Source organism: Solanum lycopersicum, chromosome 2, assembly GCF_036512215.1.
Source record: "Solanum lycopersicum chromosome 2, SLM_r2.1".
NCBI classification, from domain to species: Eukaryota; Viridiplantae; Streptophyta; class Magnoliopsida; order Solanales; family Solanaceae; genus Solanum; species Solanum lycopersicum.
In genome coordinates, this window is record NC_090801.1 from 47,974,195 (window position 1) to 48,035,142 (window position 60,948).

The following is a 60,948-nucleotide window of genomic DNA, read 5'->3' on the forward strand; positions in this document are numbered from 1 at the left end:
TTGGGAAGAAATAAGCTAGGATTCATTGATGGATCTTGCAAGAAGGAAGCATATGGAGAAAACTTGAAGAATTTGTGGGAACGATGTAATGCCATTGTTCTGTCTTGGATAATGAACTGTGCATCAAAAGAATTACTTAGTGGGATTGTTTACTCAACAAATGCAGCAGAAGTGTGGAAGGAGTTGAGTGAAAGGTATGATAAAGTAGATGAAAGTCGAATTTATCAATTACACAAAGAAATTGCAACTATCACTCAAGGTATGAGTACAATTTCAGTGTATTTTTCTAGATTGAGAGAACTATGGGTAGAGTATGATAGTTTGGTTCCTATAGCTAGTTGTGGTTGTCCTGGTTCAAGAGATCTCAGTGTGTTTATGCATAATCAAAAATTGCTGCAGTTTCTAATGGGTCTTAATGAGTCATATGATCAAGCAAGAGGCCAGATTCTTATGATGATGCCTCTTCCTTCTCTTAACAAGGCTTATTCCATGTTGATTGAGAGAGAGAGTCAACGTAGGATTACACAATCTGTTAGTAGTGAACAAGTAGAATCGCATGCAATGTTTACTGCTCGAAGTCAATCTGTACCTAAACATAAAAATCCTAATGTTCCTAGCTATGATTCAAGTGTGTATTGTGACTATTGTAATAGAACAGGACATACTAGAGCTGTATGTTTTCAGCTTCATGGATATCCTCCTGGTCTTGAAAGAAGGAAGAAAGGATCATCATAAGGAAGAGGGAGAAATCAGAATGATAAAAGACAACTTCATACAACACATAATGCTATCAGTAATGATCAAGAAGAGTTTAACTCTAATAGAGAAGAAAGTTCAAGCAACAATTCTTATAGTCAAAGCTGCAATGGAAGAGTAAATCATAATGAATATAGTAGAGGATTGAGTGTCATTCAGGATCAATACAATCAGATTCTACAAATGCTTGGGCATACAAATGCTAAGGGAGGAACAGAAGGGTCAGGCTCACAATCTAACAGTGCTGCTGCAAATGCAAATATAGTCCAAGATTATGCATCTTTAACAGGTAATGATGTTGCACTTATAGTTGGGGATAAACAACAAGGGTGGATCATAGATTCAGGTGCTACTAATCATATGACATCTTTGCCTACTGTACTTGATTACCAGCAGCAAGTTTTATCAGATAAGCCTAGAAGAGTGTATTTGCTAAATGGAGATAATGTCAAGGTCACTAATACAGGATCTTGTCATCTGACTTCACAAGACAAAATAGAAAATGTTCTGTTAATTCCTGATTTCAAGTTTAACCTGTTGTCAGTCTCAAAGCTTACAAGAGATCTAAACTGTGTTGTCTCCTTCTTTCCTGACTTTGTTATATTTCAGGACCTCTACAATGGGCAGGTGAGGGGGACTGGTAGAGAAAGTGCAGGTCTCTATCATTTACCTATTCACAAAGTCAGTAGAGGCAAACATGAACAGTGCTTCACAGCTGAAGAGAATAAAGAAACACAAACACAAAGTCTTCCATCTATACCTCCATCTATATCTGATTCAAGAATTCTACTGTGGCATCAAAGGCTAGGACACACCTCCTCTAGTGTCTTAGCACAAATACTTCACTTTCCTGTCACTCAGTGTTCCAAGGAAGTACACACTTGTACAATTTGTCCACTAGCTAAACAACATAGACTACCATTTGTTCATAGTAATTCAATGTCTACTCAGGCTTTTCAGCTATTACATATTGATGTATAGGGGCCATTTAATACTGCTACATATGATGGGAATAGATTCTTTGTAACAATTGTTGATGATTGTACAAGAATGTTATGGTTTTTTCTAATCAAGTTGAAAAGTGATGTTTGTGTTTTGCTACAAAACTTCTTTGTGCTAGTTCAAACACAGTTTCAGTCCAAAGTTCAGATCATTAGAACTGATAATTGTTCAGAATTTGTAAATGCTGAGTGTAACAAACTTTTTGTCAGTAGAGGGATTGTTCACCAAAGAACTTGTATGCATACTCCTCAGCAGAATGGCATAGCTGAAAGAAAACATAAACATATCCTGGAGATAGCTAGAGTAATAAAGTTTCAAAGTCACATTCCAATCAAATTTTAGGGGCATTGAGTACTAAGTGCTGCATATATTATAAATAGGCTTCCTACACCAGTGTTACAAGGTAAGTCACCTTATGAAATGTTCCACAAGAGACAACCTTCACTTCAACATTTAAGAGTATTAGGTTGCTTGTGTTTTGCCAAGAATATGTATATTCAGGATAAGTTTCAACCAAGAAGTGTAGCTGCTATTCATATGGGTTATAGTGAAAATACAAAAGGATATATACTTTATGATCTAAAGAACAAGTATTTCTTTCTTAGCAGAGATGTCTTGTTCGGAGAATCAACATTTCCTTTTGCAATACCAACCTCTACAGCTTGGCAATTATTTCCTACTACCTTCTCATCAGATGTTGCTTCTAATCCTACACAGTTACCTCTAATTGAAGTTGACACTGGTACATCCACAGTAGATGGTTCCATTCCTGCACAAAGGAGGTCCACAAGAAGTAGTAGAGCTCCTTTTTGGATGAAAGATTATGTAGTTGTTGCAAGTCTCAAGTCTGGTAATAAGCCAACATACTCTATTGACAAATATGTTGTCTATGATCATCTACATACTTCATATCAGGCATTCTTATCTAATTTTGGTAATGATATTGAACCATCCACATTTGAGGAAGCATGTTCTGATCAGAGATGGGTAGATGCTATGAAATCTGAGATTTCAGCCTTGGATGCTAACAACACTTGGACTGTTGTTCCATTACCACCAGGCAAGAAGGCTATTGGGTGCAAATGGGTGTTTAAAATCAAGTACTTAGCCTCAGGAGAAGTGGATAGATTTAAAGCTCGATTAGTTGCAAAAGGATTCAATCAAAGAGAAGGAATTGATTATCAAGAAACCTTCTCTCCAGTAGTTAAGATGGTTACTATCAGAAGTGTATTAGCACTTGCTGCTACTGAGAAATGGCATGTTCATCAAATGGATGTTTCAAATGCATTTCTGCAAGGTGATCTGTTAGAAGAAGTTTACATGGCTCTTCCTCAAGGCTTTCAACCTCCCAAGGATTTTAATGTGCAGGGGGAGAAACCAGTATGTAAGCTCATTAAATTCTTGTATGGTTTGAAATAGGCACCTAGACAGTGAAATGTAAAGCTTACTGAGGCACTACTCAATCTTGGCTTCGTACAAAGTCATCTAGATTACTCACTTTTTATAAAAAGGATTGGAAAATCCTTGGTGGTAATCTTATTATATGTAGATGACATGATGATTACTGGAAATGATTTGAGTTTGATAAAGGCTACAAAAGGAACATTGCTGAATACTTTCAAGATGAAAGATTTAGGAGATCTAAGATACTTTCTTGGGATTGAATTTGCCAGATCACAAGAAGGCATTGTGATGCATCAAAGAAAATATGCCTTAGAAATAATTTCTGAAGTGGGACTTGGGGCTGCCAAACCAGTTTCTACACCACTGGATCCATATGTTAGATTAACAACTAAGGAATATGATGATATGAATGGAAAAGGAGAAGAAGATAAGCTACTGGAAGATGCAACTATATACAGAAGACTAGTAGGCAAGTTATTGTATCTTAATGTTACAAGACCAGATATTGCATTTGCTACTCAAACACTGAGCCAATTCCTTCATCAACCAAAGCAATCTCATCTTAATGTTGCACTTAGAATTGTGAGATACATAAAGAGTCAAGCAGGACAAGGAGTATTGTTATCTAGCAAAAGCTCCAAACAGCTCAAGGTTTATTGTGATGCAGACTGGGGAGCTTGTTTACACACAAGAAGGTCAGTTTCAGGCTTTATGGTAAAGATGGGAGAATCAATGATCTCTTGGAAATCAAAGAAACAGGCCACAGTATCTAGAAGCTCAGCTGAAGCTGAGTATAGAAGTATGGCCAGTTCAATAGCTGAGATTACATGGATAGTTAAGCTGTTTAAAGAACTTGGAGCTAAGATTCAAACTCCAGTCAGTGTGTACAGTGACAGTAAGTCAGCAATACAAATTGCTGCCAATCCAGTTTTACATGAAAGAACAAAACATATTGAGTTGGATTGTCATTTCATACGTGAGAAAATTCAACGAGGATTAGTTGAAACAAAGTATCTACATACAAAAGAACAGGAAGCTGATATGTTAACTAAAGGTTTAGGAAAATCTCAACATGAATATTTGTTATCCAAGTTTGGTGTAATGAACTTGTTCATACCTCCAAACTTGAGGGGGAGTATTGAAGAAGGTGTCACTTGAACAATGTGGCATATATGTAATTAAGATAACTAGTTAGTTAAGAATTAGTTATAGTTGTTATATGTATTAGTTACTGTATAAATACACTGATGTAAATAGGCATGTACATTACATTCATACTAATACAATTCTGTTCTAAAAGTCTCCTTCTTCATCTGCATCTTCATCTCTTCTTCTTCCTCTCTATTCTTCTTCTGCTCCTTCTTCATGCTAATATTCTGATCTACTGCACATTACCCTTGGGCATTAAAGTTGATATCCATTTCTGTTAATTTGAGTTTATTAGAAAATGTCATCTAATTTGATTGTTTGAGCTGAAAATTGAAGCACAAACTCAACTAGGGGACGTGGAGATGTTTTTCCTAGGTTTTCTTCCAGGTTGTAACTGGATTTTGAGTTACAGTATATCAAAAGAATAAGAAATTGAAAGGAGCTCATATCTCTAATTTAAATTGATTTGGAAAAAATTTCACGTGATTTGCATCAAATTAGAATAGCAATTGTGCTTTTAATGTGGGTTAGAAGTAGACAAGAAACATGACAAATCGATTGATCTTTTGTTTTTTAAAATACAAAAAGAGGCAAGACTAAGTGGTAGAGCTGATTTATGTTTGGTTGTTTTATCAACTTTTCATTTGCCAAATATTCATGTCTCTAAATGTTATGTTTAGCCTTATTTCTTTGGATTCTTGTTTTTTTAAAAATATATATGAAGTATTGGTTAATCCTTTTTAATTATAAATAATAAAAAGGATAATGCCCAAGTGCCCCCTCAACCTATGCCCGAAATTTCAGAGACACACTTATACTATACTAAGGTCCTATTACCTCTCTGAACTTATTTTATTAATAATATTTTACCCCTTTTCGACCTACGTAGCACTATCTTGTGGGCCCAACAATGGTTGACTTTTTTTTTCAAACTAGTGCCACGTAAGCTAAAAAGGGTAGAAAATTACTTATAAAATAAGTTCAGGGGATAATAGGACTTTAGTATAGTATAAGTGTGTCTCTGAAATTTCAGACATAGATCGAGAGAATACTTATGCATTTTCCCATAATAAAAATACTAATCATGCAAAATCTTGTCCCATATCACTATCCTCGCATTTTCTTTACATTTGTGTGACATAAATTATTATTTATTCTTTACGTGTTTTAGGGAAAGTACTCATATAGTTCTACCAGCTTCCACTATATGATAAATTCTAAATGTACGGCCACTTCTCAAAGTAATATAAGATATTGTTTAGGGAGAGTGTTGAAAATACTTCTCAATTTGATGTAAAGTATTAATTATATTTATGAATTATTGATAGTTTTGAAATTACTCATTTACTTGATTAATTAAATTTAATTATATCCTTGACGACCTTTGATTTGTCACGTAACATAACAAGTAGTCTCAAATTCTTGTAAAATCGCAGAAGCGAATCCACATAAATTTCAGGAAGTTTATCCGAATCCCCTCGGCAAATATATATATATATATATATAGCCCAGTGGTATGTCTCCTTGAACCTAAGCTACACATTGAGGGTTTGATTCCCTTTGTTAGCGTTTTATTTTTAGTTTCTATTTTTAAAGTTTCCGTCCCCTTTTGTACTTTTTATTTAGTTTTAAATTTTACAGAACATACTAAAAGTGTGGTTTAAAATCTAATTTTTTTACATATTTTATCTTACGTGGCACATTCTGTGACTCCATATAATTGTTACGCGGAGTCAATTTCCTAAATGGTCACCCAAGTTAAGAAAATTGTTTTGAAATATCGTTTATGTTTCATTTAGGACTAAAATATCACTTAACTATCACTATTTCCCTCCAAATATACTTGATACTTTAAAATCATCACTCTCTCTTAGTTGACATAACATGTCATTAAAGTCTTTTTTTTTAATAATAGACTAATTTAATTCATTGAACCTATTTAACTAAAATAATGATCATATTATTTTAATTTGTTTTTAATATATTAAGAATAAATTTTCATACTTAAAATCTTTTATCATAATTAAACTTTTTTTTTATGTTATGAAGAATACATTTTTAAAATGTACTATTATTTTTATCAATTTTGAATATTTATAAATACATACATTCAAAAAAATATTGATATACAAATCATACATTAATGCTAATTTACACCAATTAATCATAAGTTGTATAATAAATCAATAATATTAAAGGTCAATACAATAATATTAATTTTATATTTTGCAATTCATGCTCCCGATATTATTTTTTTTGAAAAAGAAGAAGAAGAAGAAGAAGAAAGTGAATAATATTATATTTTTTTATCCATTAAAAATATCAAATGCCTCAAAAGTCTCCTTAAATTCTAGTTAATATGTTATGTCATTAATAATCGTATTTAGAAAATACTAGACCTATTTAATTCATCAAACTTATGTCTCTATTAAATTATAAATTACATGAAAATTTATAAAGATTATAAGAAAAGTAATTTAAAAAGTCTAGTAACTTTATATATTGTCACCAAACAAAATTCAATGAAAAAATCTCTATATACACTTATTACCTAATAATTTTTTTAAAAAAAACTAACTAAATTATTTGAAAATTTGAAACAACTTTTTTTATAAAAGTATTTAGATAAATTTGTAAGGTTGACAGAAAAATTAGTAAGAATGAGAAAATTATTATTTAACTTTTTTATTTTTATTTTTATTTTATTCTTTTATTCTATATTATATTATATTATAACTTTTCATAGAATTAAACATCAATAAATAAACAAATAATTAATTGAATTTACATATTTAATTCATAGTATACATATTATATGAGATAATATACTGATAAATAAAGATCAAAATTTTAATTTCTATAAATATTATTCACTTACTATTTTCTTTTAAAAAAAGGTATTGTAAGTATATATGGATTTCAAAGCACCCAAATAATTATTTTTTTAATAATTAATTGACCTTTAATATTATTGATTTATTATACAGTTTATGATTAATTGAAGTAAAATTTGCGTTATTGAGTGATTTGTATATCAATATTTTTTAGTGTATGTTTTTATAAGTATTTAAAATTGATGAGATTATAGTACATTTTAAAAACGCATTCTGCATAATATAAAAAAATTAAAAAGTTTAATTATGATAAAAGATTTTAAGTATGAAAATTTATTCTTAAAAAATTAATTTAAAAAATTAACAATAATATGATCAACTAGGAGAGAGTGATGCTTTTGAATTGTCAAGTATATTTGGAGGAAAATAATGATAGTTGAGTGATATTTTGATCCTAAATGAAACATAAATGATATTTTAAGGCAATTCGCTTAATTTGGGTTACCATTTGAGGAATTGACTCTTGTTACGCGTGGGAGATACTTGTATGCCACGTAAACCAAAAAAATGCACAAAATTACAAAAAAAAAAAATTTAAGAAGGTAATAGGATCTTAAAATAGTTAAAATATGTCTCCGAAATTTTATTCATAGTCTAGGAGAATACTTGTACATTTTCCATTAAAAAATAAAAGTAGGTCGCTCATTGAAAAATTAGGATTAATAAGAAAAAATTGTGAGACTAATATTAGACTTGAGGGATCAAGCTTACCTATTTGATAAATTGACCTTGTATGGATGAAAGGATTTATCATCACCTGTATGTCTAATCTTACAACCACTCCAGTCACTTGATCTATGATTTGTGATATAAACCCATAAATAGGGGTATCAAACATGGTTGGATCGAGTTAATTTGTTAAAAGTTAAAATGAGTTGAACAATAAATAAGTAGGTCGTTGATTGATATCTTAATTATATTTTAAGATGGTATAAGGATTTGAAAAATATCTTAGCTTTGGTAAAACTTGTTGTAATACTATACTTTCATTAGGATTATTATTTTCCTGAATTATTTAATAATATATTTTTATTCTGAACTATTTAATAATTTATTTTAAAGTATATATATATGTACGTGGATAAATTACTATTATTAATTTTGTGTTATTTTTTATGTCCACTTAGATAAATATATATATTTAAAATATTATATTAAATAGTCTAATAAGATAATAGATTTTAACCAAAGTTGAAGCATTTTTCAAACTTTATGATTAATAAAAGGAGAGATGACTTCAAACGTACCTTCTACGGAAAAATCCCCTCAAGAAAAGCTTGAGATGAAAATAGTAATTAATGTTTAGAGTAAAATATAGGGAAAGAATTATGATATTTTATATTTTTTGATATGTTAAAACAAATAAAAGCAAAAATATATTTTTACTTATATATAACACAATAAGAGTAACTGGACCAAAAATCAACTTAAACAATCTACATTTTCATAAACTACTTTTAGTTCAAATTAAGTCTAAAAACCTATTCCCTTCTATGTTCGTAGCTATTTATTTATTTTTGAATTGACACATGATATATTTATTAAAAAATAATGAATAACATAATGATTTTATCATTTTACCTTATTAATTATAAAATTGATGAATTAAGAAATTTAAAAGTTTTAAAAAATTAATAGAGCGTATGATAGATTAATAAAAATTGACATTTCTTGATTTGTCTAAATAGACAAGTAACTAGGAATAAATAAATAAAAAAAAACAAAGTGAGCTTGTAATAAAAACGGAAGGAGCATGTAGTTAACACCAACCTTTCTTTCCAGGTAATTAATAAATACTATATTCCATTAAGTTGTCCCTTAAATATTTTAATAATCAGTATTCAGTAATGTTGTCTTTTTATTGATTAAAAAAATCCCCTCATTTTGTCATAATGTCATACCACATTTTTATGCTGTTTTTAATGTATCTTTTTTCAAGTCCTGTCTCCGCGTTAAATCTATCATTTTCCAAGTTGTTTCCTTCCACTACACCAAATTGAAATCATTTCCCACTCATATATAAACAGGATTAATTTCTCCATCAAAACCCTAATTCATTTTTCTTGAGTGAAAATAATTATACTTTAATCATGAGTAGTGACATATGTAATAGTTATCATAGAGTTCGAAAAAATAGTCATGGTTTAATAATGAGAGGTTTTAAGCTAAATTCAAGAAAATTCTCAGTCCAGCGGCTACGGGTAAAGTTCTTGGGAGTATTGTCAGTTTTGAACAGATCATGGCGATCGTCTTATGGGAAAATTATTCGTTTATTGAAGAAGAAGAATGATGATACAAATAAGGTGAAAAAACAAGTAGATTATGGTATGTATGGAGGGAGAAATGATTATAAGTTGAAGTGTTACTCACGTACAAATTCATTTTATGCTGAAGCTATTAAGGATTGTTTAGATTTTATTAAGAGAAATTCTCTTTCACTCGAAGAAAAACCAGTACTCGCAATTAATTGAGATACATGTAAATTAAACTCAAAAAAAATATATATACGACAGAAAGGTCTAAAGGTTTTGTAGATATAATTAGCTGGAGGGGTATATTTCCACGTTCTCTACTTGTTTTCTTTATTTTCTCCCTCTCTTTTGTTTTTCTTCTTCTTGGATTTTGATTGATTCATCGTGTAGTACTCTGTTTGTCTTATTTTATGTGACATCATTTCAATTTTGATTAATTTCAAAAAGAATGTCACATTTTTTTATATGACAAGTATTTAAAGGTATAATTCTTTTTTTACCTTTGTTGGTCCCACTTAATTTTAAATATAGTACTCTAATACATTTATGAAAGAGAAAAAAGTGAATTTTCTTTTTTGAATGGCAATTTGGTAAACATTTTAAAGTTATCATTATTTCGTAAACTCTGTGCCCGGTCAAATATTGTCAAATAAAATGAAACAGAGAAAGTATTCCTTTAGTGTTAGCTATTTTTGAAAGAGAGGGAGAGAACATTTTTTTTTTCCACCTGGATATCCAAAGTTTATATTGGAGTTTCAACTAAATTCGAATTAAAGTTATGGCCTCTAACAAGAATTTTTCCAAATTTTGAGCTTGAACGTGAGACCTGGATGCACTCAGCACAATCCGTATTAGTAACATTTTTGGTGTTTTTGCCAATATGTTTGTTTATGTCCTCTTTTCTTACATTAGTCAGAGTTGTGTATGTCCTTGTGTTTGCTCCTTTTGAAAGATTAGGGTTCCCTAGGACAAATGACATTATAATAATACTAAAACAATTTGATTATCATTCCATTATTCTTATTTACTTGTTCATTTTTTATTTGACACATTTATTAAAAAATGATAATAGATATAATAAATTTCTCATTTTATTCTTATTAATTGATAGAGTTTTAAAATCAATTACTCATTAAAGAGGTACTACCGTTTTTAAAAAATATTAACTCTTTAAATAAATTGGAAATATAATTGAATATATAGCTATTTCGTAATTTGTCAAAAATAACAAATACAAAAAAACAAGTAAATAATTGAAATTGTACAAGTATAAAAAAGTTGGACTAACTAAAAAAGGAGTCTCTTTTTCATTTTATGTGCTATACTCTTCTTTCTTCTTCTAGTGCTAATCATATTTAAAAAGATATTTTGACTTAAAAAACTCAAAAACCACTTATTTGACGACTAAAATTAAAATAAACAAAAGTGGAGGAAAATATGGGACGCACTAATTAAGGAACTTTTTGGGGTTACAAAGTATAAAAATAACACCCCACCCATGATATGTATCAAGTTATAAACATACTTTTTAAAAATAAATTACTTATAGCAGATTATTATCGAGTTATAGCATATCAATTAAAATTATATTAATTAAAAATAAATTATAAGTAATTATTTAAATAATAATAATTAATATGCTTAAATTTTTACTTTTATTTTTTCAGTTACCTTTTTTAAACCAAACTCTTTAAATTTTTACTGATTAATTATATAGTTATCTTTTACAGTTTTAAAAATAAATAATAAATTATTATTAATTAATAAAATAATAGGGAGTTGATTTTAATAAAATCCCTACTTTATCATTGCCCAATAACTACCCACCCCTATCTCACCCAATACACGACATCTTCCCCAATACACGCCATCTTTCCTAACACGCCCAAATCTTTATTTTCCCTAAATCCCCTGATCGATCACCATTGTTGTTACCCTTCATACATCAATCCTCAAACACGCCTCACTCATCATCTCTTCCATCACGCCTGATCTCACTCAATAAAACTCCAAGTTATTAAAAAAAAATATCAATTCAAATAAAAAAATTAAATAAACTAAAAAAAATTGGTTTATTTTTTGAAAGAAAAACTATTTTTTCTTAGTTAGTTTCGTCAATTGTCATTGTTTTTTTTAAAAATATTACACTATTTTAATTTGTTAAAAAATTATTCTATTTTAATTAGTTACCTATATTTTAAGCGTTACTATAACTATTTCCGTAAATCAAAATTTAAAAATTAAAAACATTAACATGTCTTTGTTGTTTTTTTTTGCAAATCTATTTCTTTGTAAATTTTACTTTTAAAAAAAACACCATTTTTTAAAAACATATGGAGTTTGTTATTTTGCTTTTCAAAATAAATGTTTTGTTTTTTAAAATATTATTTATATAATATAACTAAAAAAATTATTTTAGTTATATGGAAAATTGAAAATCTGATGTTGATTTGGATTTTAAATAAGTACAATATCAATAAAATAGAGAGAGAAAAGAAAAAAATACATATTTATGTTTTAGTTGCAATAAATAAGGAGTATTTTTCTGTGTATAGTCTAAAAACGTGTTGTTAAAACTGTTTTAATTTAACAATGGATAATTTTTAATTATTTAATTATTGATTATTGATTATTGATTATTAATTGTTTAAAATTTTGAAAATTTGTTGTGTTGACATAAGTAATTTTTTGTTCTCCTTTTATATAGAGATAGAAGATTATTATTATTATTATTATTATTATTATTATATTATTGTTATTATTATTGTTATAATTATTATTATTATTGTTATTGTTATTATTTTTATTATTATTATCATACTATAAATAAGGAGGTTTGAGAAGACACAAACTCAACCGCAAAAATCAACTGAAAAAGAGACGGCTAGTTCTTTTAAATTGAAGATGGAAAAAAATAAAAACAAAGAGGCAAAGGAAAGAGCGAAGAAGAGGAAAGGAAAAGAAAAATATCATATATATTTTGATACACATATATTATCACCTTTGTATAAATATGTATCAACTATGTATGCATATTGTTTGAAATATATTGCAACTTTGTATGAAATAATTTAACAATTCATTCATGTACCAAATCTTGTTGAAAATATTTTATCATTTTGTATGAAACTTTGTATGAAATATGAATAATAATTGTATACATTAGTTCACACTTTTACTATCTTATATTTCGAGTATGATAAATATCATATATTTTTTATATACATATATTATCACCTTTGTATAAATATGTATCAACTATATATGCATATTGTTTGAAATATATTGCAACTTTGTATGAAATAATTTAACAATACATTCATGTACTCAAATTTGTTGAAAATATTTTATCAATGTATGAAATTTGTATGAATTACGTATGCCATAATTAATAGATGTTAATTGATGTATGAATTATTTTTTTATATGAATTTTGTATGAAATTTATCTTTTAGTAGTATTCATGTATGCACTATGTACTATGTATGAAATTTGAATAATAATTGTATACGTTAATTCACATTTATAAATAGTGTGTTTCACTGTTAATGATATCAAAATGCAATACATACATAAAAATTGTGTCTACAAACAACATAAACACAAGAAATCATCTTTTAAGCAATGGATAATTTGAACATGTCTTTCTGTTGTATCCAACTTGACGGTATCTACTGCAAATGATTTTTGACCTTTTGAATTTCACGTCAGCAAACCACTTCCATCAGTCAAGTTTTGGTCTTCCTGCTTTTCTCTTTGGACCGGGTGGCATCATTTTAAGCTCTGAAATATGATTTAGTATATCTCATGTACTCTCGCATGGGATAGGTTCAACAGGGATGACATATGCATCTTCGAAATTCTTCAGGCTATAAAAAGCAGAACAGAAATCTGCTTCATGCAACTTTCTGTATCTAAGAACTGCGATTACATGACCACATGGTATTTCATAATATTGAAATCTCCCTCCATCTGAAATCGACATATTTACCTGTTTCAAAATATTAAAATAAAAATTAGTACAGCATAATACATATTAATTGCAAAATAATTTATACACCATTCATACACACTCATTATACCTTTTAGAAAACTATATCATACCGAAATTACTTTGAAAAGCTAGCTCATACCCATAAAAACATAAATTCATACCCATTCATACACGACCAAAGTCATATGCGGCCACTCAAACTTGTCCCGATTATTCATTTAGACACCTGAACTAGGACTTATACCTATTGAACACCTAAATTATCAAGAAATGTGCCTATTAAACACAAAACGCTGATGTGGCAAAGTAAGTGTATCTCACTGCTACTGAGCGCGTGAATGCATTTTTTTATTTTTTTTTAGAAATATTTATACCTACTTTGTTGACACTTGGCATGCATTGACTAAATATATATAAAAAAAAATTAATTTAATTAAGCATAAATCTTTTAAATCATAAAAACAAAAAAAACCCACACTCATCTTCCTTCAACCCACCATTTTAAAAACTTCAAATTTCTCTGCTTTTGTTATGATTTTTTTTTCATTTTTTATAAACAAAACGTCTGCTGCATTTTCAAGAAGAAGAAAAACTGAAACATTTGGAGTTAAAAATTGACCAATATCTGTACTTTTTTATTTTCAATAACTCCAATTGAGCAACTATCACCATTCATAAACTTATTAGAAATGCTATAAAATATTTGATATAATTTTAATTTCTCTTTGTTGTCGATTTTAAAATAATTTATCAAGGTCGATTATATTTATAAAATCGGAATAGTCGTCAAAGGAATAACATATAATGAAGAAAATGAAAGAGAACAACATTTGGTGGATGAATTCGAAATGAGATGGGGTTAGGCATTTTTTTTTTGTTATGAAGAGGAATGGTGATTATGGAACAAGAGAGAAGAAGAAGAGAAGAAGAGAATAAGATGAAGAAAAAAGGGCAGTAAGTTAGATGGGATGGGGTTAGGTGGGGGTGAGGGAGAGGGCGAGGGGAAATATTTTTTTTTAATTAATTTAATTTTTTATATATTATTAAAGGAAGGAAAATATTCTTTATTTTTTAAAATTAAATTAATGGGCTCATGTGCCACGTGTCGTAGTTCTATTCGTACTTTTTGTCAAGATAAAGAGTGTGCGTTACACGCACAATATTTGTAAAGATAGTTGTTATTTTATGTTCAATAGATAAATATTTATTAATATTAAAGTGTCTAATAGGTAAAAGTCTCAGTTGAGGTGTCTAAATGAATTATGCGGACAACTTTAAGGGGCTATCGATGACTTAGGCCTTCATACACAATTAATATACATCCCATCATCACATGCCATATCTACATTTTTTCACAAACAGAATATCTACAAAAAATAAATACAAATTTCATACACATATTGGAAACATTTCATACAAAATTTACCTTCATTTACCAAACAGTAACATATATTCAAAATATATTAAATACTAACATAATACATAATTCATTCACAAACAGAATTTATACAAAAAATAAATACAAATTTCTTACACATATTGGACACATTTGATACAGAATTTGCCTTCGTTTACCAAACAATAACATATATTCAAAACATACTAAATAATAACATGATACATACAATTCATACGTAATTATTTTTTTAAAAAATACATTATGGCACACGCAGAAATTGCTATTCACAACAAACTTTGTACTTTAAAAAAATAACAAATCAGAATCTTCAATTTTATTATAACTTAAATATATTTATATAGTTACATGTTTTTTTTTGAAACATGGTTTATACTAGAACACTGTTTCATACAAAACACACAATATTATATATATTGATTAAAAACAATCAAACACAAACCAACAAAATGTAACAAATACCAATCAGATGGATTCCATCTTCCACCATGTTTAATTAATACAAATAAAATATTGTCCATCACAGCAAAATTACGTTTTTTCAACAACAAATATATTCAATCAATACAAAAAAAAAATGAAATTTGCTGAAAAAATTGAAAAAAACACGAGAAAAAACAGATTTTACAATGATATCAATTTGTTAAAACATTTTAAGCAAATAAATCACAATTTAATTTGATTTTCAACTAAATTGAGTGTTTTAAGGTAACTAGATATAATCAGATTTTTAAAAAAATTTCCTTAAAATGTGCTAATCAGTTATCTTTCTATTAAATGTATTTAATTTGAATAAAAAAAGATGTTATATTCCATTTCAAAATTGGTCTTTTTTTTTATTAATTATTTTAAATTATTTGAAAGTTAAGTTTTATTTTTAATAATATGCTATAACTTGCTATATTAAATGTTATAAATTGAAAGACAAACTCTAATGCTATAAATTGAGAATATTATTATAAAATATGCTATATACCTAATTTTTACTTAAAAAGTTGAATGTTGAATAGTGGATATCAATTAGGGCCGTCAATATGGGCTAGGCCCATTGAGCCGGTCTAGCATAACTCGAAATTCAGTAGGGTTAGGCTAAGATTTTTGGAGTCCATTTAAGAAAAAAACTTTTTAGCCCGGCCTGAATAAGCCTGTTGATTTGAGGGGCTTGAGAAATATCGGTAGGGCCGGCCCGTGGGCTAATAAAATTAAAGAGAGTCTAAATTCAAAACAATTAGGTTAATATTTCTATTTAGATATTCATAATTAAAAAAACTTAATAAATTTTTTTAATGAGAAACTTTCACATATAGCCACTTAAAAATAATTAATTTATTCTCCATAGCTATAATTTGATAATTACAATTTGTAGCTATATGTTATTTAGAGGAGAGAGGCGAGCGAAACTAGGAGAGAGAGGAGAGAGACGAAAGAGAGGGGGGAAAGAGTTGGAGAAAGGATAATTGTATATGTATATTGGTTAGATGATTGTATATTATACATATGTAATTGTATATATGGCAAGAGAGACTGCGAGAGGGAGGAGAGAGGCGTGCGAGACTAAGAGAGAGGCGAGCGAGATGGCAAGCGAGAGAGGGCAGAGAGTGAGAGAGAGGTGAATTATATTATTTATATAGACTAAAAAATTGTATATTATACATATTTATTTGTATATCATGGCGAATTATACATATACAAACATTACTAATCATACAAATTCGAAGTCAATCCACGTAATTAATGTATAATATTAGTCGCGAGTGGTAATTATAGAAAATTATAGCTGTGATGAGTAATTACATAGTATAAGTTTGCTTATCCGCGTAATTTTCTCTTTTTTTAAAATGGTAATTTAACTTAACAAATATTTTATAAAGACAATTTTATTTGTGAATTTGATAAAAAAAGTAGTAACATTAACAACACGTGATATTGTTTTGTCGATATTTATGATAATATTTTTAAATTATAATTTATAATTTAAATTAATAATAAAAAAATATATAATTTTTTAAAAAGTGGGCTAACCCGACCAGCCTGTAGCCCACGTACTTGTGGGTTGGACCGACCATTTTTAAGCCCACACAAAAAATGGACTAGCTTGGCCTGACCCGTAAAATGTCAAAGCCTGTATGAGTTAGCCTAGATGGGATGGGCTAACCTATATTGACAGCTCTAATATTAATCAAATTGTTTTAACACTCTCAATGTAATTTTTGGACATCATCACTAAATAATTAAGCCTCTTTATTCTTAATTAAAGATTAATCTTAAATTTGAATTTTAAATATAGAATTTCTCACATTAAATTATAAGCCCATATAACATAAATATAAATTAGTTAAAACTAGTAACTCACAATACCAAAAGCAAAACCTAGAGTCCTTATGTACATAGATTTGTTTTCTTCCTAATCTCCCTACCTAACCTTAGGATTTGGTAACTATGCCCTTTAATTAAACAAGCACTTGGACTTATGAAAATAAACTTTTGAAAGTTAAGCACAGAAATTAAAGCTTAACTTTAAACAAGATTTTACATCTATCACATTTCACAAACGTACCCCTCCGTTTCATATTAATTATTTATTTTTTCTTTACACGAAATCATAAATAAAAAAATAATTTTGTTAATTTTTTTTCTTAAGATTTTTTTTTGAACTTTAAAATTTTGTTTATATTTTAAAAAAGAATTAAACATAAGGGTAAAATACGAAAAACAATCAATTAATTTTGTAAATTGACGAACAATTAATTTGAATAATTATCTTAAAATGTAGACAACTAATATGAGGCAAAAAGATCAAAGAGTGTAATTAAACATGAATGGTTCAACACATATTTATAACTATTCGTTCACAAGTCAAGGATTCAACGCGCTGTAATAGTTTACCGTAGTTGTTAAATCAATTACAATATATGTTGTTACCTTGTAATAACAGATAGTATTAAATAAATAGTATTAAATAATATTAGTATTTACTGTGTAATAATCCTAGTCCTATTAGGATTAATACTCCTTAATCCTAGTCCTATTAGGATTAGTATTCCTTCTTATATCCCCTATATATATCTCCCATGTATTCCCTTATTAGGTTAACACTTCAATACAATCAATATTCTTTCATGGTATCAAGAGCCAGAAAACCTAGATCTTCTTTTCTCTAGGTTTTTTTCTCTCTTTAGGGCACCGATCGTTCCCTCTCTTCTCTTGGGCGGCGGCAGCCATGACAACCGAGGTGGATCCTCTCGATTCACTTCCTTCTGGCGTTAAACTCCTTCTCAGGCATCTTCATGCCCTGATTCCCAAAAAATTATCAGACATAAATTACCCTACATGGAAAATCACCGTTCTTACAGCCTTTGAGGTCAATTACCTTCTCAAATACGTCGATGGAAGCACATAAACGCCGCCGACAGTCATCACCGCCATGGACAAATCAGAAAAAATTAATCCGACCCATGCCGCCTGGAAAGCAGTGGATGGCCAGATCCGATCATGTTTGATTGCGGTCATCTCTCCCACGGTTCAGAAACACGTCCGATCCTACACAACTTCTTCAGCCCTGTGGACGGCCCTCGCAACACGCTATGCATCAATTTCCCACTCTCATATTTTTCAATTGCGTGATCGTCTCCACACAGTTACCAAAGGCACGAAAACTATGGCGGAGTATTTAGACGAGGTCTCCACCATCATCACAGCCCTCGACACCGTGAACGAAATCATTCCCGAAAAAGATCTCGTCATGTGCGTCGTTCGGGGGCTCCCATCAGCTTACTCCTCCATTAAACAGGCGGTTCGCATCAGTCCAACGCCCGTTGACCTGGCTACTCTATCCCCGTGGCTAAAAAGTGAAGAAATCAACGTGGATCTGGAGAGCAAACTTCTTCTCCGAGAAGCCGCTGTTATGGAGCCGGCCACCGCCCTCACCGCAAGCCAGAACTATCGCGGGGGGCGTGGTGGCGGCCGGCAGGGAAACCACGGCGGCTACGGCAGAAACAGCGGAGGCCGCGGGCGTGGCGGTCGGCAGGGCAGTCGTCCGCCGTACGACGGTCAGCACCACGGCAGCAACAACAGCCTGCACTCCTTCGGCAGCGGCGGGCAGTCATCTTTTAACAGAGGGCAGGGCACTTACGAACGGGATCGTCCAACTTGTCAAATCTGTCAGAAAACAGGACACACCGTTGTTCGTTGCTGGTTTCGGTATGAGGAGAGCCGAAATAGTGATAACCGTGCCAATTATGCATCTCAAGTCGGCCCTTCCTCTAAATGGCTGTTGGATACTGGGGCCAACATGCACGTTACTTCTGATCTATCCAATCTTAACGCTCCAAATCCATATCATGGCTCCAATGGTATTACTGTTGACAACGGTAAGTCCCTTAATATTTCTCACACTGGCACGGGTACCATTAAAACCCCCACCGCTATCTTTCACCTAGGTAACCTTACCCACGTCCCTTCTATTAAAAACAATCTCTTTTCAGTTCACCAATTCACAAAAGACAATAATTGCTCACTCTTGTTCACCTCTAATGATTTTCAGATCCTAGACAATACTACTAAGAGGGTGATTTTTCAGGGCACTTGTGAGCATGGTCTGTACGTTCTTCCTGGCACAAGTTCGTTTGCCACCCAGTTTCAGAAAGCGTTCCTGTGGTTCCGGTGGCTCTTTCGGATGATGGCCACAGTCTGTTGTGGCACAGTCGTTTGGGTCACCCGTCTACTCAAATAATAAATTCTTTAATGTCTCAATTAGGTTTTTCTTCCATTTATGTAAACAATTGTGACTCCTTTTCAATTGCTAAATCTCATAAATTACCTTTTACTTTATCTGAGACGCGTACAACTGCACCTTTTCAACTTATTCATTCTGACCTATGGGGTCCTACTGTTGTTCCTTCATTTGTTGGTTTTCGCTATTATATTTGTTTTGTGGATGATTTTACAAAATACACTTGGTTGTACCCACTAAAAACACAAATCACAGGCATACACCACCTTTGTCAATTTTGAAAAAATGGTCAAAACACAATTCAATTCTCATGTTAAACTTTTTTGAAGTGACAATGGAAAGGAATATGTAAATAACATCTTTGGCCAGTTTCTGCAATCCCTGGGAATTATACATCAAACCTCCTGTCCATACACTCCCGAACAGAATGGGGTGGCTGAGCGTAAGCATCGCCATCTCATTGAAACGGTGGTTACTCTTCTACATCAATCTCATCTCCCTGTCTCTTTTTGGGTAGAAGCTCTAGCCACCGCAAACTACCTCATTAACAGAATGCCCAGTCACACCCTCTCCAACAAATCACCCTATCAACTCCTTTACCAAGAACTTCCCAATTATACCAACCTCCGCGTCTTTGGGTGCCTTGCCTACCCTTGGCTACGCCCTCATATTACTCACAAATTACAACCCCGATCCCGTCCTTGTATTTTTTTGGGCTATCATCCTACCTCCAAGGGTTATCGCTGTCTTGACCCACAAACTCATAAAGTCTACATATCTCATCATGTCAAATTTGTCGAAAATGAGTTTCCCTACGAGTCTATTTCCTCCTCCACAAATACATCATTCATTGGCGTCCTTCCCCTTTTTCCAACATACTCACAGGGTCCCTCACCACCTTCCCCCACACCTCCACCCACTACCCAACCACCCCTCCTCACCCCTTCGACCGTCACCCACAATACACCCGCAACCACCACTCACACTCACAACCAACCCGAACCACCCCATACCCACAACATCTCCAGCCCGATCCGTTTTGGGTCCTTTCCGGCCACCCCCGAATCACCACCGCCCGTGCCACACCCCAATACTCATCCCATGTTAACCCGTGGCAAAGCCGGTATCTTTAAACCCAAAACCTTTCAGGCTACCATACTACCAAATACACCCCTTCCCGATAGTGAACCAACAACCTACTCTGTTGCCTCAAAAAATGCTTATTGGCGTCATGCTATGGATGACGAGTTTAAGGCTTTGACTGATCAGAAAACTTGGGTTCTTGTACCTAAGCCTCATGGGCGGCACCCAGTGGGCTGTAAATGGGTGTACAAAATCAAACACAATGCAGATGGCAGTATTTTCAGGTACAAGGCTCGTTTGGTTGCTAAAGGCTACAATCAGGAGTATGAGCTTTATTACTCCGAGACATTCAGTCCTGTTATTCGGCAGGAAACCATTCGCTTGGTACTATCACTCGCCGTGCGCAACAATTGGCATATCAATCAGTTGGATGTTTCCAATGCTTTTCTTCATGACATGCTTGATGAAACTATCTACATGACGCAACCACCGGGCTATGTTGATCCCCGCTTCCCTCAACATGTTTGCAAACTACAGAATTCTCTGTATGGGCTCAAGCAAGCCCCTCGTGCTTGGTAAACACGTCTGAAAACGTTCCTCCAGGGACTCGGTTTTACGTGTTGCGTACACGACACGAGTCTGTTTACTCGACATTCAGCACACGGTACAGTCATTCTTCTTGTCTATGTAGATGATATCATTATTACAGGCTCTACTGCAGCTCTCATTCAGGATGTCACTCGAGCTATGCATACGACCTTCAAAATGAAGGACCTTGGCCCGTTACATTATTTTCTGGGAATGGAGGTTTCTAGGACAGGCAGCGGCTTGTTTCTTCATCAGTCAAAATATGTTCGAGATCTGTTGCAGAAAGCTGGACTGGAAAAATGCACCAGTCAACCAACACCGATGGCAGTCTCTTCGTCTACGAATGAAGCCGACACCCCTTTTGCCGATATCACCCACTTCCGCAACCTCATTGGGGATCTACAGTATCTGGCCATTACCCGTCCTGACGTCCAGTTTGCTGTCAACCGAGTTGCTCAGCGCATGCATCAACCAAGTGAACATGATTACCATTGTCTAAAACGCGTTCTCAGGTACATTTTTGGCACTCTTGGTCGTGGTTTACTCATTCGACCCGGGAACTTGGAGCTTCGGGGTTTCTCAGATTCAGATTGGGCGAATGATAAAAATGACAGAAAATCTACATCGGGGTTTCTCGTTTTTTGGGGCAAAACCTGATCTCCTGGTGTACAAAAAAACAACCCAAGGTCTCTCGGTCCTCGACTGAAGCTGAATACCGCGCCCTTGCTCTTCTTGCTGCTGAGACCATGTGGGTCACATATATTCTTCACGAACTCCGTGCCACTCACACTGTTCCTGCTCTCTATTGTGACAACAAATCAACCATCTGTGTGGACAAGAATTCCGTCCTACACACCAGAATGAAGCATGTTGATACCTATTGTCTCTTTGTTCGCGATGAAGTTCAGGCCGGCACCATGACTGTGCAGTATGTACCCACTGAAGAACAACCGGCTGATATTCTCACCAAGCCTCTCCCGAGCCGACAACACGATTACCTCAGTTCCAAGCTTCCGTTCGCTTCCGCTCAGCTCAGCTTGAGGGGGGATAATAACAGATAGTATTAAATAAATAGTATTAAATAATATTAGTATTTACTATGTAATAATCCTAGTCCTATTAGGATTAGTACTCCTTAATCCTAGTCCTATTAGGATTAGTACTCCTTAATCCTAGTCCTATTAGGATTAGTACTCCTTCCTATATCCCCTATATATATCTCCCATGTATTCCCTTATTAGGTTAACACTTCAATACAATCAATATTCTTTCACCTTGTACCCTCTTTAGTCCATATTAAATAAATTGTTGAAATTATCTTAAAACTTTGAATAATTGATTCATTCTGAATATCAACAATTCACTGGAGAGAATATTATATATGTTATAGTCATTCACTGGAGAGAATATTATATATGTTATAGTCATCTAGTTATCCATCAGATTAAATAAACATTTTTTGATGCTTTCATACGTATAATTTTCATGTCTGACATTTGTATTGAAGTCTCAATTAATTCTGGAGCGAGTCAATTCAAGAATGTCATTTCAAATAAAATTTTCTCCTTAATTATTCATACATGTAAATCTTCATTTAATACATCAAATACGAGTCCGGAGCCTAAAGGGTATAAAATATTAACAAAAATTTCAAAACGGTATATAAAATTTTATATTAACCAAAACGGTAAAATCGCTAAACAACAGTGATTTATTTCATAGGAAAAAGCAAAATCGCTGCTAGTGCAGTGATTTTGCAAAATGTAATTTTTTTTTAAAAAAAAAATTCAAATCGCTACCTAGGTAGCGATTTTCAATTTTGTTTTAATTTTTTTTTTGAAAATCGCTGCCTAGGAAGCGATTTTCATTTTTTTTAAAAAAAAAATAAATTTAAAGAAAATCGCTGCCTAGGCGGCGATTTTCAATTTATTTATTTTTTTAAAAAGCAGCGATGTTAAATTTTTGTAAAAAAAAAATTGTTTGAATATCGCTGCCTTTGGGAGCGACTTAGATTTTTTTTTTAAAAAAAAAAGAAATTGAAAATCACTGCCTAGGTAGCGATTTTCTTTAAATTTTTTAACAAAATTTTTTTTAAAAAAAAATAAAGAAAATCGCTGCCTAGGTAGCGATTCGAATTTTTTTAAAAAAAAATCACATTTTGGAAAATCGCTGCAGTAGCAGCGATTTTGCTCTTTTCGGTGGAGTAAATCACTGTTGTACCAACGATTTTACCGTTTTGATTGATATAAAATTTTATATACCGTTTTGAAATTTTTGCTAATATTTTATACCCTTTAGACTCCGAACTCTAACCTAACGTGAGTGTGTCACATCGATTCAATTATAAATACTTTTACCAATAGTTTAGGATGAATCCCTATTCTCAACCATTTCCACTTCATTGGATTCTTTTTATGAGGGGGACACCAAAGTCAGCAATTTTGATCATTTGTCTATAAGCACGTTAGTTATTAAGACTTACGAGTAGTTTAGTTAAGTAATTAAGTAAAAAAAAATTCAGGAACCTCCTATTTAATTTAATCTCCCATTTAACTTATACTTAAAACTTTTTAAAAATAATTTATTGATATCGAATATTAGGTAACTTTAGACAAAAGGTTGTTGTTTTGACATGAATTTAGACGACTTAAATATCAATATGTAGGTTGTTCATGGCTATGGTTAAACAACCAAATTGAACTGCAATTCGAACCAAACCAATTAAAAAAAAATTGATTTTGGTTGGATTAGGTTAGGTTTGGTTTTTGAATTTAAAAAATCGATACTATTTGGTTTGATTTTGGTTTTACAAAAAAATATCTGTAAATATAACCAAATCAACTGTTATATTATACGGAGAAGAATCAAAAATACCCTTGAACTATTCGAAATAACTAAAATATACCCTTCCCCTCAAACTATAGGGTTAAAAATACCCTTCTCATTAACATGATATGTTAAACGCCACTTGGATGCCATGTGGATAACACATGGCGTGCCACATAAGCCAATAGAGTTCCACTCATGCTACATAGAAAATAAACTTGCCACTAATTTTCCCCGTTTTTCTCTATTTCCCTTAGAATTTTAAAACAATTCTACTGAAGAACATAGAACACCTATCCCTTAGAACTTGTGTATTTTGTGAAATCGTTCTAAGGAAATGGAGAAATGAGAAAAAGGGGTTTTATGTTCTTCAGTTAAATCGTTTCTAAATTATACGGAAAATAAAAAAAATTGGGAAAATTTAGGGGTAAGTTCGTTAGTCTACATAGCATGAGTGGAACTCTATTGGCTTATGTGGCATGCCATGTGACATCTAAATGGCATCTAAGTGGCGTTTAACCGATTCTGTTAATGAGAAAGGTATTTTTGACCCTATAGTTTGACGGTAAGGGTATATTTGAGCCGAAATATACTTCAAGGGTATATATGAGTTATTTCTAATAGTTCAAGGGTATTTTTGACCATTTTTCGTATATAATATATATAAATTTTATAATTATTTATATGTTATTCATAAATAAAATATAAATATTTTAATAAATTTTAATTAACTTAAGTCTTTAACTTTTTTTTTTAAACCCAACACTTAAATTTCAGTTCGACTATTAAATTCTAATCTTAACTCCACCAAAACTTTATTATTTAAGTGACTTGTAGATAACCTAGTAGCCCACCTAACAAATAAACGTCCTGTTATTAAAAAAAATGTATATGCACGCAGGCTGCAGCTTTATGGCTTTGCAACTTTCTTCGTTGTTTTTTCTTTCGTAAAAGCAGCCTTCTTCAGTCTTTTCATTTCCATTTTCTTGAGTTTTCAACTTCAAATACAGGAAAAAATTTCAACTTCAAATACAAGAAAAAGCGAAGATTAAAGGTAATTTTTATATTATATTTTTTTTCTTAATTTTCTCTAATTTTAATTTTGAGAGCATGACTTTAAAATTGAGATTTTTTATATTTCTTTTTCTTATGAATTTCAGATGAAACGATAAATAGAAATTGAAGATTTTGGAAGATTTGGAAGTTTAACCTCAAATAAAAAATTCTACAACAGAGAAAACTCAAGTAAAAGATAATCTTTCAAAAACTTCTTCTTTGAACAATTCTCTGAATTCTACGAAGAAACAGAAAAAAAAACTCTGGACAATGGAGAGAGTAGTAGAAAAACCTCTGAAGTTTGAGATCATTTTTCAGAAATTACTAGTAAAGTGGGTGAAGTGAATGCAAAATGTAAGTATTGTTTCAAAGACTTTGCTTGGACTAGTAAAAATGATACTTCTAATCTTTGGGGACATTTACTTACTAATATAAGTGTGCGAAATACCCTTTCAAGTCTTCTGATAAAAAGCAAAGAACTCTTAAACCTATTAAAAGAGGGGAATCAATAGATATGGAGAAGGTCGTTTATAATGTCACTGAAGTTAGGAGGGCCGTAGGCGAATTTGTTATAATCGATGAACAATCATTTAGAGTCGTTGAGGGTGAAGGCTTTAAGATAGTAATATCACTTATTTTGCCAAATTTTGAGTTGTCATCTCGTGTTATTGTTACTATGCTTAAAAATTTATCAAGAAGAAAAATAAAAGCTTAAAAGACTTGTTAAGGTTAACGTGTTTGTATTACTAGTGACACGACTTCACTCCAAAATTTTACTTATATGGTCATTACTGCACATTGGATTGATAATGATTGAAAGTTGCAAAAAAAGATTCTGAATTTTTTTCAAACTTCATATCACAAAGGTGAGACTATTGCAAAAGTTACTGAATCTTATTTGTTAGATTGGGGAATAGAAAATCTACTCACAGTAACACTTGATAATGCAACAACTAATGATGCAACAATCACACACTTAAAAGGGAAAATTAGTGACTGGAAAGGTGTTATCATGGAAAATAATTTCTTACATGTTAGGTGCAATGCCCATATTCTAAACTTGATTGTGAAAGAAGGATTGAGTGAACAAAATAAGTCTATTTCTCGGGTAAGAAATGTTGTAAAATATTTTAAGTCTTCTTGTGCACGAACTACTTCTTTCAAGTCATATGTTGAAAAGGTTAAACTAGATACTCGTGGACTTTTGAGTTTGGATGTTGAGACGAGGTGGAACTCTACATATTTGATGTTAAATACTGCCGTCAAATTTGAAAAGGCATTTTCAAGAATGTATATTGATGATCATAAGTACTTTAAATATTATCTTGGCACAGGTGGAAAGATAGAGCATCCATCTTCAGAAGACTGGAGAGATGTGAATGTATTTCTCAAGTTTCTGGGGATTTTCTATCAAACCACTTTGAAATTTTCGAGTACTTTACATGTTGCTCCAAATACTTTCTTTCATGAGCTTTTTAATCTTCAAAACATAATTGTCAATTATTCAAAGTGTGAAAATTCTCTTTTGTCTAGTATGTCTAAGAAGATGAAATGTAAGTTTGATGAATATTGGGGTGATTTTGATGATATGAATATGTTGTTGTTCGTCGCAGTTGTGTTGGATTCTCGTTTCAAAATGAAGTATGTTAAGTTTATTTTTAAGAATTATTATAATTATATGGAAGGAGATAGTAAGTATGTCAAAGTAACAAAAACTTTAACTAGTTTATATAATCATTAAAAAAAATTATTTTTGGGACTTTTTGTGAAACTGTTGGAGATAAAACTGATGTGTTGAGTGAAGTTAGCGCAAAACATACTTCTGATGTATGGCAATCTCAATGGGAGAAATTTCTTGAAAAAGAAAATGATAATGTTGATGATAATCTGATCTTGACAAGTATTTGCAGGACGATGTAGAGAAGATTAAAGATTTTAATATTTTAACTTGATGGAAAGCTTCCTCTGAAAGATATTCAATAGTATCTAGAATCACAAGAGATATGCTTGTTATTCCTACATCTACTGTGGCTTCAGAATCTGTTTTTACACTGGTGGTCGCATTCTTGATTGTTATCGAAGTTCTTTGTCACCAAAGACTGCTGAAGCTCTTGTTTGTACTCAACAATGATTACGTTCAGCATCTACAGAATGCAAAATTGAAGCTTGAAGATCTTTTACAAGAAATACAAAATCTCGAGATAGTTTAGAAAAGTATTATTTTATAACTTACTAGTTATCTCTTTTTCGTTTCTTTTGTTAATTCTGAAAAGTTGCAAAAGACACTACTTTACAATTTTATTTTATTTTAATAAAATATCATTGTTTAATGTTCACTTCAACATGGAAAATGAACGTTTAATGTGCCTACAAGAAATAATATTGTCAGCATAAATCATATGTTAATAATTATTATTAGAGAGACGATGGTAGTATTTTCAAGGTATGAACTTAGGCACTTTAGCAGTTGAGATCTATGCAATGAAATGCTCAGGAATAAGTCGTCGTTCATTTTTAATACTTTAAAGTTTATTAATCCTTTTCTTCAAGTTTATTTATCTTAAAATTTGATCCATAATAGAACTTTTTACTTATCTCTTATTGTCTTTTCTAAAGACAAAAAGTTTGATCATATTTATGTTTGTAATATTACCTAATATAGTGTGTTTTTTCTTCAGAATATCCGGACAGTACTTTGAGCATTGAGTAATTTAGACCTTTGGTTTATTAGAAAAATTCTCAGTTGTCACAACATGCAAGATTCTATATGTTATATATCTTTCCAAGATAACTCTGCTTGTATTGATTTTCCACTAAATGTATAAATTGTTTTCTCTTTTTGAAATAACTCTTATAACAACGTAATTAGTAGTTTTAGTCCTGTTTTAATTTTCCTATGACTAGACACTAGTATTGCTTGATAAAATTTACAATAGTTTTTCTATGAATTGTTTATGTACTAGAATTTGTGATTATCGAGATGCATATGCCTTAAAAAAACTATATACTTTCAAACCGGAATAACCAAAAGATTGAACCAAACCGAATCAAATCAACAATAACCAAATCAACGGTTATCTTTGTTTATTTGGTTTGATTTGTTTTTAGAAATTTAAAAATCGATTAATTTTGGTTGATTTTTTATTTTCACCAATAACTGATCCAAACTGAACCATGAACACCCCTACCTATATAGGTTGATTTGAAGCTGATATTTAGTTTGAGTAAATAATTTGAATTTTAAAAATTATATTTTTTTCTCATAAACATGAAAAACTCACCGTTTGTGAAAATTATATATCAAAATTTTTCTAATTTTTATATAATCTTATCAAATAAACAAATCAGATGAGTAAATAAGATGTCGAAATATCTCAAGATGTCACATTAGTATTTTCCATATTTTCATGTTGCTTATACGAATAAGTGCTTGTAATTACATGGTATTACAAACTCCAAATACACATAATTTTATATGCATGATACATTCATTGGACCAATGAATCAACAATAGTAATAAAAAAAATTATCGTGATTTTCGGATATCACTTTGCGAATCCGATTAGCTATGTCCATCAGGTCCCGCTGTTCCAAGGCGAGTTCACTACGGTTAATTTCACGAAGCTCTAGAGATGCGGTCGATTTATAATGCCTCCAGTGACCCTGCTGAGACTCGAACTGGCGATTTGAAGGATTTTTATCCTCAGACCTTTACCAGCCGAGCTATCCCTCAGGGTTAACAATAGTAATAACTAGTTTTTCTTTTATGAAACCTCACCATAGAATACAAACAATATCTTCACTTTAAACATATATTGGTCGTTCATGCAAATATAATTTTATTGGTAATTTTTTTTTTTAACTTTATGCATATATAAATTTATTGGTCAATTTTTAAAAAAGAAGTTCGAATTAAAATTTTACCTTTTAGGCAAATTTGGAATTCAATATCAAAATTTCACATTGATTTTTCTTTTTCAAATCTAATTTTTATCTTTTTCATTGCCACTTATTTGAATAAAAATAACGAACGAGGGAAGACCTATATTTGTTGTCTTCCTAATGAGATTTGTACAAGACCTTGGGTTGTGTGTGGGGTGGGGGGTGGGGGGGGGAGTAGTGAGACCTCAAATTCAAGACATTTCGACTTTGCCATGATGTCATATCTAATTATTTACTTATTTCATTCAAAAGTTGAAAATGTAAAACTTTAACAAATTTACTTTATTGGTATATTTTTCTACGTAATTTATATAAATTTCACTAGTTTAATAGTTAATTATTTATATATATTTTAGTTTGTAATGTTACGCATTTTATTAAATTTTGGTGTTTCAAGATACATGTATCTCAAATATATGAAGTCAAAATTAGGTGCAATTCATTCTACGTACATTGTATCTAAGTGGATTCACATGTATTTGACATATATAGCAAATCTTACTCGCCTCCCTCGCATCTCCTCCATCTTTCTCGCCTTCCTATATACATCTGAATTACTCTAGATACATATAGATGCATATATCTAGCGTATATCTAGTGTAATTCATATGCATTTGGGATGCATATGAATCTTGCTCACTTTCCTTCCCCGATCTTGCTGCCATCTCTTCTTGTATATGTGTATCTAATAACAAAAATATATGTATCTTGATGTATTTTTTTAAATGTATGGTAAAAACTCTCAATGAATGATAAGATACATAATATTTTTGATGTATATTAATTTTTCCTATTCTTTATTAACAAGTCTTGTCATATGCTTTCGGGTGAATTTCATTTTTTTACTCGTCAAACTTTTTTTTTCATCATTACTAAGAAGAAAAAACTACAAATTTTTTTTTTGTCAAACTACATATTATATTAAAATAATATAGCTACACTATACTTTATTTTTATTTTATGGGCATATTTAACTAATAAATAACAAAATACAATTCACATTCATAAAATTTTCCTATTCCCACTTTTCATGCTCTCTTTCCTATTTCCACTTTTTGAGCCAACCTTCATTATCCTAAATTCAAAATTTTTTATCTCCAAATCAATTCTGTTACTCCTAAATCAATTTCATCTCCTAGTAGGGTTCAAAAAATCATAGACTTTTTGCCCATCAAATCCTCACAATCAATGAGTTTGCTCGATTTTCGGTGGTTAATTATTGTTGAGTTTCAACAAGTATCTTTTAGTCCCCATTTTTTCCTCTTTTTTTCTTTAAAGGTTTTATATAGTTCTACATATATGGCAATATTATTAAGGTTGAAGTTAGAGGTTGTATTCAATATTGCTATGCCAGAATCAATACTTTCTATTGTATTTGAATACCTTTACACTTTCCAAATTAGTATGTGAAGGATATACCTTTCAAATTAGTATATTGTGGCACACATATAACCATTGAATATTTATAGTGTGGCATACCATTACACTTTGAATATCTTCTATTGTATTTGAATACCTTTACATTTTTGAATTCCTTTAGTGTATTTAGAGTTGTGTTGTCATTTTATTTTCTGAAGATGATTTTGTAGTAAGATGTAGTAATATGAATGTAGTGTAAATTGAACAAGTAAATTTATGTGGAGGATATACCTTCCAAATTAGTATAATGTGGCATATGTATAACCACTGACTAATTACAACATGACATACCATTACACTTTGAATACCTTCTACTGTATTTGAATACCTTTACATTTTTGAATACTTTCTAGTGTATTTAGAATTATGTTGTCATTCTATTGTTGCAAATGTTGTCATTCTCTTAAGGGATAATGGACAAGTACCCCCTCAATCTATGCCCGAAATCTCAGAGACACACTTATACTATACTAAGGTCCTATAACCCTCCTGAACTTATTTTATTAATAATTTTCCATCCCTTTTTGGCCTACGTGGCACTATCTTGTGGGCCCAACGCTGGTTGACTTCTTTTTTAAACTAGTGCCACGTAGATCGAAAAGGGGTAGAAATTACTTTTAAAATAAATTCAGGGGGTAATAGGACCTTATTATAGTACAAGTGTGTTTATGTGATTTCGGACATAGGTTGAGGGGGTACTTGTGCATTTTCCTTTCTCTTAATATACTTTCTTATAAAACAATCTCATATTTATTAAGTAATGTATTTTCCTCATTTATCAGGGATTGTGGGATATATTTGCTAGCATTTGCAGAGTACCTAAAGTGAGCTAGGGTGAATGTATTCCAGCTCAATACCTTGATTCTAAGTTACACCACATCAGATACGACACACTATTATGAAAATATGCAGTGAAGAAGATGAAAGAAGGGGTTGTTAGTGAGAATGAGGTAACACAATGATCAGGCCACCCGCAAGAATGGATAATAGTCAACTTGTTAGGATTGATTAGTTTCTTGACCTAGTTAATTTTGAACTTCTATCTTATGGTTAAAACTAATTTTCTTTTTGTCAAACATTATCAACTCTTTTATTTATATATGATCATGTTGCTTTACTATTTTGATATTTACTTTGTTAAATTTTTTGTTGGGGTTATTGCATTCAATATAATGATAGGAAGATATAAATGTATGTTTGTATGTATAAATGTTTAAATGTATGTATGTATAAATGTATAATTCATCTGAAAATGTATACACATGGATATCTGCTTTTGGTAATTATCTGTTCAGCTGTGTATGTTTTTTATCAACATATTCAATAGTATAAACGTATGCTAGTCTTTTTCATATCAAAATATACGCAAGTATTACTATATTCATTTATCTTTTTAATATCAAAATATACGCAAGTATTACTATATTCATTTGTCTTTTTCATATCAAAATATACGTAAGTATTACTATATTCATTTATTGTCAATTATTATTTAAAGAAATTTGAATACTTACATTCTTAAAAGTGATAAATATATGGTAAATGTTGGTAGTACTTACATTATTATATGTTTCTAAAGTGATTTTATCATACACCTAAGAAATATGTAGGCGTATATGTATTTTTATAAGTTGTAGGTTATATAATATTAATCAATTTTTTCACTAGTATACCTATTTTATATATATATTCATCGACATATATCATCAAGTATAACTATATTCACGTATTATTAGTACTTTGAGTGTGTCGATACATATTAATAATATCAAATAGAGTATTGAGATAACATTCAAGTTAATTATAATTTAAGCAAGCAAACAGAGAAACAAATATTTTTAAAAGCAAATAAGAATTTTTTAATTCATTTATTCAACATAACAATAATTAAGTAAAAATACACTTCAATAATGACATGTATCAGGTCCTATGTATTCCGTGTTGCAGTTCGACATGAACTGCCTATTATGACCACATTGCCCACATCTACTACAAGAATTCGTACTCTTCCTTTAAGTTAACTCGCTAAATGACTTCTCCTGTTGCTTCTTTGGTCTTCCCGGAGGTCGTTTGTATTTTGGTGGCAACACAAATTTAGTAGAAATGTGTTCAGGTATATTCCATTCATTTTGGATGAGGATACACAGACACTTAATATGTTAACAGTATTATTTCTGGCTTGTAAAAGTCTGAACAATGTTCATCTGGAAGAATGTTTTTTTGTTAACACCCTCCAAACGCATGTGTGCACAATATTCCGTCAACTTGAAACCTGTTGCAATTGCAAGTCTTCTTTTCCAAGCAGACGATATAGGTCTTCCCTTCATCACTTACTGAATAAATGTAATCACTTGACTGGAAAATCTAAAATCAACACGTAATTTCATTTATACATTCTATACGAAAGTACACATACATCAAATACTTAAATAAATAATTACATAATCAACTGAATACAAGAAATATTATTTTTCTCACAAAAAATAACCTTTCATTAATATACCTACCGTCATAAATCAGAATACAAGGCGTATTCATTCAACACTATTCCGTCAATACTATATTCTACATACCAATTCTTTTTACTCCATTTTTTGAAATAAAAGATCAAAATTGTGATGATAACCATTGAATTGTATTTTCTTAGGCTTAGAAAGAGCAAACATGATTTTTATTTTTAAACAGATAAGAATTCTAAAAGTAGTGGTCAATTACATATTTAAAGTGTCAAATTAGTGGATTTAAAGGCTAAAAAAAGCATTGTCAGTTACATTAACTAATTAACCTTATATAGTGGGAAATCAATTAAAATGTATTTTTATATTAAAAAAACAACATATGTATGAATATAGCCATTTTGTAACACAAAGTGTAGATATTATTTTTAAATATGATATTTATAGCTATTTCAATCTAATAACCCTAAAACTATAGCTATTTATATAAATCACACTACCAAGAAATACTCTTTTTTGGGCAGGCCTCAATGGAATGAAGAACTTCTAGCCCGCTAATGCAATGAAAATTGACAAAATATTCAAAAATTGACAAATTATGCAAAGTGGTCATCCAGTCCTTTGCTTTATTAATAATTGACAAATGTGTTCTTCTTCCTTTGAAATTTGTCATTTTTGGTTTCCCTTTTTTTTCGTCCTTTCTCCTCCTCCTTCTTCATCTGCTTCACTCGTCTTTTTCATTCTTTAATTCGACATAGCAAAAATGTAAATTGTTTCAAATGAATTATGCATCAAAAGCTTTAAAATATCGAGAGGATTTTATATATCTACATTTTTGAAATCATCTAGAAGTAATTTTGAATTGATTGAGATTGAGTAGTTCGTGTATATATTATGTATGGTCAATTTATATTTCATGTATAGTTTAAATTGTATAGTATGTATGCTTCTTATAACTTTTAGCGAGTTGTATTGTATAGTCAACTTATACTTTTTATGATTGTTGGCTTTGTATAAAAAAAAAATAGGTATATTTATTGTAAACTAATTACACTATTGTATATATTTAAAATTATCCCTTTTAGAAGAAAGTTTATTCGGTTCAAATAATCATGTCAAGCATTTTAATTTAAGTCATAGAAGATTAACTTTTTCTTGAAAAGAGAATTTTTGAACTCGAAGGTCAACTCGAATTGGCTAAAAGTTTTTGGCTAAAAGTACTCCTCCACTATGACTCAAATCTAATGTACGTCTTTATCTTATCTATGTGAGCAAAAAAACATCCTTCTACTATCTCAAGAATAACAAAAATAATCTCCAGTTTATTTTTATTAAAAAACTGATTGACGCAAAAAAAAATTTAGTTATGTCTTAGCCACGATAAGAAGATCAAAGTTATCTAAAAAGAGTAAGAATATGAATAAGAAATGAATATGTCATTCTCAGAATTTAAATTTCGTGTATTATTAGGTTATATAATTTTTGCATCATCAAGTAAATTACTTGCAAGAATACACAAGTCTTGAAATATTTATACACGAAGTTCAGATGGTTAGAAAAATTATGTAAAAAATACATTTTAAAAATATTGCGCCCAACTATTTAGAGATTTTCTTTAATAACTATTTAGCATGTATGTACGTTATGTACAATGCAATTCACATTTTATACAATGTACAAAAATGCTGAACATTTAGTAAAATTACATAGGCGTTTAATTATGAATATAAAAAATAATTACTCTATTTGAAATTTTTGAAGTTGGAGTTGTATTTGGCCATACGTTTTACAAGGAATATTTTATAATTTGAATATATTATGTCTACCCTCAATTTTTAAAAAATTGAAAAATCTCCCAACATGACTGGCTTAATCACGTATACATATATTCATTCGACTTGATAAAAAAAATTTGTTGGTAGCATGAGTTTCTTAGAAAATAGACAAAGAATGAATTTTGTGACTTTTTGATAGTGCATGAACTTTTTTTGTTCACTTACATAACATAAGGATGTACTTTAGGTTTAAGCCATTTAAAAATGATTTTAACAAAAAAAGAATCAATTGGCTAGTAAAACTTTTGTTACATGTTAATAAATAATGAAAGAACTACTTAATTAGGCATACTTCAGTAATCACTATCATATATACTTATTTTATCTTCACTTTAAAAAATTTACACATAATATCACTTTTAATATTTATACCATATATTATCAAAAATTTAATTAGATACACGAATTCCATCAAATATGATATTGGATAATTAATTTAAAATTGAAACTCCTTAATTAATGATATTTAGAAATTCAAATTAATGTAACTCCTTATTTCTCATTAAAAGTCAACTTCCAATTAGACAAAGACATAAGGCTCTTGAACTCTCTCCATTGAATATCAGAATATAGAGGTAAGCTCTAATCTACTAATTCCTCAATGCAATAGATTATACCTCGGCACCATCATCTATACATACCTTGTTGGATTTAGCAAAGTGTGAATGAGAAAAGAAAAAAGAGAATATGAAAAGTGAGAGAACTAATTTGGAGGGAAAATGAAAAGTCATTTGCAAAGTGCAAATGAAAAGCCATTTCTCTCATATCGACAAAAGAAAAGGAAATTATTGTCCTGATATAAGGAAACACTTCCTTTACTTCTTAAAGAGCGAAGAAGAAGGTGCCCCCTCGCGCCGTCGTCGTCGCTTGCTTGGCTTCGGCTTTAAATTTGACAATTGACTGATAAATTTTTTGGACAAAATTTATTTAATATCATCTCTTATAAATTAATTCAAAACGTTAATTAATTAGTTAATTAACAGAATTAATTCGCGTGTAACGGTAACATTTTGAAAAGTTGTTACTCTTTTCGAAAAGTCATTAATTTTCGAAAAGTCGTTATTTTTCTAACAGACACATTTTTCGAAAAGTCGTTATTTTTTCCAAAAGACAAAACTTTCTGGATAAAATGGGTCTGAACAAATTTCTTGAACAGACACGTTTCTTGTTGAAAATGGCTATAAAAGGAAGTAATTTTTCATTTTTTCAAACACTGAAAATATTTCTTCTCTGCATACATTCTTTCTCTCAAAATCAAAGTGTCGATCGACTAAGTCTGTGTGACTTGTTGGTGTTCTTAAGTTCGCTGAAGTTAAAGAAGTTTGAGGTACCGCTATTTCTTTAACAGGATCAATCCATTTTATCTTGGGAGATATTAATTCATAATCTCGGGTACAGTGAGAGGGTTAAATTTCTTAAGGATACACAGTAGTTTCTATGAACTCGGATTATTTTGTATTCTGTCTATTTCATCTTATTTCTCTTTCTGTTTTTTGTTAACCTTATAAATACAGGTTAATAACAATCTTAAGAAATTTAACAAGTTTCTATATTTGAGATTTCTGGAGATTAAAACCTTTATGGTTTTCTACTCTACTTGAATTTTTAAAAATTCATTCGATTAACGATTAAAAGAACATAAAAACTTTATCGTTAAATCAGGAACAGTCTGTGTAAATATTTGTTCTTTACTGTTAGTATTTTAAATACTAAAATTATCTGCCATTTGTGACAGAAATAAAATGAATAATTCAAGTCAAGTGAATGCTGGAACAGTGAGTGCTGCAACAACATCGGTTGCACACAATCGTTCGAATGTTGTTTTAGCGCCGGATGAGAAACATGCAAAGTTTTCTGGAGTCAACTTCAAGAGATGCAGCAAAAGATGTTCTTCTATCTCACTACGTTGAGTCTGCAGAGGTTCATTAATGAGAATGTTCCTGTTATATTGGATGATACTCCACCTGAAGTGGTTTTTGGTAAAAGAAGCATGGACACACTCAGTTTTTTGTGTAAAAATTATATTTTGAGTGACCTGCAAGATGATCTGTACAATGTGTACAGCAATGTCAAAATCTCAAAAGCGCTCTAGGATGCTTTAGAAAAGAAGTACAAAACAGAGGATGCCGGAATGAAGAAGTTCATTGTAACAAAGTTTCTGGACTATAAGATGATAGATAGTAAGACTGTCATCACCCAAGTTCAAGAATTGCATGTCATAATCCATGATCACCTTGCTGAAGGTATAAATTTATGTAATGCCTATGTTATAAATATTAAATTTTTTCTTAATACTCACACAATCTTTAATGTAGGATTGATTGTGAATGATATCTTTCAAGTGACTGCAATTATTGAAAAGTTACCTCCGATGTTGAAGAACTTCAAAAACTACTTAAAACATAAACGCAAGGAGATGACTGTTGAAGATCTCATAATAAGATTGAGAATTGTAGAGGATAATAAGGCTGCAGAAAAGAGGTCACATGATAACTCAGTAATATCTGGAGTAAATATTGTTGAAGAAGATCCCACAAAAGTAAAGAAAAGAAAGAAAGCATCTGGTCCAAAAAATAATCCTCCTAAGAAGAAATTCAATGGAAACTACTTTAATTGTGGTAAACATGGTCATAGGGTTACTAAATGTCGGGGTCCTAAGAAGGACAAAAAAAAAGAAGGATCAAGCTAACTTGACTGAATCCAAAGAAAAAAATGGATGATCTATGTGCAATGCTTTCAGAATGTAACTTGATCGGAAATCTAAGAGAATGGTGGATAGATTTTGGTGCCTCATGTCATGTTTGTGCCAACAAAGAATTATTTTCATCGTATACTCCAGCACCTACAGATGAGAAGTTGTTTATGGCAAACTCCATTTTTGCAAAGGTGGAAGGAACTGACAAGGTCCTATTAAAGATGACATCAGTCAAGATGGTGACTTTGAATAAGGTCTCGTATGTTCAAAATTGAAAAAGAATTTAATTTTAATTCTAGTTTTGACTAAGAATGGATTCAAATGTGTATTTATTTCTGATAAAATAGTAGTAAGTAATAATGATATGCATGTAGGGAAAGGTTACCTCAGTGATGGCCTTTTAAAACTCAATGTAATTGCAGTTGATATGAACAAAAATTTTGCTTCTTCTTACTTGCTTGAGTCTAAATATTTATGGCATGAACTTTTGAGACACGTTAATAACAAAACCTTGCGAAAATTGATTAACTTAAATATTTTGCCAAAATTTGAGTGCAATAAATCAAGATGTCAAATTTGCGTTGAATCTAAGTATGCTAAGCATCCTTATAAATCTATTGAAAGGAATTCAAATACTTAAGAATTGATTCACACTGATATTTGTGACATGAAGTCAACACCGTCACGTGGTGGAAAAAAAGAATTTCATAACTCTTATTGATGATTGCACTAGATATTGTTATGTCTATTTGATAAATGGTAAGGATGAAGCAATAGATGCATTTAGGCAATATAAAACTGAAGTTCAAAATCAGTTGGATAAAAAGATCAAAATGATCAGAAGTGATAGAGGGCATAAATATGTTTAGAAAATGAAATAATCCATCAAACTACTGCTCCATACACTCCTCAATCTAATGAGATTACAGAAAGGAAAAATCAAACTTTAAAAGAAATGATGAATGCATTACTTATAAGTTCAAGTTTACCATATAACTTGTTGGGAGAAGCTATCCTTACAACAAATCGAATACTCAATTAAGTACCTCACTCAAAGACACATGTTATTTCATATGAGAAATGGAAAGGTAGAAAACCCAACTTGAAATATTTCAAAGTGTGAGGGTGTCTAGCCAAAGTCCAAGTTTCTATACCTAAGAGGGTAAAAATAGCGCCTAATGTGGATTGTGTATTCATTGGATATGCCACAAACAGTAAGGCATGTCGATTTTTGATTCATAAGTTCTAACATCCAGATATTCATAATAATACGGTAATGGAATCAGATAGTGTTGAATTTTTTGAACATATCTATCCGTATAAAACTAGACTTGAGTCATTTAGTGGGGGCTCTGAACAACCCAGAGAAGAACCAAAAGAGAATGAACCCAATGAAGAGAGTCCAAGACGCAGTAAGTGTCAAAGGACATTTATTTCATTTGGATCTGATTTTGTAACATTTCTTCTTGAAAGTGAGCCTCAAACATTCAAGGAAGCAATGTTGTCTAGCGACTCAACCTCTTGGAAGGAGGCTGTCAATAACGAAATTGAATAAATCCTAAGCAATCATACTTGGGAGTTGGTTGATCTTCCTCCAGGGAACAAACTTTTGGGTTCAAAGTGGATCTTTAAAAGGAAGATGAAAGATGATGGAACTTGACAAATATAAAACAAGACTTGTTGTAAAAGGCTTTAGACAAAAAGAAGGTCTTGATTATTTTGATACATACCCGCCAGTGACTAGGATTACATCAATTCGGATGTTAATTTCCCTAGCTGCAATATACGGTCTTGAAATACATCAAATGAATGTGAAAACTGCCTTCTTAAATGGAGAGGTGGAAGAAGAAATTTACATAGAACATCCTGAGGGTTTTGTAGTTCCTGGTAAAGAAAAAAAAGTGTGCAAACTTATTAATTCACTTTATGGACTAAAACAAGCACCAAAACAATGACATGCAAAGTATGATCAACCATGTTGTCAAATGGATTTAAGATCAATGAATGCGATAAATGTGTTTACATTAAAGATACTCCAAATCATGAAGTCATTGTATGCCTATATGTGGATGACATGCTTATAATGAGCAAGGACATTGCTAATATAAAAGCTACTAAGAATATGCACGCTAGTAAGTTTGATATGAAATATTTAGGAATTGCTGATGTGATATTGGGAATTAAAATTATCAAAACTCTTAATAGTATAATTCTCGCAAACTCATTATACTCAAAAGGTACTTGAAAAATTAAAATATTTGAATTTCAAAAGGGCAAAGACTCCAATTGATGTGAATCTTCATCTTGCAAAGAATAAAGGTGAAAGTCAGTCTCAATTGGACTATGTTAGAATGTTGGGAAGCTTGATGTATGTCACGAATTGTACATGACCAGACATAGCTTGCACTATCAGTAAACTGAGTCAATACACAAGTAATCCAAATCAAAATCATTGGTTGGCAATGAAGAGTGTTTTGGGATATTTAGATGACATTCAAAACTATGCTTTGCATTACAACAAATATCTACAGTTCTTGAGGGATATAGTGATGCATATTGGATTAGACAAGTGGATACGTTTTAACTATTGGTGGAGGAGCAATATCTTGGAATCATCCAAACAAACATGTATAGCTCGCTCTACAATGGAGTCTGAATTTATCGTTTTAGACAACACTGGTGAAAAGCTAAATGACTCCAGAATTTCTTAGAAGATATTCCATTTTGGCACAAATCAATGACCCCTATTTGCACACACTATGATAGTCAAGCTGCAATAGGAAGGGCTGGAAGCGTTATGGATAATGGCAAGTCTCGTTACATAAGACAAAGACATAATTTTGTGAGACAACTGCTCTCTAGTGAAATTATTACAATTGACTATGTGAAGTCAAATGATAATATGTCGGATCCACTTACAAAAGTCCTAACTAAAGAGGGAGTTGAGAAATTATCGAAGGGAATGGGACTATGGATGAGAACTAGTCATCGTGACGGTAACTCTACCTAGAAGATTGGAGATCCCAAGATCTAGGTTCAAGGAGATAAAACAAAGTCATTGATGACGGTTCAACATTGTCAAAAAATTATTTTATGGTCCATTCTCATGATGAGACAATGTTCAGTAACCACAATAAAGGCATAAGGACTTTTTAAGGGTTTCTAAGTTTGATACAGGGTATATCAAAATGGTGTATCTCTGGGATAACACATTTAGAAATCACCTATGTGAGTGTGAAGTGTAAGGCGCTTCAAGGAGAATTAGGTAAGGTCAGTTCTCTAAGCACTAACTATCCGAGATGTATTCATGGCTGAAATGAACAAAATAATGAAAACTAAGAATAGTTCAAGGGTTGATTGTGTGACTTATGTTGTCTAGGTATACACCAAAGGTCGACGGTTCAAAGATATCAAATCTACTGATTGACCGATTGTATCTAATATATGTTCACTACAGAAAGTTTAAAGGAAAACCTACTTATTCAGATGTGATTAACCCTTATTTACAAAATACACAAGTTTTTCATGCATATGTTTTAACAATAGTAATTCCCCATTCATGTGGGGGATTGTTGGGTTTAGCAAAGTGTGAATGGGAAAAGAAAAGAGAGAATATGAAAAGTGAGGGAACTAATTTGGAGGGAAAATGAAAAGTCATTTGCAAAGTGCACATGAAAAGTCATTTCTCTCATATCGACAAAAGAAAGGGAAATTGTTGTCCTTATATAAGGAAACACTTCCTTTACTTCTTAAGAGCTAAGAAGAAGGTGCCGCCTCCCGCCGCCGTCGTTGCTAGGCCTCAGCTTTAGCTTCGGATTTGGATTTGGATTTGGCAAATGATGTGATTGATTGATAAATTTTTGGACAAAATTTATTTAATCAATTTTTGTTAATCAAAAAAATCCTGTTAATATTATCACTTATAAATTAATTCAGAACGTTAGTTAATTAGTTACTTAACAGAATTAATTTGCGTGTAACGGTAACATTACGAAAAGTTGTTACTCTTTCTGAAAAGTTGTTACTTTCTGAAAAGTCTTTATTTTTCTAACAAACACATTTTCTAAAAAGTTGCTATTTTTTTCAAAAGACAACTTTCTAGATAAAATGGGTCTAAATAGATTTCTCTGAACAAACACGTTTCTTGCTGAAAATGGCTATAAAAGGAAGTAATTTTTCATTTTTTCAGACACTGAAAATTTTCCTTCTCTGCATACATTCTTCTCTCTCAAAATCAAAGTGTCGATCGACTGAGTTTGTGTGACTTGTTGTTCTTAAGTTCGCTGAAGATAAAGAAGTTTGAGATACCGCTATTTCCTTAACAGGATTAATCCGTTTTATCTTGTGAGAAATTAATCCATAACCACGGGTACAGTGAGGGATTAAATTTCTTGAGGAGACACAATAATTTCTGTGGACTCGGATTACTTTGTATTCTGTCTATTTCATCTTACTTTTGTTTTTGTTTTTCGATAACCTTGTAAATACAAGTTAGTAACATACCTTAACATCAACAAATTCTCTACATTTTTCATTATTTTCATATACCTTGATTAATATCATGTTCGTGTATTGGAGATAGAATTTATATTGCTGTAAAGTTTGATTTTATAAACTATTACAAATTAGGTTTTTGTTGTTGCAAGATATTCATCTGCCAACATTCAAGTCGAACCTTTAAAATACAAATGAAGTAAATTGATGAAGAAGATGAAGTTTACAATTATAGAAGTATTGTGGTTTATAATTTTGTTATTTTAGGAGAAGTTGTTAGAGTTAATACGCAAGGATTCTATAAATACATTCAAGTTGTTAATTTTCATCAATTAATCCTTTCATTAGGGAAATAAGTTTCACCCCTTTAATTTAAAGTTATAAATGATGTATATTGACTTTTTAAATTGATGGATACATGTATTTTACGAGTAATATACATGTATCTCAATTACTTCTCTAATTTAAAAAATCAGTTACAACTAATCAATATATATATATATATATATATATATAAATGAGGACCATTGAGGAGGTGATGTGCCACCTCTATATGACCTCCATTTGCATTTAGCTTTTTCCATTTTTTTTTAAAAAAATAATTATTGTATATCATAAAAAGTTATTTAAATTTATTACAAATAAATATTTTATTAATGGTGGGTCATTTATAACAAAAACTCTTCCTATTTTTTATTTATTTATCTCACTTATAATTAAAAGAGAAACATAATTCATTTATTTTTAACTTTTCTAATTTAAATTAATTATTTTATTATAAAAATATATTACTTCATTTATACAAATATACAAATAAATACTTTATTAATGTATGAACATTTATAATATAAAAAAAACTCTCTATATTTCTTTTCTATTTGTTTATCTCACTTCTAATCATGAAATCATAATTTTTTTAATTTTTTTTTACATTTTAAGTATTTTTATTTTTATTTTTGAATTTATTCACTAGGAGTTACTACTCATGACTTGCCCCTCTTTAACTTTTACTTTTAATAATATTCATGAATCTCATAATTTATATTCATAACCTCCAATTTAAATTTATAAGTTTATATGTCTTATGGAATTCCTTTATTTTGCCTATAAATTTATATTAGTTTCATGAAGATTCACATCACAATTATTCTTTCTTTTTTCATCATACAAGTTTGATTTGTAACAAAAAAAAAGTACATAAAGGTAAGAAATACTTCATTGAAATTTTTATTTTTTATCTTCTCTATTTTTGTCTATATAAATTCGTATTTGATTTGTGAAGGAAATTAACATGTAACAAAAAAAATAATACATGAAATTAATAAATATATTATTCTTAAGTCTTTATTTTTTCATTTCCTTTATTTTGTCTATATAGATTCATATTTATTTTCATGAAGATTCACGTACAAAGTTATAATTTCTCTTCTTCATAATACTTGTTTGTGAATTAGCTAACATGTAACAAAAAAAAGTATATGAAGGTAAGTTATATTTCATTCTTAAGTCTTTCTTTTTATTTTTATGTACTTAGACATGCTTTCTTAATATAAATTTTTATGTTTGTATTATTATTTATCAAATAAGTATGATTGAAAAAATCTCTTTAATTCTTAACAATGTTTTGTCCATATGCAATTACTCTTTCTAATAGTTAGTTTTCCATATATAATATAGTTTGATTATAATATTTGTTAAATTTCAAGAAATAATTATTATTTACTATTGTTATTACTATTGAAAAGATAATATATAAATATATTAAATATGGTTTATATTTCGTTCTTTCTTTTGACATAATTAATTTTAATTCGTATATGCTTTTTTTTATTCAGTTGGTTGCATATATGAAGAGTTTGACATATGGATAAAAACATGATGGCGGATCTCTTTGCAAAGGAAGATGATACAAGGGAAAAAATGAAGCATAATTAGAGATTATTTTTTCACTTTGAAATTTATTAGCAACTTAGTTACTTTCGCTAGAGTTTTTAAAATTTTTAATTTATGCAAATAATTTAGCTAAATGTATTATATTGTCAATGCTAATCATTTGATCCTTTACTATTCTATTTTCTCTTTGTTATGAAAAAAATAAATATAATTATTTAATTTTAACAATAACAAAATTTATGATGATTAGTTTCACTTTTATTATAAATTATAAAAAGTAATTGAAAAATATATTATTATTTTCATGATGTCATTTTTTGTGTATGTAACAATCTGTCGTCGTTCTTTTTGCTTTGAAATGCATTTATAATTTTTATGTAATCACCAATTATTATATTTTCTCTGTTCATTTTTTGTATTTTCACACCTTTTTTATTTTTTTATTTTACAAATAAAATCAATACATAATTAGTAATACATTTAGTGGCTAATAAAATTATACATTTAAATTATTTATAACTCATGTCTCTTCATCTTACTTGTAAAGTTTAATACTAAATATGAATCATGACTTTATATGCTTCATTTTTCGTAAATCTTATAAGTATTTAATTAATGTTTAAAAAATTATAATAAGCAAATGTAATAATAAAATAAAAGAAAACAATATTGTTTTGACGAAATCAGAGTTTGGATAGAACATCACTACTCCTAGAAAAGATAGAGAAAATTAAAACATCTAAAATATTTTCAACCTAATACAATATATTGTTATTTCAACATATTATTCCTTATTTCATTTACTTCATCACGGTGAATATTTTGTTCTAATATATATATATACAAAACAAACAAATATATATTATATGTTTTACAAAAGTTTATGATATCACAGACGAGAAGAAATATAAATATTATCTATATATTCGATACTAACGTAAATATTATATATTTCATATTATTATCTTATAAATATTTTATATAATCGCGCGAAGCGCGAATAGTTTCACTAGTTAATTTAAACATAGAATATGTATCTTAATTTTAAAATTCGATAGATACCTGTATCTTACGAATTCAAATTCATGTACCCTAAGCACGAAATATGGTAGATACATGTAACTCAATTACTCCTCTAATCAAGGAAATCAATTTCAACTAATTAATTTAAACAAATAGAATATGTATCTTGATTTTAAAATTCGATAGATACCTTCTCTCGTGAATTCAGACTCGCAACAAATATGATAGATACTTGTATCTCAATTACTCCGCTAATTAAGGAAATCAATTACAACTAATTAATTTAAGTAAATAAAAAAATGTATCTTGATTTTAAAATTCGAGAGATACATGTATCTCGCGGATTTAGACTCATGTATCCTAAGCATGAATTACGGTTGAGAAAATAATATATAAAACTATCGAGAATTTTTGCAATTAAAACCTAAACTAGTGAATTTTATGTAGTTTGCCGTAAAGAATATAGACCTATGAGTCTAGTATGCTGCTCAAGTGGAAGTTTAATTACGTTTATCTGACAAATCTAAGATCAGAAAATTCCTAACAAAATGATTAAATATCATCAGATGTTTTCTAGTCAGACGATATTAAAATATAAAAGTCTGTCTGGATTGATTTTTGACTTATTTTTGTTAATTTGACTTAAAAATAAGTTCTTTTAAGTATTTTTTTAATTTTACACGAACACTTCGAAACTGATTAAAAGTTATTTTAACTTAAAAACGCCTAAAATAAATCAATCCAAAAATACACTAATTCACATTATTTAGGAATCCTAATAATTTCTCCTCCTTGTTTTGCACAATGAGAAAGAGAAAATTTGACAGTAAAAGGTCTTAAATAAAATGTATAAAAATTAATAATCGAAGCCGTCTTAGCTCAGTGGTAGAGCGCGTGGCTTTTAACCACGTGGTCGTGGGTTCGATCCCCACAGACGGCGCGTTTTTTTCTTGTGTTTTTTTTCTTTTTTTCTTTTTTTAAATTTTCCCCCTTTTTTTATTTTTATTTTTTAGTCTATTAGTTTTCCTTTTTGTATTTTTTCTCCTTTTTCTATTTTCGATCCAATTCCATCTTCCCTAACCTTCCCAACACACTCTTGATACGAAAGAAACCTCCCGAACTATATCTGTTTTCCTTTTTGCATTTTCCCCCTAATCTATTTTACCCTAATTGTTTTCTCCCCCCCCCCCCCCCCCCCCCCCCACCCTTTTTTTTCTTTTAATTTTTACTCTATTTGTATTCTTTTTCCGTTTTTTTTATTGGGCAATTTGTAAAGGGTGGTGGCAAATCCAAATTCTACATAAATAATTGTTGGGAGTTTGGCTATATACAACAATTACTAAATGGAAAGCCACCCTACTTGTGAGTTGTGATAAAGTCATTATTGTCTGTTTAGTAAAAGTACCTAATGTTTGGATATATGCATCTCATTTATTAAATCATTTCACATTCCTAATTTAGATTTTCAACATTGCTTATATTAGAAAAAGAAAATCAACAAGCCCATATCTTCTCCATTTTATTAATTTAGTCAACTAAATACATGACATTGTAGTCAAAAAGGACATGATGAGTGAGGTTTGAGGAAAAACAACTAAAATTTTAGACCTTTCAATCAAATATCAATCAGTAACATCAAATTCATATTCTTGCAAGAAGTTTGGTGAAATGAATTATAGCACAAACTTGCTAAATTGATGTCCCATTTCTTACTATTCATATTATTTTAGAAGAATAAAGCATTCGTTTTTGCTAGATAATATATAAATAAAATACCTATCATGAATTTAATCTTGCAACTTCAATCTTCGAGAAGATACAAGGAAATATATTGTTTTATCCAACTGTCGGGACGGCTCTACAAGCCTAAGGAAAATGTGGTAGCCTTAGGACCTTTAATTTGCGGGGCCTCATTTTCTTTAAAAGCAATAATAGGTTATAGATATTTTTTTTTAACAAATGACTATTATTTATAGAAACTGTAAAATTTTCATTTAAGAGGAAAGAATTATTAGAAATTTGATAACTCTAAAAAAATAAAAAAAAATTAAGATTGATTAAATTTAACTTTAAGCCACTGATATAATTGAGCCGCCAGGCTAAATATCATTACTATGTTGAATAGGCTAGAAATTGTTATTTTCTTGATAGATTGCCAGCAAACACACAATTAACAAATGATTTGGTTCAAACCAAAAAAGACGTTATTGCATGTTCCGTGTATTTAATTTGCAAATAACTTTAGTTTCCTACTTGGAAAATGTAGATAAAGGAAAAATATAAAGAAGTAACGCAAATAAATTTTTGTTTATCATTCTAATTAGTTGGCTAATAGTATGTTAATCTGTAATGATCGAGTTTCGTCGTTATAAAAATGTCAATTTGATAAAATTGGGGCTGAACAAACTTTTTCGTAGTACTAAGATTTTTTCAATCTTGTTCAGATTTGGAGGAAATTGGAGTCATCAAGGTGTAGGGTAATCTAGTAACAATTGGATGGAGTAAATAGGAATTTGATTACATAATCGGTTATACGACTTTACGAAATTGAATTTGGATAGATAGACCTTCGAGAATCGATCATAGCGTTAAGGGTATTTTCTGGGCGTAGTGAATTAAAGAGTATGTTGTGAAAGGCGGAAATTGAAAATCCCTCAGAAGCTCACTACCTTGCTTCGTGTCGCTGTAGTGTGATTCTTGTTGATGCAGCGATGCCACTACAGCGGGATGGGTTACGTTGTAATGGACGAGGCGGAGATTGAATTATACGATTTTTGGAATTTTTCAAAATGGAGCTCACTGGTTCAAAAGCGGGATGGGTGTCGCTGTAGCGGGATGACGAGTTTCAAAATCGTAAATAAAACCCTTAGATGACCTTATTTTGTATTTTTTATTCTGTGAGTTAAGGACAACCCTTGGGCTATTCCAACTCGTTTTCCACCATTCTTGAAGCTAGAGGTAAGTTTTTCACTCCCCGAATTAGTTTTTCGATCTGTAGAACGTTTTGGAATGAGTCAATATTGATGGGGAAGGATTTTTTGGAGAATCCTATGGTGTAATTAACCCTAAATTGACTAATTGACTCATGGGTTTGAATTAAGGTTTTTAGTTTAATAGTATTTCGAGAATTTAGTGATTCTTTATTAACTCTCGTATATAAATTGTTGGTTGTAGACCATGAACAAGCACAACAGTACCGGAAAGAGAAGGATCAAGTTGTATAGGGTTTCAAGCTTATTTTAAGGTAGGTGATGATTGTGATTCTATGATTGTGTGATACACTTGCTTTATTTCGTTGTGATACTTGTATATGTATGCATATTGCAATATTGATCATAGATGTTGAAATAAGATATATAAATATATATACCATGAAATCATGATTGAATGAGTGATCTTGATGTGTTATTATGATATGTGATTGGGACTGGTTGTCACGTTCCGGCACACTAAGTTGGATCAGATTGCCACGTTCCGACATGCTAACAGTTTGACTTTGAATTCCGTGAGAGGACCAACTATGTGATGAAGCATGTGAATTGTGATGTTGATTCTTATGATAGTATTGAACATGTTGATATTTATGCATGTGTGACAATGTTGTAATTGCTTGTTTATGTTACACTAGTGGGATAGTCGTGTGATCCTATCAGTACACGGTGGTTGTGTACTGTTTTTGCACTTGCTTTTATTTTTGTTGAGTATACGGCATGTTCACGCGACTGTTGACAGACCTCGCTTAGAAGACCGGTGATCACTTCGAGTTTAAGGGTGAGCCACATCATTCGGCCTGCCATGGATTTCTCTTTAGTCTATGTCCATTTTCGGACCTAGACCTTGTTTTAGTTAGTTGGGTAGATCACTAGAAATTCTAGTTAGATTTAATTCTCGTTTCTAATTTTGATACATTGACTTTCACATTCTAGATTTATTTTCCGTATTGTTGTAGTTTATTTAACTTACTTCTGTAACTTAAATATCTTAGTTTTAATTATTTGCTTTAGTTGAATGGTAGTAGTGATTCTCCCACCGGATGGTTAGAGTGAGTGTCAATCACAACGGGCTGGGTCGTGACATAATCTTGATCTATAACCATTAATTAAATTGAATTTAAGTGAATTAACTATATCTTGAAGGTGTTTAATCACACATTCATGTTAAAGAATAAACGTTCATGTAAGAACAAATATGTCAACAATTCATTTGAATAAAAGAACTTATTTTCATATACAACAACACACTTACTAATCAGATCCAGACAACCCCTGTAGAAATGACAAATTAACAACGAAAGGAACAATACAATAGAAACGAAAAGGGTATCGCCTTTTGAAACATTGAATGATACCAAGTGTTGGCAGCTAATACATGTCATCAAGAATCACTGAGACAACAAACACAGCCCAGCTAACTTCTTCCTCCCCACGGACCTTCGTGATACAATGGTGAAACAAAGAAGTGCAATGTATTTGTTTCCGGGAATTCACTTTGTTTTCTGCTACAACACTTGTCTCTTCCTTCTATCTACCCCTCTTCTCTTTATTTTTCTTTTCTTTTTTGCTTTATAAATTTATTTATTCCTAATATAGATCATTCATAAATGGAGGCTACTTGCGGGATCACCTGTGTACACCTTCAAATACAAGGCCGGGAATGGATTGTATTGTATTCCCCTGATTAGGAGGACGCCTTGGTGACATCTTTGGTAGATCTATTGTATTTCATGTGGCTATTAACTAGTTGCCCAGCCGATATAGCTGACATGAGGGATAGTTCACCAGCAAGAACCGAACCAGCTACTACTGTAGCCAAGAGCCTTGCATTTGACCCTGGTGCCTCTCTGTTGGCACCTTTCACTCCTAACAAGTTTAAGCAAGCTGACTGAGATGCAAGCTGAGTTCCACCTCCAACGGTACCAACCTGTATCGAAGCAAATACCATAAATATAACAAGAAATTGGAAGATTTCACAACTAGTTTAAACTGAATTGAGGACAAGATACTTCTACGAGATTGTCGTCTATATATAGTCCAAGTGATCATAAATATATGTGGTGAAAGACATTGCTTCGTTGTAAGGTCTCACAGGCTAACACTAAATTGAGATATTTCAAGAATCCTTTCATTGTCTTTTTTCTTTCAAGTGGTTCAACTATTTGATTGAGATTTGAAGAATCCAGACCTGCATCATGATGCATGCATGCAGTACCTTACTATCTCACGACTACATCAATTTAAACTGATCTCGAAAGTTTTAAGTCTGATTCTTATACATAAAACTCATTAATCTTGATGATTAAAAAGAAGGAACGACAAAGAAAATGTTAATTACATACCTCAATGGAAGGCATTGTAACAGAAATATGGAGGTCCTTGCCATCATTTACAGCCTCCATCATAGTGATGCAGTGCGAGCTCTCTATGTTCTGAGCTGGATCCTGACCTGTGGCTATAAACACAGCTGAGACGATATTGCTGGCATGGGCATTGAAACCTCCAAGGGCGCCAGCCATGGCAGAGCCAGTAAGATTTTTAAGCATGTTCAGCTCCACAAGAGCAGCAACCTCAGTTTTCAAAACTTTCTTCACCACCTCTTCTGTGATAATTGCCTCACAAACTACAGACTTTCCTCTGCCCTCGATCCAATTAACTGCTGCTGGCTTCTTGTCCGAGCAAAAGTTCCCTGTCACAGTTATAGATAACTTTAGGAGACAATATTATCTAAAGTTCAAGAGATCAAACGATAGAAATTTCATTATATCTTAAGCTATCATTTTCCAGCCCATTCGAAACACATTTATGATAACCCCATACTGCAGTTATGGTGTTTTAATAGTCTTTTAACAGACCATGCATAGCAGAGAAGTTAAGGAAAAACTAATACCAGATATACCGATGACATCCATGTCGGGATATTCATTCTGAAGGTAATCAAGAACATTTTGTACACCTTTGGACACCATGTTCATTCCCATTGCATCACCAGTGCTACATACAAATCTCATGTAAAGATTCTTTCCCGCAATTGCACACTGAATTCTTTGTAATCTGGCAAATCTGCTTGATCTGCCATTCAAACACAACCGATCAGGTAACAACTATAAACACATAATTATTTGAAACAGATTAACAGCTAGCATGTACTTACTGGTTGAAAACGTTAGCAAGTGTCTCAAATTTTATGGGATCTTCAACAAAGAACTTCAACTCTGCTGCCCTTTTGGCTGTGCCGAACCTGACACATGGTGCTCTGGTCATCCCATCACGAAGCAAAATGCATGTAGCACCACCAGAAGCATAGATAGCCTTGCAACCCCTATTGGTGCTAGCCACTAAACATCCTTCTGTGGTTGCCATGGGCACTGAAAACTCCTTTCCGTTAAGCAACAATGGCCCTGCTATTCCCACTGGTATCTGCACGTACCCAATTGGCATCTCACAACACTGCCCAAGAATAGATTCATAGTTAAATCCTTCCAATGGTAGCCCTTCTAGAGACTTCCCTGTAATCCTCTGCATCACCTGTTTCCTTATCGAAGCAGCGCGCTTACAATCACCGAGCTTGGATTCCAATGAGTATGATGGTATTTTCCCCTGCACCACGGATTTAATTATCTCTTCGTCTTCCTCAGACGAAGCTGATGTTATCAACGGTGCAGGTTTCTCTACCATAGACATAGAAGGTTGAGGTGGTGCCATTGGGGCAATTTGTCGAGCAGGTGGTGCAGGAACAGCACAACCAAGAGTAGTTGCAGGCCCACAACGACTATCTTCCTTCAATAGAAATTCCTCATCATTTTCATCCCATGAATCATTATTTCCCCTTGACACAAACGTCTGAACAAACCCAATCCCAAAGAAACCAAGAAGATAAATGACAGAAGCAATTAACGAAACAATAGCACCCAATTCAGAAAGCGTAACGACATGTAAAGGAGTGGAATTCCTGATTTTCTCACGCCACCTTGATAGAAGAAAATACATAACAGAGAAAAACATGGTGAAAAACAAGCCATTCGTGAGATACAAAGGAAGTGGGAGAGCATCGGAAGCATCAATGAGAAGGGTATTCTTGTCCTCTTGTTGTTGTTGTTGTTTCTTGTGGGGTTTGAGAGGTTTTTCATCGGCGGCAAAGACCTTAGATGGATAAACAGGCTCTTCAGATCTCCGGCGAACGTCCATTTTTTCACCGGTAAGTCTGCCGCCGGTGAGGAAAAAGAGGAGAGAAAAAGTGTTGTTTGTGGGATTGATGATTGACAAGTATAATTGTTAAAAGAAGAGTGATGGGATGTGAGGAGAAGAGAAGATGTAGGAAATGTATTTATAGAGGAACCCGGTTGCCGCGCTGGACTTTTTTCATTTTATATTTTGAATGGAGTATTATCTTTTACAATAATATACTTTTTTTTTTTAATTTTTTAAAGTAAAGTTTTATATAGTCAAGTTGACTGGTCAAGTGTAAAATATTTGGATACGAACTCGGGCTATTATGAAATAACTCATACATTTTGCATTTGATAATTAGGTAATAATAGTTGAAAGTAGATATTAAATATTAAAATTTGAAATATCAGTTTAATAATTTGATAATTGATAAATTAAATTTTGATTTAGTATAATATTCGGTGATATCGTATTGTAGTTATATCGGATTGTATTATAAAAATAATACTATTTTTCCAATTATTTCTATTTTCTTTTATGCAGAGGTACAATTTAAAAAAATTAATAAATAAAAAGATATCAAGAAAAATAAATTGATACAACTAAAAGACATGTATTTACATTTTTTATATTTATTCTTTAACTTTCTCTTTAAATTTGTACTAATGAATAATGGACATGTCCATACATGCCTTCATAAATAATTCGGTATACGAAAAATATTAAATGGTACTAATATTTCATACCAAACTCAAACCTGAATATTATGATTCTAAAATTGTACTTCCAAATATCATATTAAATACTTAATTACCGAATACCAAATACCAAAAAACTGTCCATCCGATCTGATAATTCAATTTTCTATGCCCAGCCCTACACAATTTTAAAACCTACAAATTTCATAAGTACGCATGCAATAACTTTTTATATTATTGAGATGTAAATTATATAAATTTTGATCAATATTAACTAGAGTATTTTATTTTTTTTAATATAGTTGGAATAGGGTACCATGTGGTGGAATAGGTATATATCCACGTTAAGAAAATGGTTAATTTTGCATGGCTTGATATTTGAGGTTTGGACATTAAAAATAGTTAGCAACATTTCTTATAGTCAACTGAAGACAACAGTGGAAAAAAGACAAAGGAGGTATCTCAGCAATTTCTCACCCAAAATTGATTACTTATTAATTAAAATACTACTCCTTTGCTGTTTGCTGGGACACCAAACAAGCTAAAATCCAATGTACCTGTCTTCTTTATATATATATATATATATATATATATATATATATATATATATATATATATATAATGCAGAAGTATCTTTGTAGATTATAATTGAAATTTTAAAAACACACTTTAAATAAACTAACGTCCTATTACTCTCTGAATTTTATTATTTTTTTTTGTAATTTTCTGCACCTTTTTGACTTACGTTGGCATCCAAATATCTCGCATGCGCCTCAATTCCGAGTAATCACAGAATGCACCACGTACGACAAAAGGTGTACAAAATTACAAAAAAAATAAATTGAGAGAGGTAATAAAACCTTAGTTTAGTTCAGATGTGTGAAATTTCGATTATAATTTAGGGAATGTTATTTGTAGTTTTGATGATTTGACAAACTTAGGGACCTCATAAAGGTACCGGGTTTTCTACTTGAGTATTGCAGGTGTCTTCTTTGAAGTATTGCAGATGAAACAAACCCAGGGACCTAGTAGAGGTACCAGGCCCTCATGATGATAAGTCAGTCAACTGCCAGCTGGAGACGTACAGAAAGTAGGTGCACACTTCCCGATGGCGTCAGAAAAGTGTGACCTTTCCAACCAATGGCAAAGAAGTTTAGGAAAGTGACTTGTCATATAAAAGGCACTTTCCTAAACATTTGTTTTTTAGTTTTTGCAACTTGATAAAAACTTTTCAAGAACTCTTGCAAAGGCTACACAAAGCAAAGGCAGAATCATTCCTAGGACAACAGCAACATCTGGAGCTTTTCGTCTAGTTGTTTAGGAATTTATTCTCTTGTTCTTAAATTGTAAACCACTCCTAAATCTATAAAGGAATTGGTGTGTTGTGTTAAAAGTCTTGGTTGTCCAGGTGGGATAGCTTAGTGGGTAGATTGTTTTTCTACTTTGGCTTGTTGAGCAATAGAGGTCTATTGCTTAACGGTAAGATTGATAACTCTTTCTTACGTTTGGTGTAATCGTGTTTCACTTTTGCTTTTGAAGATTAGTGAAAACGATGGAAAATCCTGTGAGACAGGTCGAGGTTTTACTCCCTTAAGCAAGGAGGTTTCCACGTAAAATCATTGTGTTGATTTTACTGCATTTAACTTTCTGGTAATTTTCTGAAGTAAAGTAAGGGACCTGGTCCATTACTATTAAGTGAAGCCATACATTCTATCAAGTGGTATCAGAGCGGGCACTACCTATTTGATTAACACCAAGGAAGTGATTTTGTTCTAGAATGGCAGCTCCACTTAACCTCGAAGAAGGTCAGTCATCACACAGACCTCCTCGTTTCAATGGACATTTCTACAGTTGGTGAAAAGTTAGAATGCACGATTATCTCATGGCTGAAGATAGCGAGTTATGGGATATTATACTAGATGGACCCTTTGTTCCAATGATGGAAGTAAAGGATGGAGAAAAGACCATCACTGTTCCAAAGCCCAAGCAGAAATATGATGATGCTGACAGGAAAAAGATAGAAAAGGGCTTCAAAGGTAAAACTCTTATGGTCTGTGGGATAGGACCTGATGAGTACAACAGAGTGTCAGCCTGTGAGTCTGCTAAAGAAATCTGGGATTGCTTGTTGACTACACATGAAGAAACTGAACAAGTCAAAGAATCCAAGATTGACATGCTCACCTCACGATATGAGAACTTCAAAATGAAGGAAGGAGAAACTATACATGACATGTTCACAAAGTTGTCTTCCATTACAAATGAGCTGCGAAGTCTGGGTGAACCTATAAGCATGACCAAACAAGTCAGGAAAGTGCTTCGAATTCTTCCAAAGTCTTGGGAGAGCAAAGTTGATGCCATTACAGAAGCTAAGGACTTCAAGGTGCTGACCATGGATGCCTTGATTGGAAATCTTAAAACACATGAGATGAATCGAAACCATGATTTGTCAAAAAGGGAAGCCAAGAAGGACAAGTCATTGATGTTGAAGTATAAATCAGATGAAGATTCAAGTGATGATGATGATATGACATATCTCATCAGTAGATTTCAAAAGATTGTGAGAAAAAACAAAATGCATAAAAGAGGAACAAATGGGACTCGAAATGCTGCTCAAGGTGATACTTGCTACAAGTGTGGAAAATCTAGGCACTTCATCAGAGAGTGTCCTTTACTCAAGAATGAAAACAAGGAACATCAAAAACACAGGGGTGACAAAGAAAACAGAAGGGACCTGGTACCTGGTAACAGAGATCGTAAAGCTGCTGCTGATATGGTTGTCAAAAGGGCTCTTGCTGCATGGGGGGATTCTTCTAGTGACTCAGAAGATCCTGATGAGCCAAAAGATGTGTCGATGGTTGCTGTGCATGAGGAGGAAACTGTCTTCAATGAAATGTTTGCTCTTATGGCACACACAGAAAATGAAGAAGAAAACAATCAGGTAACTCTTTTTGACATGAAAAATGACTTGGATAAATATTCTCTTAAAAAATTGAGAACCTTGGCAAAAGTCATGTTAGATTCTGTGATAGAGTTAACATCTGAAAGAGATACCATGAATGCTGAACTTGAAATTTTAACTGAAAACAAAGGTCAATTTGAAGACACAATGTCAAGAATGGTGTCTCTAGAGTTAAAAAACTCTGAACTTAAGAACCAGTTGTGTCAGATTACTGAAGAAGCTGAAAATCTGAATGGAAAGCCAAATAGTCTGCAAGCTGAAATTCAAGAAAAATTGAAAAACTCTGAGAAAAATCTTAGTTTGTCACTTGAAAAGAATAACAAATTTGAACAGGATGTTGTGAAACTTAAGAAAGAGCTTGAAAATTCTCTTAAGTGGACCAAATCCTCAAAGTTGCTGTCAAATGTGACAAATCAGAGTAATTTCAATAAGAAAGGACTAGGAAGTCTGAACATAAGTCCTCCTTATAATCCTCACAGTAAGTATGTGTTTGTGTCCGACAATCTGTTGTGTCTGCATTGTGGTAAGAATGGACATTTGAAGAATGAGTGTGTTAGCTGGAGAAACTCATGTGAAAGACATTCTAAGTATGCTCAAAAACAAAATGTACCAAATGAGAGACCTGGTCTTACAGAGCCTGTCTCAACTCACAAATTTTCAAAGAAAAAATCTGTTCCTGCTCCTAGGTCTTTTGTTAGAAAGATTCAAAGTCTACCATATTGGACTAAGTACAATCTGATCACTCCTTTGTCTGCCTACTGGGAGCTCAAGCTGAAATGGGTTCCCAAGCTTAACAAGTGATTTTTGGTGCAGGTGAGTGAGAGGGGAAGCAGTCAATGTTGGTATATGGATAGTGGCTGCTCTAAACATATGACTGGTGATGTAAAGAACTTCCTCTCACTCAAGACCCTCCAAGGTGGAGGTGTCTCATTTGGTGATGGCAAGAAGGGGTACATTTTGGGAGTTGGCAAAGTAGGAAGATCTCTTGAAGATTCAATTGACAATGTTTACCATGTGGATGGGTTGAAGTACAGCTTGCTAAGTGTGTCACAAATCTGTGACAAAGGAAATGAGGTCAAATTTACTTCTGAAAAATGCACTGTGGTGAGTTTAACTACAAACAAGGTAATTCTCACTGCACACAGAAGGAAAAATATGTATGTGGCAAACTTGGAAATCTCTCATGGAGATGACTTAACATGTCTCAGTGCTCAAAATAAAAATGCTGATCTCTGGCATCGTAGGCTGGGACATGTGAGTTTATCTTTATTGAATAAGTTGATTTCAAAGGACCTGGTCCGAGGGTTGCCCAAAATGAAGTTTGCTGAAAATAAAATATGTGAAGCTTGTGTTAAAGGAAAGCAAATCAGATCATCATTCAAGCCCAAGAATCAGGTTACATCATCAAGAACCTTAGAGCTGCTTCACATGGACCTTTGTGGACCTTTGAAGGTTCAAAGCAGAAATGGCAAGAAGTACATCTTGGTGATTGTTGATGACTATTCAAGATACACCTGGACGAGATTTTTGAGATCAAAGGCAGAGACAGCTGATGAACTGGTGGTGTTCTTCAAAATGATTCAAACCAAATTGAATCAAGTTGTTTGCAGCATTAGATCTGATCATGGGACAGAGTTTGAAAACTCAACATTGGATAGATTTTGTATGGAAAATGGTACAAGCCACAACTTCTCTGCTCCAAGAACTCCTCAACAAAATGGAGTGGTGGAGAGAAAGAACAGAAACTTGGTGAACATTGCCAGAACTATGATTATTGAATCAAATCTTCCTCAAAGTTTCTGGGCTGAAGCTGTTAACACAGCATGTCATGTTACCAACAGGTGTCTAATAAGAGCTGTGTTGAACAAGACTCCATACGAACTGCTCAACAACAGGAAGCCAATGCTGAACTATCTTAGAGCTTTTGGATGCAGATGTTTTGTGCTGAATAATGGGAAGGATGATCTGGGAAAATTTGATCCCAGAAGTGATGAAGGAGTATTTGTTGGATATTCTTCATCCAGCAAAGCCTACAGAATATTCAACAAACGAACACAATGCATTGAAGAAAGCATTCATGTTGTGTTTGATGAAAATGGAAGCTTGAAGAATGATGGATCAAATGATGATGATGATGTACTCAAAATGCTAAGATCCAAGAAGATTGAAGGTGCTGAAACTGATGCAGATCAACAACTGAATAATGATTGTGATGATCAGAATCACAGTCCACTTGAAGAGGATGCTGAGGTTGAACAGGATGATGGGGTACCTGGTACTACTCAAAACTCCAGCCAGAGTACATCAGACTCCCCAGAAGATGACGTCACTCCTGATGAAGAAGATCATGATGATCTGCCAAATCAGTCTGCTGCAAGGTCAGGATGGAAGCATAGTTCATCACACCCTCTTGATAATCTCATTTTTCCCTTGAATTCTGGAATTCAAACTAGATCAAAAACAAGAAATCTAGTTGCATTCTCAACATTCATATCATCCATTGAGCCTAAGAATGTCAAAGAAGCATTAAGTGATGCAGACTGAATCAATTCTATGCAAGAAGAACTTCATCAGTTTGAAAGAAGTAAGGTATGGTACCTGGTTCCTCGACCTGAAGGCAGAACAATAATAGGAACCAGGTGGGTATTCAGAAACAAACTTGATGAAAATGGAGTTATTACTAGAAATAAATCCAGGCTGGTGGTGCAAGGATACAATCAAGAGAAGGAATTGACTATGATGAGACTTTTGCACCTGTTGCCAGAATGGAAGCTATTAGAATCTTAATAGCTTTTGCTGCTTTTATGGGGATCAAGCTTTATCAAATGGATGTGAAGAGTGCATTTCTGAATGGAGATCTCAAAGAGGAGGTGTATGTTAAGCAACCTCCTGGGTTCGAAGATGCAGAGCTACCAAATCATGTGTTCAGATTGAATAAGGCATTATATGGTCTGAAACAAGCTCCAAGAGCTTGGTATGAAAGATTGTCAAAGTTTCTGCTGAAGAATGGTTTCAAAAGAGGCAAGATAGACAATACTTTGTTCTTACTAAAAAGAGAACAAGAATTGCTTATCATTCAAGTTTATGTGGATGACATAATTTCTGGAGCTACTTCAGAACATCTCTGTGAAGAATTCTCATCATTAATGGGAAGGGAGTTTGAAATGAGTATGATGGGTGAGTTGACATTCTTTCTGGGGCTGCAAATCAAGCAATCATCAAATGGAACTTCAATATGCCAAGAGAAGTACATCAAAGAGCTGTTGAAGAAATTCAATATGTTTGATTCCAAACCTATTGACACTTCTATGGGAACAAATCCCAAGATGATAGTAGAAGAATCTGATCCCCTTGTGAATTAGGCAATGTACAGAGAAATCATTGGCTCCTTGCTGTATCTGACTGCTAGCAGGCCTGATATTGTGTATAGCGTTGGAATATGTGCCAGGTTTCAAGCATGTCCTCGTGATTCACATCTGAAGGCTGCAAAACGTATTCTTAGATACTTGAAGAAAATAGGGGACCTGGTTCTCTTTTATCCTGCAGGTGATACTTTTGATCTGGTTGGTTTTGCAGATGCTGATTTTGCAGGTTATCAAGTTGACAGAAAGAGCACCTCTGGAATGGCTCATTTTCTTGGATCATCACTTATCTCTTGGGGCACCAAGAAGCAGAACTCTGTGGCTCTTTCAACTGCTGAAGCTGAATATGTAGCTGCTGCAGCCTGTTGTTCTCAATTGTTGTGGATCAGGCAACACTTAGAAGATTTTGGAATCCACATCAAAGCATTTCCTCTCATGTGTGACAACACTAGTGCTGTGAGTATGGGAAAGAACTCATTTCATCATAAGAGAACAAAGCACATTGATGTCAGACATCATTTTTTGAGAGATCATGTTGAGAAGGGAAATATTGTACTCACATACTGTCCAACGGAGGAACAGATTGTAGACATCTTTACCAAGGCTCTCAGTAAGGATCAATTTGAGAGAAATCGATTAAAATTGGGGATGTTGATCTCCAAGTGATGCTTTTAGCTTCTAATAGTAGAACTCCCTTGATGGTTAGATTTGCAGTGCAGGTATCCTTTGTGTGAACCTTAAATATTTGAACAAGATCACTTTTTGTATCTTTTGTAGGTATACTCTCAATAGGGACCTGCTCAGCAAAAAAAGAGGCTAGAACAATTAAGGAATGAAGTTAAATCTATCATGGTACTTGGTACCTGTCCAGGTTAGCATTTTTACATTAATTTTAAACTAAAAAATTTGACCGTTGAAAAAGTCACGTGTCAGTCATCGGTTACTCTGACCGATCAGTCCAATCGTTTCTCCCTCAAACGACGCATCTAATCAAGGACCTGGCACCTTTTCACTTCTTTTAAAAAGGGGTCTTTTCTTCTTGAAACTCTCATCCGTCTCTTAAACTTTATCTCTCTCTTCTATCACAAAACTTCTCACATTCAAAGGCAAATCTGTCTTCCTCTTCTTTTTGTTCCTTCAACGACCCCTTCAAGTATCACAAACATGTCTTCTTCTTCGTCTTTTTCTAAGCAAATGCTGGATGCACTTAGTGAAATCGCGCCCCTTGCATTTTATTCTCCAACACCTGCTCAAGCCAGCCTTCCTCCCCTACCTAGTCCTCCACAAAATACTCCGGACAACCCTTTCTTCTCCATTGATTTATACACTTCTTCAGTACCTTGTCCATGTGAAGACATGTTTCCTGACAACATGTTTAAGGGAGACCTACCAAATCACAGGGCTTCCGAGTCAAATATTCTGGCAGCAAGTGAGGAACTTGTGATTGAGAGCCTGGCAATGATGAGTGAAGAGGCCAGAGCAGAACATACTGACGCCCTGGAAAGAGAAGAGGTAAGGCCTTCTCAACCCATCTTCGATAAAACCCCTGATTTAGGGCGGTATTCTTCTTCCTCTTCATCTGAATCTGCAAGTGAGGAAGCACCATTAAAATGGAAGTTGGAGAGTCAAAAAGGGAAGGAAAAGGTCGTGGAGGAGACTCCTAAGAGACGACCTAATACAAGGTCTGCTGCACAAAAATTGATGGTGGATGCCTTGAGGGCAAGTGCACGATCTGCTGCTGCAGTCAGAAGTGCACGAACCTTCAAGGTATCAAATTTTAAGATACCTAAAGAAAAATTGGTTGAGTTGTCTGGAGAAGAGGTTGAAAAGAAAAATAACAAGAAGAAGTCAGAAAA

The 60,948-nt window shown here is 32.0% G+C and overlaps 3 protein-coding genes, 1 long non-coding RNA gene and 1 other non-coding gene across 6 annotated transcripts; 4 read left to right on the forward strand and 1 right to left on the reverse strand.

Annotated features, from left to right (window-relative positions):
* Nucleotides 1-24,834: 24,834 nt before the first annotated feature.
* LOC138342300 (uncharacterized) lies at nt 24,835-27,441 on the forward strand. 2 transcript variants are annotated; one of them, XR_011215150.1, is made up of 3 exons: nt 24,838-25,151; nt 25,258-25,507; nt 27,064-27,441. It is a non-coding gene; the product is annotated as an uncharacterized lncRNA (long non-coding RNA). The 2 variants fall into 2 exon arrangements; XR_011215151.1 differs by lacking the exon at nt 27,064-27,441 and having other exon boundaries at nt 24,835-25,151; nt 25,258-25,886.
* A 9,237-nt stretch (nt 27,442-36,678) lies between these two features.
* LOC138342115 (uncharacterized) lies at nt 36,679-37,775 on the forward strand. The gene is made up of 4 exons (XM_069294303.1): nt 36,679-36,784; nt 36,908-37,048; nt 37,121-37,423; nt 37,546-37,775. The coding sequence occupies exons 1-4, from the start codon at nt 36,679-36,681 to the stop codon at nt 37,773-37,775; spliced, it is 780 nt and encodes a 259-aa protein (XP_069150404.1).
* An 8,003-nt stretch (nt 37,776-45,778) lies between these two features.
* On the forward strand, nt 45,779-45,850 carry TRNAK-UUU (transfer RNA lysine (anticodon UUU)). Its single transcript has one exon. It is a non-coding gene; the product is annotated as a tRNA-Lys (tRNA).
* A 3,231-nt stretch (nt 45,851-49,081) lies between these two features.
* On the reverse strand, nt 49,082-52,206 carry HMG2 (3-hydroxy-3-methylglutaryl-coenzyme A reductase 2). The gene is given in 4 exon segments (NM_001309190.1): nt 49,082-49,830; nt 50,246-50,592; nt 50,794-50,975; nt 51,058-52,206. Coding segments are annotated over 4 exon segments (1,806 nt in total). The 5' UTR covers nt 52,092-52,206; the 3' UTR covers nt 49,082-49,587.
* A 2,447-nt stretch (nt 52,207-54,653) lies between these two features.
* LOC138342116 (uncharacterized) lies at nt 54,654-56,531 on the forward strand. The gene has a single exon (XM_069294304.1). It carries the CDS (start codon nt 54,654-54,656, stop codon nt 56,529-56,531), a length of 1,878 nt encoding a protein of 625 aa, XP_069150405.1.
* The last annotated feature ends 4,417 nt before the right edge of the window (nt 56,532-60,948 follow it).

Bases quoted from the DNA above. Each gene is read 5' to 3' on its own strand.
- LOC138342116 (XM_069294304.1), top strand. From the start codon at position 54,654: ATGGCTGAAGATAGCGAGTTATGGGATATTATACTAGATGGACCCTTT.
- LOC138342115 (XM_069294303.1), top strand. From the start codon at position 36,679: ATGCAGCAAAAGATGTTCTTCTATCTCACTACGTTGAGTCTGCAGAGG. The intron at 37,049-37,120 runs GTATAAATTTAT...TCTTTAATGTAG, and splicing joins CCATGATCACCTTGCTGAAG to GATTGATTGTGAATGATATC. The intron at 37,424-37,545 runs GTAAACATGGTC...CAATGCTTTCAG, and splicing joins TGGAAACTACTTTAATTGTG to AATGTAACTTGATCGGAAAT.